This window comes from Aotus nancymaae, unplaced genomic scaffold (assembly GCF_030222135.1).
Source record: "Aotus nancymaae isolate 86718 unplaced genomic scaffold, 86718_ANA_hifiasm-v0.15.2.pri h1tg000039l, whole genome shotgun sequence".
Classification (NCBI taxonomy): Eukaryota; Metazoa; Chordata; class Mammalia; order Primates; family Aotidae; genus Aotus; species Aotus nancymaae.
In genome coordinates, this window is record NW_026988453.1 from 6,713,667 (window position 1) to 6,785,755 (window position 72,089).

Genomic DNA, 72,089 nt, shown 5'->3' on the forward strand with positions numbered 1-72,089 from the left:
TTTGTGCAACACGTTTCTTCGTGTTTTTAGGACTATTCCCTTGGGCTTGTCAGAATCGAGAATAACTGAGAATAAAATAACCTGAACATTTTTAGTCTTTTGATGCATATTATCAGTTAGCTCTCCTAGACGATTTTACTGGTTTGTATATTGCATCTAAAACATTATATTAGCTATGTAGCAACTTGTCTGTTTCTCTGTAAACTTACTACCACGGGATTTAAAAAAATGCGTTGCTAATTTTTTAGGCAAAAATCTACACATCATTGTTAGACTAAAAATTTGTTGTGGCAACTGGAGTTTAGTGGAAAGAGTGCAGAACTTGGAGTCAGATCTATTTTTAGAAGGTGAGTATAGAGCAAAATGTACCCGGAACTGAAGGGAAAACAAATAGCCACTCTTTTGATTAGCTAGGCCCTAAGTGGGCTGGAAGAATGAATAGAAAGGGAAGGAAGAGAGGCTGATCTTTGCATACTGGGCACTGCCTTAGGAGATGCGAAGCTAAAGTCAGTGAAGCAGTCCCTTGATCTGCTCACAAATGAATAGACTGTAACAAACAAAACAACCATTTTACAGATGAGAAAACTGAGGATGGGAGCGATACAGTAACTTTTGCAAGATCATACAACTCATCAGTAATGATATGAACTGCTAACTAATATATAGACTGCTAACCCCAAGCTAGACACTGTGCTAAGTACTTCATATAGATCATCTCATTTGCTCATTACCTCCCCAAATCCCCATGAAGCTGGTCCTATTTGTTCCCATTGTATAGACTTCCCAGCATCCCAGAATCCAATGGGCACTTGGGCAGCTTGCCTCTGCGATTTGATGCCAAGGCCCATGTGCACGCCCCATCGTCTCTCACAGCACCAGGCACCCCACTGCAGACAGCCCCTAAAAGCCTCCCTCTGTTTGCTCCGGGCTGTTTCCTCTTCTGGGGACACCGTTCCCTATCCCCCACCCTTTTTTGGGCTTGGCTAACCCATTCATTAGGATCAGCTCAGAATCAGCCCTGCCCTCTGCACCCCGACCCCACACGCGCATGCTGTCGGTGTCCCTCTTACGTGCTTGAGTGGATGGACCTATGGCAGTACTTGTCCTGCTATAGTGTGATTATGTATGGGTCTGTCTCCCGAGGGAGATGCCTTTCAGATCACAGGCTGTGTTTTTATTCCAGTATTTCTTTACCTTAGCACTCCTGGCACACAACAGGCCTCAATGGGTGTTTGTGAATGAATGCTGTCTGCCATTCAAACCCAGATTTGACCCATTCCAGAGACTGAGACTGAGGAATTTCCAGCAAACTGGAATAAGGCAGAGTGGGAGAATGCACCGAGGCTGGAGCCCTGGGGTCTTCTCCTGGAGATAACTCTGCGATCTCTTGAGTCAGCCGAGATTTTCCATTTTCCACACCTTCACCTTGAGGCCCACATCCCTTTTCATAAAGAACCTGGGATGCTTGGGAAGGAGACTCTACGGAGCCACAGAACCTTCAGCCTGGCAGGAGGGCAGTAATTACATTTCTCTGCTAACAAGCTCATCCCGGAACAGTCTACCCTCCAGACTGGTCCTCTGGGAATAGAGACCTGGCAGTTTTCTTTTTCTGCTGTCATAGCCAGTTGCTGGCTGAAAGTGCAGGAGACCCAGGAAGCTGCTGGCGCACAGGAGGAAAAAGAATGGGGCTTGGGGATGGGGGTGAAGCATTTGAACCTGCTGCCTGGAACCTGCCACTGGCAAGTTCTCCAGGGAGGCTGGGGAAGCCCCCTGGATCACAGACCACCAGGCCCAAGGTGTGAGATTCTAGCTTCCTTCAGACATGCCCCCACCCAGGCCAGGTGCAGTGGTTCACACCTGTAATTCCAGCACTTTGGGAGGGTGAGGTGGGAGGATCACTTGAAATGAGGAGGTGGAGCCATTGTCGTACCACTTGTATGCCAGCTTGGGTGACAAAGTGAGACCCTTTCACCAAAACAAACAAACCAAAATCTGTCAGTGACTTACTGCTTGATAACCTAGCCATCACTCAAAATCTATCAGTGACTTACACACGATATCCTAGCCACCACTGTGGGAAGGAACAGTACTCTTGGTGTTTCTTATTCTGATTTATCTCATGTTTACTTTTATGTTATATGGGGATGTGGGGGCAGTGAGGAAAGCACCATCATCTTTTTTCTTTTACTTTTTTTGAAACAGAGTCTTGCTCTGTCGCCCAGGCTGGAGTGCAGTGGCGCGATCTCGGCTCACTTCAACCTCCACCTCCTGGGTTCAAGCAATTCTGTCTTTCAGACTCCAAATAGCTGGGATTACAAGCGCCCGCCACCATGCCCTGCTAATTTTTGTATTTTTAGAAGAGACAATGTTTCACCATTTTGGTCAGGCTGGTCGTGAACTCCCAGCCTCAGGAGATCCACCCGCCTTGGCCTCCCAAAATGCTGGGATTACAGGCATGAGCCACTGTTTCCAGCCGTAGCACCATCATCTTTTTATGGCCCAGGACATCCTAAATAAAATACCTTACCCCAGTCTTGGCAGCTTGCAGAAGATGCTAAAGATGGGAGCCTGTAGTTGGCGTCGCTTACTTGGCCTGGGATGGAGTGTTGACCTCCCACCTGGGACTAAATGTCCCAGCCGAGGGGCATCTGGGGGTGGAACCGCCCTTTGCCCAGCCACGGCCTCGTGGGCTGATGGCAGACAAGTCATGTTCGTATGACCCACTTCTCCCACTGGCCGACATTTCATCTTTGGAAAGGAAAGTTACCAGAGTGAGTGGGGGAGGCGGGTAAGAGGCGACTAGGCTATGCCTTGCACGATTAGTCTTTCAGCAGTAGTGTTTAAGGATCAGGATGAAAAATTAAAAAAGCAAAACACAAAACCAGCAAGCCAACTCCTCTCAAGAAACTTCCCTGAAGAAAAGGGAGGAAATCAATATTTAATTCAGACCTCATCGATTTGCCATCTGGGTACCACACTCGGCACTCGATTCCGTCCAGGTTTCCCCGTGAGAGTTTATGGAGTCCCTGGCAAGGGATGCTAAGGGCCTGAGGGAGAGGCATCCCTGGGGAAGAGAAGCCGGGAACTTTGCCTTGAGTCAACTTTCCCCAGCTCCTCCCTTCCCCAGTGCGGGGCACCTCCCCTCCCTGAGGGCTTGGCTGAGCCCAGAGGGATGAACCAGGCCCTCCTTGACCAGCTCCCAGAAGAGCAGGAGCCAAATCCTCCCCAAAGAGCTGTCTGCACTTGACACAAACGCACTGTCTCACACACACACTCACACCCCACTCCTGCACTCACATACCACACCTACACACACTCACATGAGCTCACACACCACACACACTCGCATAAGCTGACACACCACACACACTCACATAAGCTCACACACCACACACACATGAGCTCACACATCACACACACTCACATAAGCTCACACACCTACACACACTCACAGCACCATACACACTCGCATAAGCTGACACATCATACACACTCACATGAGCTCACACACCACACACACTCTCATAAGCTGACACACCACACACACTCACGTGAGCTCACACACCACACACACTCGCATAAGCTCACACACCACACACACTCGCATAAGCTCACACACCACACACACATGAGCTCACACACCACACACACATAAGCTCACACACACACTCACACCCCACTCCTGCACTCACATACCACACCTACACGCTCTCACATGAGCTCACACACCACACACACTCGCATAAGCTGACACACTACACACACTCACATGAGCTCACACACCACACACACTCACATAAGCTGACACACCACACACACTCACATAAGCTCACACACCACACTCACATGAGCTCACACACCACACTCACATGAGCTCACACACCACACACACTCACATAAGCTGACACACCACACACACTCACATAAGCTCACACACCACACACACATAGGCTCACACACCACACACACTCCCACACACACACCCTCTCACGTACATTCACATATACTCCATACCACATACACTACACACACACACACACGTACATCAACAATGCCCTAACTTAACTAACCTAAAAAAGAAAACCCTAATTTTTCAAAGATACACACTGAAGTATCTAGGGATGAAAAATCGTATCTGCAACTTGTTCTAAAATACTTCGGAAAACAAAAGACCAAAAAACTTAGCCAAGAAACTTCAACTAGTTCCTTTCCTTTTCATTCCTCAGGCCTGCTAGCCAAGCTAAGCTATCTAAAGTCTAGTCTAAGCTGGGCGCGGTGGCCAGGCCTGTAACCCAGCACTTTGGGAGGCCGAGGCAGGCCGATCACTTGAGCCCAGGGGTTGGACAATGTGGCAAAAGCCCTACAAAAAATACAAAAATTAGCCAGGCATGGTGGCGCATATCTGTAGTCCCAGCTACTTGAGGGGCTGAGGCAGGAGGATTGCTTGAATCCTGGAGGTCGTGTCTGCCATGAGCTGAGATCATGGCCACGGGACTCCAGCCTGAGTGACAAGTGAGACCCTATTTAAAATAATAACAATAATAAGTCTAGCCCAAATCCATTTTGGCAAATGAACCACGTACCATTCTGTTCCAATACTGAACAGCAGAGAAACTGGCTGCTCACCTCCACACCCCACCCCCACCCCAATACCCAAACAGACCGGAAGGCAGTGACTATATGATGGAAGAAAAATTGGATCTCCCCATGTGTTAAAATGTGTGCTTTGAATGAAGAGACTCCCCAAACAGGCTTTGTGTGAGCAACATGGCTGTTTATTCACCTGGGTGCAGGGGGGCTAAGGCAGAAAAGGGCGTTAGCAAAGGGCGGTGGGACAGGATTTGGTTTTATAGGTTGGGGCAAATCTTTTGGGGAGGGAGCAGGGGTGTTATGGGGTAAGATCAGTTACAGTGGTGGGAGTAGGAGCAAGGAGTATACATTACCATAGGTTCAGGGACGATGGCGGGTGGGGTAAGGGGTAGAGTAGTTAAGATGGCAGGGTGGGGTGAGGAGTATTCATATCATCCCTGCTGCCCCCATGCAGTGGAATGCTGCCTCGCAGTTCCTGTTTCCCTGCTGTCCCCACGGAGTCCAATGCTGTCCCCCAGTTCCTGTTTCCCTGCTGTCCCCATGCAGTAGGATGCTGCCCCCCAGTTCCTGTTTCCCTGCTGTCCCCATGGAGTAGGATGTTGTCCCCCCAGTTCCTGTTTCCCTGCTGCCTCCATGCAGTAAGATGCTGTCCCCCCAGTTCCTGTTTCGCTGCTGTCCCCATGCAGTAGGATGCTGCCCTCCCAGTTCCTGTTTCCCTGCTGCCTCCATGCAGTAGGATGCTGTCCCCCCAGTTCCTGTTTCGCTGCTGTCCCCATGCAGTAGGATGCTGCCCCCCAGTTCCTGTTTCCCTGCTGCCTCCATGCAGTAGGATGCTGCCCCCACAGTTCCTGTTTCCCTGCTGTCCCCATGCAGTAGGATGCTGTTCCCCAGTTCCTGTTTCGCTGCTGTCCCCATGCAGTAGGATGCTGTCCCCCCAGTTCCTGTTTCCCTGTTGTCCCCATGCAGTAGGATGCTGCCCCCACAGTTCCTGTTTCGCTGCTGTCCCCATGCAGTAGGATGCTGTCCCCCCAGTTCCTGTTTCCCTGCTGTCCCCATGCAGTAGGATGCTGTTCCCCAGTTCCTGTTTCCCTGCTGCCTCCATGCAATAGGATGCTGTCCCCCAGTTCCTGTTTCCCTGCTGCCTCCATGCAGTAGGATGCTGCCCCCCAGTTCCTGTTTCCCTGCTGCCTCCATGCAGTAGGATGCTGTCCCCCCAGTTCCTGTTTCCCTGCTGTCCCCATGCAGTAGGATGCTGTCCCCCCAGTTCCTGTTTCCCTGCTGTCCCCATGCAGTAGGATGCTGTCCCCCCAGTTCCTGTTTCCCTGCTGTCCCCATGCAGTAGGATGCTGCCCCCCAGTTCCTGTTTCCCTGCTGTCCCCATGCAGTAGGATGCTGCCCCCCAGTTCCTGTTTCCCTGCTGCCTCCATGCAGTAGGATGCTGTCCCCCCAGTTCCTGTTTCCCTGCTGTCCCCATGCAGTAGGATGCTGTCCCCCCAGTTCCTGTTTCCCTGCTGCCTCCATGCAATAGGATGCTGTCCCCCAGTTCCTGTTTCCCTGCTGCCTCCATGCAGTAGGATGCTGTCCCCCCAGTTCCTGTTTCCCTGCTGCCTCCATGCAGTAGGATGCTGCCCCCCAGTTCCTGGTTTCCTTGCTGCCCTCAGGCAATAGGACGCTCTCTTTCCTTTTCTTGCTTTCTTGCTGACCCCAAAACATGCAGATAGGTGGTTTTCCTCGTCACGAGTTCACTGCTCACCACTCACGGGAATGGACGGGAGATCAAATTATCAAGCAAGGGGAACTGCCAAAGGTTCTAAAGTATGTTACATGTACCTAGTCTTGGCCTCTCTTATGTAAAGTTCTTTTCCAAGAAAAGATAGGGGTCCCCATTTGCTCTCATCATCTGATTTAATTCACTCAAGTGGGCTCCATGACCTCCGTCATCTTCTGGCCATCCCTGTGTTAGCAAAGGCCACACTGCTTCCTTCCCTCCTGCTTGTTCCGCTTCTCAGCACTTGTGCAGGTAAGGCAGAACACTTCCTGCCTTTCTAGCTGATACAGATTCACTAACTCTCTTTCCCACCCAAAAATGATTCGTTCTCAGCATTTCTGCACTAGTTTGTGGCCTTGGCCAAGGCTCCTCACTACCCTAGGCCCAGGATTCCTCATCTGTGAAAAGAGGTCAATAATGGACTTGAAAGTGCCTTGGACATTACAAAGGGCAATTCTATCATGAGCTATTTATTGTACATAAATAAAAAGAAACGATCTAAAGAGATTCTACTCAAAAAAAAAAAAAAAAAGAAAAGAAACAATCAATGCCTCTCATTAATAGCTATAATTTATTGAGTGCCAACTAGGTGCTGGTTACTATATTTAGTACTCTAAATACATTATTGCAAATACTCTCAAGAACAGCAAGGAAGGAATGACCCCATTTCATAAATAAGTTATCTAAAGCGTTCAACTAAGTGGCAGAGCTGAAATTTGACCCTTGGTGTGTCTGCTTGCCGTTTGTATTTTTCCCTACCCCAATCTGTCTCTTAAACAAACCCCTATGCCACACACAGGCTTCTGCTGCTGTATTTATCACATTATATTTGTGATATCACGTTGTGTGTGATTCATCATTGCATCATGTAAACGTGAACCCATTGTATCATCACACGTGTGTGATACACGTGTGTGTCATATTGTAATTTGCTTGTTTATAGGTTCCTCATCTAGGAGACCATGCCCTGGTGATGGCCCAAAACTATACATCTTGGTCATTTTTGTAGCATCAGCTCCTGTCTCTGTGGCTGTCACATAGTGGGCGTTCACCCTCTGAAGAGTTTAGAGGTGAGGGGTGGGGGGCTGAGAAATAGAGCATGCAAGCCCTGTGCCATTCTCCACCTGGGGGGGTGCTCTAAATCCAGAAGCTGTCTTCCCAAAGTTCTAAGAGCTCATACATATTCATAATAGGTAAATACGCTGAGAAGAGATATTTATTTTGTTTACTAAACTGGCATCTCTGCAAATGTATGGCAGATATGAATAAGTCTGTTTCCTCGTGTGCTTTCATAGCCTGAAATTTGAATTGATGTTGCCTCCTAGACTGGCAGAGGGAGGAGGCATCAAAATCTGGGCCACCACCTGCCCAGAGCCAGCCCAGGGAGACGGGGACACATGACTGCTCACAGGCAGCCCTGCCAGGGAAGGTGATGCCCACTGTGGCTTGGGAGGCTCGGTAGATAACACTCCTTTCAGAAAGAAACAAAAGGCGAGTTAGACCAGGGAATTACAAAGACAGAGATAGAAAAATTTAAAACCCCGAACTATTTTATTTATTTATTTTTATTGTTTTTAAACACAAGGTCTCACTCTGTCACCCAGCCTAGAGTGCAGTGGCAAAATCATAGCTCACTGCAGCCTCCAACTCCGTCGCACAAGCGATCCACCCGTCTCAGCCTCCCAGGTAGCTAGGCCTTACAGGTGTGCACCACAACTCTCAATTAATTTTTCATTTTTGCAGCGACAGGGTCTCTCTATGTTGCCCGGCTGGTCTCCAACTCTTGCGCTCAAGCACTCCTTCTGCCTTGGGCTCCCAAAGTGCTGAAATTACAGGCATGAGCCACCATCCCTGCCCTTCCCATCCCCAATCCCAAAAAAACTATTCAACAAAATGTTTATGTGTGTTTACTGATATTTCCTCCCCAGTACTGAATTTATCCTTTGCTGAGCGTTACTCAAAATTGTCAAAAGCGGGAAGTAATACAAAAAGATGACTGCTTGTCCTCTCAATGTTATACTGTGATGCGTTTAACAGGCCCACCAAGATTTATTTAATTCACTACAAGAAACGAGTCTTTGCTTGACTTCATATTAGAACCTGGATTCATTAGCACTCATTAACATTACATGTTAATTTGTATATTTTTGTCTAGTAAAGGTGCAAACGATTGCTGTTTGGTAGAAGAATAACTACAAAGGCTACAGTTTTGTTGCATTGTAGGATTTTTTTCTTTCTTTCTTTTTGAGACAGAGTTTCGCTCTTGTTACCCAGGCTGGAGTGCAATGGCGCGATCTCGGCTCACTGCAACCTCCGCCTACTGGGTTCAAGCAATTCTCCTTTCTCAGCCTCCCGAGTAGCTGGGACTACAGGCGCGCACAACCATGCCTAGTTAATTTTTGTATTTTTAGTAGAGACGGGGTTTCACCATGTTAGCCAGGATGGTATCGAACTCCTGACCTCAGGTGATCTGCCCCCCTTGGTCTCCTAAAGTGCTGAAATTACAGGCGTGAGCTACTGTGCCTGGCCCAGCTCCTTCTTTAAGATTACTAATCAGGCTGGACCTGGTGGCTCATGTCTGTAATTCCAACACTTTGGGAGGCTGAGGTGGGCAGATCACCTGAGGTCGGGAGTTTGAGACCAGTCTGGCCAACATGGTGAAACCCCGTCTCTACTAAAAATATAAAAATTAGTCTGGTGTTGTGGCGTATGCCTGTAATCCCAGCTACTCAGGAGGCTGAGGCAGGAGAATCACTTGAACCTGGGAGGCAGAGGTTGCAGTGAGCTGAGATTGTCCCGGGGACTCCAGTCTGGGTGACAGAATGAGATTCTGTCTCAAAAGAAAAAAGATTACTAATCAGGTAAGTCACTCCCTTACTCCTCCAGTGGAGTGAGAGAGGGCTGGGATGAGAGACCAGGAATGTTGCTCTAGATGAGTCATTTCTCATGGAAACAAGAAGAGCAGAGAATGCATCCATCCCCACTTAATAGGGCCCAGTATAAGAAACAGTGATAAGCCCAATGGAAAACTGACCACTGGGCTGGTAGTGGATGGAGGAAGATGAGCAATGTATCTTTCCTGGTACAGTCACCAGGACTAAAATTCCAAGGACACAGCCAGTGGCTACCCTACCAGGGCTCCGTTTATTTAGAGGGTTAGCCTTCTGGTATCCAGAGCTGAGTGGGCCCAGCGCACTAGGAGCAGCTGGAGGTTCCAGAAGAGAAAAGGAAATTCTTTGAGCAGCATCTCTGCCTGAACAAGCCTAACTGTACCCTTCCCCATAGTGTTACTTGGGTTCCCCTCAGGTCCTGGAAATCTAAAGATGATCTGGACTGCTGGGGAATTAACCCCTCCACACCTCAGATGACTGTGGTCTTTAATTCAGACCAAGAAATAGACTGTATTTCAGCACTAACAGGGGAAGGCTGTAAAATTAAGATCTTTCAGGCACCAGGTACTGGGTAAATGTTTTTGTATATTTTATGTGTTGCAATCCTTATGACAACCTCATGAGTAAAAAACTTATTATTTGCTAGATAAAATAAAACTAAGGTCCAGAGAGGCTAGGTGGCTTATTCAAAGACAGAGAGCAAATTAATAGAGAGATGGGATCAGAATTAAAGTCTGTGGCACCAAAGCCTGTTCTTAACCCCACAACGCCTCATTCAAGTGGGTAATTCAGCATCTCTCTGATCAGGCCAATGTTCTGCAGCTCCAAGCCCCAGTGCCTAACCACTGTGAGACGTCAGACAAGGGCTGACCGAGCTTGCTTCTTTCTTGAGGATTACCACTTCTGATGTTTCCTACAGCTTCCATGGAGAATGTAAAGTTAAATGTGGACCCAGAATCGCAATCAATTTTCATTGCAGTTTCTGTTGGAGTTGGCTAACTGCTTTCCTTGAAAGGTCCTTGTAAGAACTAGCTGCAGTCACAAGATGATTCATGATTAGGAGCAGGCTGAAGTTAAGATGGCCATTTGAGAAACCACGGACCAGGCTGTGTCACCTCCTTGGCAGCCAGGAGGTCTTGAGTGATGACTCCCTTGTCTCTTGGCTCTTGGCCAATCACTGACAAGTCTGTTTAAAGCCATTCTATCCCCCACAGCCCAGGGAGTGTTAACACTCCTGAGCCCAGAGCCGGAGAATTCTGTCCTAGCCACGGAGATAAAGTGGGTACAAGAACGGTCTGTCTTTTTTTCCCCCTCCTTCAACCCCAATCCCGTAGGGGCCAGGAACAGAGGCAGATAGAGACAGAGAGAATGAGTAGAGGAAGGAGGTTAGTGTAGAGAGAGAAGAAGCCCATTACCTGCCCCTGCCCCAGACAGTCTGCTTTGGCAGCCCCACCCAGGCAAAAGGCTATAGCTTAAGTTGGAAGCTTTGATTATTACATGGGGCTTGACATTTTAATTTCTAAATTAGGACAGAATTTGACAACTTAACATGACCCAAAGACTTACCTAAGAGTGATTAGAAGTCAGAAGGTTGGCTGGGCTCGGTGGCTCATGTCTGTAATCCCAGCACTTTGGGAGGCCAAGGCAGGTGTATCAGCTGAGGTCAGAAGTTCAAGACGAGCTTGGCCAACATGGCAAAACCCTGTCTTTACTAAATATACAAAACTTACCTGGGCGTGGTGGCACATGCCTTTAATCCCAGCTACTCAGGAGACTGAGGCAGGAGAATGTCTTGAACCCAAGAGGTGGAGGTTGCAGTGAGCCAAGATCATGCCATTGCACTCCAGCCTGGGTGACAGAGCTACACTCTGTCTCAAAAAAAAAAAAAAAAAAAAAAAAGAAAAGAAAAGGAAAAAGAAAAAGAAAGAAAGAAGACTGTGTGTTTTTTTATATAGGAGCAGAGGAGGAAATTTTCCAAGATAAATCAATTTTAAAGGAAAGTGAGAGACAAATAAAGGCACTTCCTGATTATAGCCCCTGAATACTGTGTGTACACCATCCAAGTCCCACTCCACACCCACCAAGTGGGATCTGCGTCCTGCTTCCCACCTTTGCCCTAATTGTCCCCTGCAAACACTGCTGCAGACCACTGCTTTTCCCTGTCACGGTTCCATCCTTCCATCAAAGACAGCCTTTTCCTTGTCTGCAGATGTTGGCAAGCAGTGGTTGGGTCCTTTTCGTCTTAGTTCCGCAAGCCCACAGCACAGTCCCAAACAGAAAATCTCGTTAGAGGCTGAGCTATGTTCCTTCAAATTCATATGTTGAAGTCCCAACCCACAATACCTCAGAATGTGAGTCTATTTGGAGACAGAGCCTTTAAAGAGGAGATGCAGTTAAAAATGAAGTCATTAGGGTGGGTCCAACCCAATATGACTGGTAGCCTTCAGAGAAAAGCAGACCAGGAAACAGACACAGAAGGAAGATCACATGAAGACACAGGAAAGAGACAGCCATCTACGAGCCAAGGACGGCAGTCTCAGAAGAAACTAACCCCGTCGACGTCTCCATCAGTATTTGCTGAATTGGTTTTCAATAACACAAATCTTAAGTATCATTAAAAAAATTTTTTTGAGACAGAGTCTTATTTTGTTGCCCAGGCTGGAGTGCAGTGGCACAATCTCAGCTCACTACAGCCTCCACCTCCTGGGTTGAAGCAATTCTCCTGCCTCAGCCTCCCAAGTAGCTGGTATTACAGGCGCGTATCACCATGCCTGGCTAATTTTACATTTTTAGTAGAGACAGGGTTTCACCATGTTGACCAGGCTGGTCTCGAACTCCTAGCCTCAAGTGATCCCGCCCACCTCGGCCTCCCAAAGTGCTGAGATTACAGGCGTGAGCCACTGCTCCTGTCTTTAAGTATCATTTTTAATTTCTTCCTAACACTTCATTATATGGCCACTTCATATTACATTTAATCTACTTCTACGGTTGAATTTTAGATTGTTGCCAAATTTTCCCCAGTTTAAGGAATGCCGCTATGAATATTGTTGTTCAGAGTTTTGGTGTTCAATTGAATTATTTCTTTAGCATACATTTTCACGAACAAGATTACTTGTCAAAGGCAAGACTATGTTTATGACTGTCTAGGACTACGCCAATCTGAAACATCATCAGCATTGAACGAGTTCACCCATTTCTTGAGTGTCTTACCAGGCTGGAATTTATCAACTTGAAGTCACTGAATTCTGAGCCAGGGATGCTGCTTCTTTTCCCCTCTTGGGTATTGCTCCTATACTTCAGGGGTCTGCCCATCCTCATTGCCAACACAAACTACCTGCCCAAATTCTCACATGTCTAAATCCTGATGAAAATCTCTTTCTCCGGGAACCCTGCCCCACTTTATCCCACAGGGCTCTGTTCTTTCCTATACTTTCCCTTTCTTCACACTCGAATCTCTGGCTTATGTAAACTCCCAAGCTGTTAGGCAATTGTGTGCCAGAGAGTAGTGGGAGATGAGAGGCCTTACCAGGAAGATTTTGAAATTCCTGCTGATAAGGGCACCTCAGGCTCAAATGTTGAAATGAGAGAAGTAAATAGATGTCATCAGATTGTACCTAAGCTGATCAAGTGAGTCATTTTGGTTGCAGGAGTTGTCTGGGCTTACTGGGTAGAGGTGAGGGCTGAGATGGTGGGGGAGGTGGTGCCAAATGCCCAGAGTTCAGGTTGCCAGTGAAAAGCAATCATCACTGGAACTCTGCCAAGGCAGCAGAGGCCCGATAGCGAAGGGTTTGGTAGTCATGCTGATGAGTTCAGATTGTCGCTGGAAAGACAGACAGGGCCATGAAAAGCTTTGAGGCAGGTGAGAGATCTGGTCGGTTTTAGACTCTGTACAGCTGAGATCATGAACTGGCAAAAAGAGATATGAGAAGCAAGAAGGTCTGTTAGGAGGTTGTTTGTATTTCTCCAGTGGAGAAACACCCAGGGCTTGAGCTAGGATCATCAGCTTTTTTATGTGTGTTTGTGTTGCCTCCTCAGTAAGTCCGGCAGGCAGGACTCCTGTGGGGAAGAATGGTTTTCTGTTCCGTGTGTCTCTTCCAAGATGGTAGCACCATGCTTGGCACACAGTGCCATACACTTAAAGGCTTGTGACTATGCAGAGCCCTTTCTGAGGTGGAAATACCCAGGGGTGAGGCAGCCACTGTCCCTCTAGCTTCAGGGAGCTTCCAGTCTGATGTGAGAGATCTCGAAATCAGGAAACATCATCATTCAAAAGGGCCTTAGAGATTATCTAGTCAAACTCCCTCACTTTACACAGGGGAAATTGAGGCTCACAGGAAGAAAGTAACACAAGACTGGAATCCAAATCTCCTGGCTCCTGGTCAAGGACAGAAGCCATCTCACCGCATTTGTCATGACGGAGTGATGGTCCCTGCTCTTGGGAAGCTTCCAGCCAGGCAGAAAAGGCCCAGCATTTAGTCAGTTGTAGGGGTAGAATGTCAGGTGCAGGTGCAGGTGCAGGCACAGACATCAGCACTCAGGTGGAAACAGGTACAGCACATATTGTAGAGAGCAGATGGGTGGGGGGTGAGCGGTGATGGAACATTTACTCTGAGCACTGCAAATGTGACTTTTACCAAATATGTACACAGTCTTCACCATTCATGAATGAGTCGATATGTTTATTCTCTTCCACGTAAAAGATGAAGCTCAGGCTGATAAGAGTCAGAGCCCAGGCTCAAACGAGGACTGGCCACTGCCAAAGACTTTCTCTCACCAGGGCACCAAGCCGCCTCACAAGGTGGTAGGGTGACAGGATTTGATGTGGTGGCAGAGTTCACATGGTATGGCAGAAGGAACATAAAACTGGGAAATACAAGACCTGTGTTGATACTTCCTTTCTAATCCTGCCACATGGTAGCCATAGGACTTCAGAAAACCCCTCTCAGCTTCAATGTTCTGGAAACTGAGGTTAAATATGCCCTGCCTAAATTACAGGGTGGTTGAGAGACTTAAACAAGATAATGTGCTTAATGTGTTTGTGAACCACAAAGAAAGTTCTATGACAGTGAGAGGGAGCCTGAGATCCGGAGCATTTCCCAAGGACTGGTGGCTACAGCACAGCAGGGATGGAGACACCCATTGCATTGAAGTGGAGCCTGCATTGGGATCTCTGAGCAGGACTGACATAGAGCCAGGGTCTGTGCTTCTTGGCTGTATATTTCATGCAGTTAAGTACTCTTAAAAACTAAAGCATTTGCCAAATGAGCAACTCCCAGGACAGTGCTTGCTACCCATTGTTTGTCACAAGCCCCTGGAAGCCAGAACTGGCTTCTCCATCAGACACAGAGATCATAGCCTTTGGCTCAGCATCCCCAGAGCTCCCAAGAGGAAGAAAAGACACCATGAGTGACAGTGGAGAAGTGGGAGCCTAGAGGTAAATTCTGGCTGGGCCACCTGCTAGCCACGTGATTTGGGAAAGTTGTCATACCTGCTAGAGCCCCAGTTTCCTCATTTGTAAAGTGGCAGAGCTCTAGAAGTTCTCTCATTCAATGGGATCGGGACTAGTGAGTAAATAGGTTATTTGTAAAAATTAGCTAAAGCCAGACATGACAAAAAAAAGATATATATTTACTTTAAACATTTAGTTTCAACTTAAAATAGCTAAATGCACATGAATATAGGTCAATCTTTTGATGTAAGGCTGGGCCTTTTGGGTTTGCTGATTAGATTCCAAGATGATTTCCTTCTATGCCAGCAATGCACAGTCAATTATTTCCTCAAAATGAAGCCAGAGCTTAAAGACTCTTAAAAATAAATTGGACTATAAAATTTTTTTAGATATTTATGACTTTGTTCCCAATATTTTACCATTGCCTCTCCCACACCTAATTTTTTTTTGTTTGTTTCTTTCTTTTTTTCTTTTTTTTTTTTTTTGAGATGGAGCCTCCCTCTGTTGCCCAGGCTGGAGTGCAGTGGCACGATCTCAGCTCACTCAACCTCCACCTCCTGGGTTCAAGAGATTCTTCTACCTCAGCCACCCGAGTAGCCGGGATTACAGGCAGCCACCACCATACCTGGTCAAATTTTTTTTGTATTTTTAGTAGAGACAGGGTTTCACCATGTTGGCCAGGCTGGTCTCAAACTCCTGATCTCAGGTGTTCTGCCCACCTCGGCCTCCCAAAGTACTGGGATTACAGGTGTGAAACACCATGCTCGGCCTCCACAGTTAATTTAACTGTGGTTTTTGAGGGACTCACTTTTACAAGTATTTCCAATTCTTTCAACCCAGTTGTATTCTTTAGGAAAATACTATATGCTCTAACAATCAAACCCAGAAATGCATAGCAATTCAAGAACAGTGTAAGTTTCTTATTCACGTAGAGACCAAAGCAGGTGCTCCTAATTGATAAGTGGCTCTCCTGCAAGCATGATTCAGAGATGTGCAGGCCCTTCATTTTTGACTCTGCAGTCTTCTATATGTGACTTTCAAGGTTACTGCTTTTGAATGTATCAAGTGAGAAGAAGGGGACAGAAAGAGGGGAAAAATAATGAAGACACACTCGCTCTTAACTACCTCAAGCCTGGAAGATAAGAAGTGGAAACATACCACTTCTGCCCACATTCCCTTGGTGAGAAAAGTAGAAACATAGTCCCATCCAATGCACAGGGTTCTGGGAAATGTAGTCTAACTCTGTGTCCAGTAATTTGAGGAGACAGGTTTGTGAGGACATAGCCAGTCTCTGCCACATGAGACTATGCTATCATAGAAACAACTCTCTTTATCTTTGCACTCATTTCATTCATTTATGACAGTGCCAAGATTGGGAAACTCCTGGGGCCAGGTGCGGTGGCTCATGCCTGTAATCCTAGCACTTTGGGAGGCTGAAGTGGGTGGATCACCTGAGATCAGGAGTTCCAGACCAGCCTGACCAATATAGGGAAACCCCATCTCTACTAAAATACAAAAATTAGCCAGGCATGATGGCGCATACCTGTAATCTCAGCTATGCAGGAGGCTGAGGCAGGAGAATTGCTTGCACCCGGGAGGCACAGGTTGCAGTGAGCCAAGATCGCGCCACTGCACTCCAGCCTGGGCAACAGAGCAACAGAGCGAGACTCTGTCTCAAAAAGAAAAAAAAAAAGATTGGTAAACTCTGATTTATGTAACATGTGCCTAAAATACATAATTACAACAATAAAAAATTACAAGGTCCATTACTGAAAGTGACTTGGTAAGTACAGCTCCAGTGACGAAGCGTAAGTGCACAGGCATCTTAGACAGTGAACATTTCCTTGAACATTTCGTGACCAAAAACATCACTTCATATGTGTTATGGAAGAAGCAGAGAACATCTGCTAATTTAATTAGTGAGTTGATTTCGTGGAAGTCTATTAGGGGATTTTCTATTGTTCCTACCTCATAAAGTCATTGCGACTATTAATAAAGTAATCCATGTAAGGTGCTTTGTATCACCTTCTATCAGTCATCAATCTTACTACTATTGTTATTCTGGGTTGGATAATTGGATAATTCTTTGTTGTGGGGGCTGTCCTGTGCATCGTAGGGTACTTAGCAGCACCCCTGGCCTCTACCAACTGGATTCCAATAATAGCTTCTTAGTTGTGACAACCTGAAATGTCCTCATGTAAGAAAGACCAAATGTCTCCTGGGGAGTACAATAGCCCACAGTGTGATCTACTGCTTTTGATGATGACGAGCACTTACTAGCAACTCCTGTTTTGGTTCCCTGTTCCTCTGCATCCCCCACCTCCATACCTTGCATTCAGGATCCCTCTGCCTCGACAATCTGGCCATGAGTCAGGAAGAGCAACAGCCCTTTAGACTCGAAAGTGGGAAGAGAAAATTGATAACACTGAACCCACATGGCGTTTCACCAGTTTTCTGATTGCTAGTACATGAGTGCTAGAAAATAAGATTGCCCTCTGATAATTAAAATAGTAAAACTCATACACAGTGAATGTGGGAATAAACTGAGACATTTTCTGGAAAGTATGACTGAAGAGTTTGGAAATGCCTTAGACTCCAATCAAAGTAAATTGGATGTAATTTCTGAAAGATAAAATTGTAATTTGTTGAGTGTAAACTTAATCAGTTGTACCTTGTTCAAAGAAAGAAACGGAAATAGGGAATTATCTAGTTTTACTTTAGTTTTTTTTGTCCTTGTTCTTATAAACTGCTAAAGGAGACACCCCTGTACCCATACATTACTCATGACTGCACATGTGTAAGTTCTTCTGTAGAATAAATTCCTGGAAACTGAATGAAAATGGAATAGATACTACACATTGCCTTCCAAAAACCTTGGTATAAATTTAGATTTCTACTCCTATCAGGATATATGTGCATCTGGAGACAGGAGAGTGTATAAAAAAGATATACGTGCATCCCCGTTTCCCAGAAGCCTTGACGATGTGTTATTTTGCGGTTTAACTTTAGCCCGTGTGATGGGTAGAAAGCAGTAAGTCAGTCATTTTATTATGCTGGTACGTTGTATTTCCAAATTGTTTGTGTTCTGTTATAAATTACCTTTTTAAATGATTAGATGGGCCAGGCGTGGTGGCTCACACCTGTAATCCCAACACTTTGGGAGGACAAAGTGAGCAGATCACGTGAGGTCAGGAGTTCGAGACCAGCCTGGCCAACATGGTGAAACCCCATCTCTACTAAAAATACAAAAATTAGCCAGGTGTGATGACAGGTGCCTGTAATCCCAGCTACTCAGGAGACTGAGGCAGGAGAATCACTTGAACCCGGGAGAAGGAGATTGCAGTGAGCCTAGATCGTGCTATTGCACTCCTACCTGGGTGGCAAGAGCAAAACTCCGTCTCAAAAATAAAATAAAATAGAATAAAATAATTAGACTTCTGTTTGTTTGTTTGTTTTGAGAGAGAGAGAGAGAGAGAGAGAGAGAGAGAGAGAGAGAGAGAGAGGATCTCACTTTGTCACCCAGGCTGGAGTGCAGTGGTGCGATCTCTGCTCACTGCAGCCTTAACCTGCTAGAATCAAGCAATCCTTCTGCCTCAGCCTCCTGAGTAGTTGGAACTACAGGTGCATGTCAGCCACCACGCCTGGCTAATTTTTTGTATTTTTTCATAGAGACTGGGTTTCACTGTGTTGCCCAGGCCAGTCTCAAACTCCTGAACTCAAGCAATCTGCCTGCTTTGGCCTCCCCAAGTGATGGAATTACAGGTGTGAGCCACCGCCCCCGGCTACACTGTTTTTCTTCTAGTTTGTAGAAATTAATAGTAATTGATTATATGTTCCAAGTATTTTATTTCAGTCTGCTACTTGCCTTTTGATTTTGTTTGTGATATATTTCTTCAGAAAGAAGTGTAACATTTCCATACTCTCAAATCTGATCATCTTTTCTTTCATGGCTCTGGCATTCATGGCTAAAAACCTCTGCCTGTTTTAATGCTATTTTTTATATTACCTTATTTTATTTTTTTTTTCTTTATGTTTAGATCTTTTACGCATCTGGAATTTTAGTTTTAGATATGATGTAAAGTATAAATCTAAGTTTATTTTATTTTCAAATTAATATCTAATAATTACAATACCTCATCCCCAATAATTTAAAACGCCACCATAGTAATTTTTTTTTTTTGAGACAGAGTCCCACTCTGTCACCAGGCTGGAGTGCAGTGGCATGATCTTGGCTCACTGCAACCTCTGCCTCCCGGGTTCAAGCGATTCTCCTGCCTCAGCTTCCCGAGTAGCTGGGACTACAGGCATGCCACGATTCCCAGCTAATTTTTGTATTTTTAGTAGAGATGAGATTTCACCACATTGGCCAGGATGGTCTTGATCTCTTCACCTCATGATCCACCCACCTCGGAATCCCAAAGTACTGGGATTACAGGCGTGAGCCACCACACCCAGCTCCACCATGATAATTTACTAAGTTTCCATTTACGTAGTTTCTGGACTCTTTTTGTTTCATTGATTTATTTATTCCTATGCAAATACCATACTATTTTAATTACTGAAACTTTATAGTGTGTTTTGTGATCATCTGTCATTACACTTCTGTCTCTTGGCTATTTTTTTTTTTTTTTTTTTTGAGACAGAATCTTGCTCTGTTGCCCAGGCTAGAGTGCAGTGGCATGATCTCAGCTCACTGTAATCTCCGCCTCCCAAGTTTAAGCAATTCTCCTGCCTCAGCCTCCCAAGTAGCTGGGATTACAGGCGTGCACCACCACGCTCAGCTAATTTTTGTATTTTCAGTAGAGACGAGGTTTCACCATGTTGGCCAGGCTGGCCTCGAACTCCTGACCTCAGATGATCTGTCTACCTCTTCCTCCCAGAGTGCTGGAATTACAGGTATGAGCCACTGTGCCCGGGCTTCTTAGCTATTCGTGCACATTGTCTTCCCCAAATTTTAAAGTCTAGCATAGAATTTCACATTGTACATGAATAAATTGATGCTCTGCTTCCAGAACATGGCTGTGCACTTTTGCTTGGTGCCTGGCAGCTGGTGCAGAGGTAAGACTCCCTGACATGTTCATTTGAATCAAACCCAGGGCATCTTCTTTCCATAGAGACCTGGTGGGCTGTTTGTCAATTTTATTCTAAGGACTTCTATTGGTTATAAGCAACAAGTAACCTGCCAGTTATTTAGAAACAGCATCATCCTTGGTCTGTGGTGACCACTTCTCCAGGGCCTCTTCTGCTTAGCAGCAACTTGGGCTACAATCAACTGTAACTTTTTTTTCTTACTTACTCTATGTTGGAAATAGATGCTCAGTGCTGCAAAGAAAAATTAGCACTGAGACAAAGGACCTTTCAGCAACACAATTTATACTTCCTGGACTGCAGGAAGGGTACCCTCGCTAGCCATTGTGCCACAAGAGTACAATGAACAAAGGAAAAACAGACACATTTATCCCTTACGCATTTGGGGTTGTCCTTACTGCTGTGTCTGATCTCCATTGGCTGGAGCCAGACCTCACAGTGTAAACTAAAACCCGATTGGCTAACAACTTAAAACTTTTCTAAACAGGTAAAAGCAGTGGAGAGCTGGGACATGTCTACCAGCATGTCCAGCACAGATATTCTTGGTTAAAGTACAAGGGCATAGAAGGTACTCCGTGCCTGTAAGCATGGCATGTCCAACAGCTACATAGAATAGAGCTTAACAAAGTTCTTAGCACACTTATTCTTTAGCAAGAAAGGAAACTTTAAAGAGGAACTTTTCTACTTCCCACACTACTTTGGGGGAAAAAAATGGGCTGGGTCCCCTTTGTCATGTTTATTCCCAAGTCTGATGCCCTGACCTCTCTACATTCCTGCCCAAATCAAAGAATGTGTTTTGTTTGTTTGTTTGTTTGAGATGGAGTCTCACTCTGTCACCCAGGCTGGAGTACAGTGGCACAATTTCGGCTCACTGAAGCCTCTGCCTCCCAAGTTCAAGCAATTTTCCACCTCAGCCTCCACAGTAGCTGGGGTTACAGGCACCGGCTACCACACCCAGCTAATTTTTGTATTTTTAGAAGAATCGAGGTTTCACCATCTTGGCCAGACTGGTCTTGAACTCCTGGCCTCATGATCCACCCCTCTTGGCCTGCCAAAGTGCTGGGATTACAAGCGTGAGCCACCTTGCCTGGCCCAAATAATGCATTTTATGGTGTAACACATCTGGCATTGTTTGTAGGGTATGTAGTGGGGAGCGCTCTGGAGGGACTAGGTTCCCTATTTCTCAGTTATGCACATGTTTAGTTATCAGGGTCTCTGTCTCCTCTGTCTCTCTCTCTCTCTCTCTCTCTCTTTTTTTTTTTTTTAAGACAAGGTCTTTCTCTGTCACCTAGGCTGGAATGCAGAGGCAGGAACATGGCTTACTGCAGCCTTGACCTCCTGGGCTCAAGCAATCCAATCCTCCCGCCTCAGCCGCCTGAGTAGCTGGAACCACAGGAGTGTGTGTGCCACTGTGCGTAGCTGGGTTTGTTTTTGTTTTTGTTTTTTGGTATAGATGGGGTCTTACCATGTTGCCCAGGCTGATCTTGAACTCCTGGGCTCACATGATACTCCCGCCTCTGCCTCCCAAAGTGCTGGGATTACAGATTTGAGCCACCGTGTCTAGCCAAGAATCTCTCTTTTCTAATTAAGGCATTAAAGTGAGCCAAAGAAAGGGCATGGCAGCGAAGTCAACTATTGCTATCTGGCAAGATGAATTCATAATTTCTCACTGTGGTCTCTCGCAGCTCTAAGAGCTGATACTGGCAGAGCAAAAAGGGCGTCCCACAAAGGGATTAACTACATAATTGCCTTAAATGCTTGCAACTGGGCAACCTAGTCTGGAGTTCTTCCCTTTTTTGATGTGCTCTAGGACACAAGGCTGCAAGAATGAACCACAGTCGGTCTAGAGTTTTGCAGTCAGAGTCCCCAAAGCTTTGACTTCAGTGAGCCAGATCATGTCTAGGTTCCCAGAGTCTGAGTTGTCTTGTACTGAGGGCCACCGGTTACCTGTCCTGGAAGGAGGGAATCTTCACACCCACATTCCACCTTAGCACAAATCCATATTCTATCTCAACTCCATAGCCTACTTCATATTTTCTCTGGCAGTCTACTCATTACAAACCTTCTTCCTTATCCTATTTTATGTCTTAGTAAAGTGAAACTCCTCAAATGTGGTACCATGAATGGTACAAGTGTGCTTAAACCATAGTAAAATTTGTTAGCATTTTCTATCAGCAGTGGAAAAGTGTGGGAAGTGCCGTAGTAAAGAATCATTTGGGCTGGGCGTGGTGGCTCACGCCTGTAATCCCAGCACTTTGGGTGGCTGAGGCGGGTGCATCATTTGAGGTCAGGAGTTTGAAACTAGCCTGGTCAACATGGTGAAACCCCATCTCTACTAAATACACAAAAAATTACCGAGCGCGGTGGCACGCACCTGTGATCCCAGCTAGTAGGAAGGCTGAGGTGGGAGAATCACTTGAACCTGGGAGGTGGAGATTGCAGTGAGCCAAGATCACACCACTGCACTCCAGCCTGGGTGACAGAGTGAGACTGTATCTAAAAAAATAGAAAACTTAAAAAAAAAGAAATAAAATTCATTTGAGACCGGGCATGGTTGCTTAGACCTATAATCCCAGCACTTTGGGAGGCCAAGGCAGGCGGATCACTTGACGTCAGGAGTTCAAGGCCAGCCTGGCCAGCATGGTGAAACCCCATTGCTTAATAGCAATTTATTTTTAATAAAATACAAAAATTAGCTGGGCATGGTAGCAGGCACTCCTAGCTACTCTGGAGGCTGAGGCAAGAGAATCACTTGTACCCGGGAGGTGGAGATTGCAGTGAGCCAAAATTGCACCACTGCACTCCAGACTGGGCGACAGGCTAAGACTGCCTCTCAAAAACAAAATAAAACAAAAGAAAAACAAAACAAAACCAAAACTGAGCACAGAAAATAAAACGGGAACGGGCAACTTCTCTGTGTCTCTCCCAGTACTACTCCCAAATAGACTTTTTCTATTCCGTTTGCTTATAAAACCAGACATATCTGCCTCAGACCTGAATTCACATAATTTTCCAGTTCCAGACAGTTTAGGGTCTCTGAGTCTCCTTATTTTAAAACCCAAGAGACAATTTAATTGACCTAGCATGAGTCAGGTGGCCACGCTAATCATGTCTGATCTAAAACACAATGACAAGCATCACGGGGTTTCCTATCCCACCAGCTTCCTGTTGACAAAGGGGGTTAGGATAACCTGAGCATGGCAGAAAAAATGACCCACATACCTGCCATGAAGGTTTAGGAAGCTGCAAGGCTGAGGTCCCTTCCCAGTCCCCAGTGGACTGCCCAGGGTGAAGCCACTTTATGAAGCCTCTAAGTAGAGAGCCACTCGCCTTCCCAAGGGACTCCTCCATGAAAGCCCAAGAGAGGCATCCAGTTTTTAAAACTCCAGCTATCTTAACTGTGTCAATGAAGAGTAGGAAGGGGACAAGGACAATCAGCTTAGAAACCTTCTGCCAGGCCAGGCATAGCAGCACTTACCTGTAGTCCCAGCTACTTGGGAGGCTGAGACTCAAGGATCCCTTGAGCCCAGGAATTCAAGACCAGACCAGCAACACAGTGAGACCTTGTCTCTAAAAACAAATAAACAAAAATCCTCTGCTGGGGGCAGAGTGAGAATTAATACTGAGTAGGTAGTATGCTTTGATGGCATCAGTCCTGGAGTATCAAGCAATTTGACTATTTCCATTAGGGAGAATTTGCTGCAATTCCTTTTGATTTGTCCTGATATTTTGAATTTTCTCTTTCTTATTTATTATTAATGTTGTTATCATTATCATTTTGTAGAGTTGAGGTGTCTCCCTTTGTTACCCAGGCTGATCTCGGACTCCTGGGCTCAATCAATCCTCCCGACTCGACCTCCCAAAGTGGTTGGATTACATGCATGAGACACTGCGCCTGGCTGATTTTCTCTTTCTGTGGAGCAAAACCCTGACAGTCACTACTAACAGGGTCAAGAATCTGTCATAGGAGAAGTGGAAAAATGCCTGGATCCATTTCAGGGCAATCAGTACAGTTAAGTGGTGGGGTAACTCAAGAATCTGGGTCACCAAGAGGCTGAATAAGGACCATTGAGTAAGTTATCATGGAGAATAATCCCCTCTCCTAAGGAGGCACGTGTCATAGATCTATGGTATCATATACAACTGAGGTGCTTATTAAAATGCAGATTCCTGGTCTGGCCCGGTATCTACCAAATAAGTCAATGGGGCGAGACAGAATATTTGCATTTTAACAAGCTTCCTGGGTAAGCCTAATGCATACTCACATTTGGGAACCCTTGTCCTAAAACTTGAAGCTTGAGATCCTCGGAATGAGCCACCTCACACCAACACTCAGAGTCCAATAACCATTTGAGAATGTGATGAAAGTGATGGTGCCTCGTTCAGAAACACATATACAGATAGCTACACATAGCAGGTGCATACAATTTCGGGGGGCTTACTGATTCCCTGCAGCTCTTCTGCAAACCCGAATGAAGATCCCCTGAACTGGAAAACATAGACTCTGAAATGCCTTGAAGGAAGAGAAAGAGGATGATATTAACAGTTTAGGGAAAGGAACCATTTATACTAACTCATTAAGATTCTGAGCTGGGCGTGATGGCCCATGCTGTGGTCCCAGCTACAGTTTGAGGCTGAGGAAGGAGGATCACTTGAGCCCAGGAGGTCAGGGCTGAAAGGAGCAGCCTCTGCTCTCCATCCTGGGCCACAGATCAAAACCCCATCTCTAAAAGAAAAAAAAAAGAAAGAAAAGAAAAGAAAGAAAGAAAGGAAAAGAAAAAAGAAAGATTCTGGAGTTAGGAAAGTTTTTATCCCAACACTGGCTTGGCCACTTACCAGCTGTGTGACAGCATCAAGTTTCTTAATCTCAATAGGACTCACTTGCTTCATCTGTCGCATGAGAATAATATCTCCCAGCAGGATTGTAAAGAGTCTTAAATGAGGCTGGGTATGGTGGCTCATATCTATAATCCCAGCATTTTGAGAGGCCAAGGCGGGCCAATCACTTAAGGTCAGGAGTTTGAGACTAGCCTGGCCAACATGGTGAAAGTCCATCTCTACCAAAAGTACAAAAAAATTAGCTGGGTGTGGTGGTAGGCGCCTGTAATCTCAGGAGGCAGAGGCACAAAGATCACTTGAACCTGAGAGACGGAGGTTGCAGTGAGCCAAGATGGCACCACTACACTCCAGCCTGGGCAACAGAGTAAGAATCCATTAAAATATATGTATATATATATATATATATGAATTTTAAATGAGATGACATATTTGGATCTCATAGCATAACAGTTGGCCCATCATTAATGAGAGAGAAGTGACATGGATTTTATTTTTAGATCAACAGGTCAGTAAACGGTCAGGTTATTATCCCAAGAAACAAAAGACAAGAAGACACGCTCCCTAGGAAGTCCCAGCAGGAATCCACTCCTGCAGGGAAGATAGCTGTGAGGAACCATTTCTGCAAATCACAACTGTCCTGTCCACCCATTGTGCTAAAATTTCCATTCAGAGAGAGACTTTCCTCATCATTGTTAGAAAAATCAGCATGCAAATGTGATGAGCATAGAAGAAACAAAGCTGGCCGGGTGCAGTGGCTCACGCCTATAATCCCAGCTTTTTGGGAGGCTGAGGCAGGGAGATCACGAGGTCAGGAGTTCAAGACCAGCCTGGCCAACATGGTGAAACTCTGTCTCTACTAAAATACAAAAAAAAATTAGCTGACCCTGGTGGTGTGCACCTGTGATCCCAGCTACTCTGGAGGCTGAGGCAGGAGAATCGCTTGAACCTGCAAGGCAGAGGTTGCAGTGAGCCGAGATCGTGCCATGGCACTCCAGCCTGGGCAATAGAGTGAGACTCCGTCTAAGAAAAAAAAAAGAAGAAACAAAGCTAGTGAAATAAACAAATGTGATAAAAGGACAGAGAGAACAACAAATGTAGGAAAGAATCTAATTCTCCAGAACTTCAGAGCCAAAAGGGGCCTCGGGGATCAGCTGACAGACCCCTTCTTAACAGAACCTTCCCAGCAGATTTAGCTCCCCCACATCTCTCTACATTTTGCCGAAGATAATATTCGCTTTGATGCTGCAGAAGTTTTAGTTTGCTTGCTGTGTTTCCTCTCTCCATAATTGCATGTTAGGCCATCCTTTTGTATTGGCAAATTGGTCTGACAAAAGGAGCGTTATAAATTGCGAAAATACAAACAAATTTTCCCAGCTCTGAAATTCTCCTTGGACTCCAATGGTTGACACAAATAATTTACAGGTGATGGAGTTCCTCAAGGGCAGAGGGCGATAGAAGTTTATTCTTCCACTGGCAGAGAGAGAGAGAGAGCTGCCAGTCTCGCTGTAGTTTGGGAGACTGGGCAGCCACTCTTGAGGGACGTTGCCGTGCTTGCTGTCCTCTCCTTTCAGACAGGTTGGCAGCCCCACTGAGAGCTGACTCCTCCTTCCTGAAAGTCTTGGGGGGTGAGGGGGAGGGGTAGTGCTGTGTATTCAGGTGACCCCCTCTGGTATATCCTGAGACTAGAAGGTAACTGTATTCCGGGCTTTTGAGAATACTGAGCCAGGGCAATGGGGATGAAGGGACAAAGGCCAGCCAGGACATGCAGGAACTCAAGGCCACTGTTCTTTTTCTTTTTTTTTTTTAGATGGAATTTTGTTCTTGTTGCCCAGGCTGGATAGCAATGGCATGATCTCGGCTCACTGCAACCTCCTCCTCCTGGGTTCAAGTGATTCTCCTGCTTCAGCTTCCCAAGTAGCTGGAATTACAGGAGCCCACCACCACGCCCAACTAATTTTTGTATTTTTAATAGAGAGGGGGTTTCACCATGTCAGCCAGGCTGGTCTCGAACACCATACCTCAGGAGATCCACTCACTTCAGCCTCCCAAAGTGCTGGAATTACAGGCATGAGCCACTGCGCCCAGCCAAGTTCCACTGTTCCTGACAACACCACCTTGGGCAAGCCTGGCAGGGACCCTTTCCTATGCTTCACCGCTGCTCTCTAGGAGCTCACCTGGGCATAGACGAGGAGAGCCAGTGCCATCTTCCCCAGAACCTCTTTAGATGGACCCGACTAGATTTGCTCATATTCCATTCTCATCTGTTTAGAAAGGAAGTCAAAACAACTGTAGAGGCGGGTGCAGTGGTTCACACCTGTAATTCCAGCGCTTTGGGAAGCTGAGGCAGAGGAACCCCTTGAGCCTGGGAGTTCAAGACTAGCCTAGATAACATAGCAGAACACTGTCTCTAGAAAAAACTTGAAAATGAGCTGGATGTAGTGGTATGTGCCTGTGGTCCCAGGTACTTGGGAGGCTGAGGCAGGAGGATCACTTGAGCCCAGGAGTTCAAGGATGCAGTGAGATATAGTCATGTCACTGCACTCTAGCCTGAGCAACAGAGTGAGACCCTGTCTCTAAGAAATAATTAAAAATAAACTTTTTAGGCTGGGCACAGTGACTCATGCCTGTAATTCCAGCACTTTGGGAGGCTGAGGCGGGCAGATCACGAGGTCAGGAGATCGAGACCAGATTGACCAACATGGTGAAACCCAGTCTGCACTAAAAATACAATTAGCTGGGCATGGTGGCACACGCTTGTAATCCCAGCTACTCAGGAGGCTGAGGCAGGAGAATTGCTTAAACCTGGGAGGCGGAGGTTGCAATGAGCCTAGATGGCGCCACTGCACTCCAGCCTGGGCAACAGAGCAAGACTCCATCTCAAAAATGAAATAAAAGGCCAGGCGCGGTGGCTCATGCCTGTAATCCCAGCACTTTGGGAGGCCGAGGCGGGTGAATCACGAGGTCAAGAGATCGAGACCATCCTGGTCAACGTGGTGAAACCCCGTCTCTACTAAAAATACAAAAATTAGCTGGGCATGGTGGCACGCCTGTAGTCCCAGCTACTCAGGAGGCTGAGGCAGGAGAATTGCTTGAACCCAGGAGGCGGAGGTTGCGGTGAGCCGAGATTGAGCCATTGCACTCCAGCCTGGGTAACAAGAGCAAAACTCTGTCTCAAAAAAAAAAAAATGAAATAAAATAAAATAAACTTTAAAAAAACCCTACAGAATGCAAGGAGGCTACTTTTGAAGCAACCATGGTTGTTTCAGCAACCATGATCCTTATCATAAAGGCTTCATTACTTTCCTACCTGGGCAAAAGCATGTGACCCAACCACAACCTTGCCTTCCATTCAGGCCAGCTATGGGGTGAGAGATTCTCTAAGTGTCGGGATTTTCCAGTGAACTGGTAGAAAAGGTTCCTGATGTTTGGTGAGTTTCTGTCAAACATGGCTGGGCACGGTGGCTCACGCCTGTAATCCCAGCACTTTGGGAGGCCAAGGTGGGAAGATCACTTGAGGCCAGGAGTTCAAGACCAGCCTGGGCAACACAACAAGACCTTGTCTCTACAAAAATAATTAAAAAGATATAAAATCATTATTTAAAAAAGAAGAAATCAAATCAGTCAAATGTGTACTACATTGCACATCTCCATGCCCAGGGAGATATTTATTAATTTATTGAAGCCGTGACTGAGCTCCTACTCTATGCCAGTTTCTGGGTGAGATGCTGAGGAGACCCAGATGAGTAAGACACTGCTCCTACTCATATCTTGGGACCAGAAACTTAACAGCTGACTCAAATACACTAAAATAAGTGTTGCAACTTGTATTTGGTTTCAGCCTTTGGGCACAAAGAACTGAACAGTTCATGTAAACTAAAAAAGCATAAATAATCAAAATGTTAGTCCAAAACCAAACTCTGAATATTTTACTCTGAGCCAGTATGAATGAACATGGTCCGGGAACACAGTCTCAAGAGGTCCTGAGACAGTGCGCCGGAAGCAGTTGGATTACAGGGGTTTTTTTTGTTCTGTTTTGCTATTGTTATTTTTGAGATGGAGTCTCGCTCTGTCACCAGGCTGGAGTGCAGTGGTGCAATCTTGGCTCACTGCAACCTCCACCTCCTAGGTTCAAGCGATTCTCCTGCCTCAGCCTCCGAGTAGCTGGGACTACAGGCACGTGCCACCACATCTAGCTAATTTTTGTATTTTTAGTAAAGATGGGGTTTCACCATGTTGGCCAGGATGGTCTCGATCTCTTGACCTGGTGATCCGCCCGCCTCAGCATCTCAAAGTGCTGGGATTAGAGGCGTGAGCCACCGATTCCGGCCATCAAGTTTGGTTTGATACATTTTAGGGAGGCAGGACTTGAAGGCATAAATCAATACATGGAAGGTATATATTGGTTCAGCCTGCAAAGGCAGGATATCTTGAAGTGGAGGAGCTTACAGGTTATAAATTCTAGATTATAGATGATGTAATTCTAGATTAAGGAATCTATAATCTATAGGTTATAATCCTTTAATTTTTCATTGGCTAAAGGAGTAAAACTCTGTTTAAAACTCTGGAGTCAGCAGAAAGGAATTTTTTTTTTTTAGATGAAGTCTTGCTTTGTTGCCAGGCTGGAGTGCAGTGGTGCAATCTCAGCTCACTGCAACCTCTGCCTCCCGGGTTCACATGATTCTCCTGCCTCAGCCTCCTGAGTAGCTGGGATTACAGGCATGTGCCACCACGCCCAGATAATTTTTGTATTTTTAGTACAGACTGGGTTTCACCATGTTGGTCAGGCTGGTCTCAAACTCCTGACCTCGTGATCCACCCGCCTCAGCCTCCCAAAGTGCTGAAATTACAGGCATGAGCCACCATCATGCCCAGCCGAAAGGAATGTTTTAAGATAAGGAATTCTATTAACCAGCACACTGGGTCGCAGTGACCTGTAGGGGAATGTGAATTATGCCTTGTCTGGCATGGCCTTAGGTCCTGTTCATAATTCGGTATCTTATTGTCAAGAAGAGTCCATTTTGTTAATTTTTTTTTTTTTTTTTGACATAGAGTCTTGGACTTTTGCCCAGGCTGGAGTGCAATGGTGCAATCTCGACTCACTGCAACTTCCGCCTCCCGGGTTCATGGGATTCTCCTGCCTCAGCCTCTCGAGTAGCTAGGATTACAGGCGCACGCCACCACACCCAGCTAATTTTTTGTATTTTTAGTAGAGACAGGGTTTCACCATGTTGGCCAGACTGGTCTCTCAAACTCCTGACCTTGTGATCCGCCTGCCTCGGCCTCCCGAAGTGCTGGGATTACAGGCATGAGCCGTGGCGCCCAGCACCATTTTGTCAGTCTTATGATCTCTGTTTTAACATTAACGCTGGCCAGTCGTGCCTAAACTCCCAAAGGGAGAGGGTATTGAGGTGTGCCTGACCTCCCTCCCCTCATGGCCAAGAACTCAGTTTTTCAGGTTTTCTGGGGTCACCTTGGCAAAGAGGGAGTCCATTTAGTTGATTGTGGGGCTTGGGATTTTATTTTTAGTTTATGAAAACATGGCAGGCTGGGTGTGGTGGCTCACACCTGTAATCCCAGCACTTTAGGAAGCTGAGGAGGACGGATCACTTGAGGTCAGGCGTTTTGAGACCAGCCTGACCAACATGGTGAAATCCCATCTCTACTAAAAATACAAAAATTAGCTGGGCATCGTGGTGTGCACCTGCAATCCCAGCTACTTGGGAGGCTGAGGCAGGAGAATTGCTTGAACCCGGGAGACGGAGGTTGCAGTGAGCCAAGATCACACCACTGCACTCCAGCCTGGTGACATAGTGAGACTCGGTCTCAAAAAAAAAAAAAAAAGGCAAAGCCAAGGAACCCCTCAAGAACAACTGGAATTTAGTATTTGAACACTGTCAGCACTCTCTGCTTCTGCCTGCCCATCTACCTCATTCTCTCTCAGAGACGCCAGTCCTGTCCGTGTGTTGGAAATCAAGGCTGCCACCAGGCCCTGAGCTTAATATCTCCACCTCCAGCACCTGAAAGCACTTAATTCTTTCTTACTGATTGTGTGAAAAACTCCTAGGAAGTGGCACTGATTGGTCCATCTTGTGTCTGGTGTCTGCCCTTGCTCCAAGCATCTGGTGACTAATATGTCCACTCTTACAGAAGCCATTTGCTTGTGGGGGAGAAGGACAGCAGAATAGGGTAAAGGAGGGTGAGTGTTTTTAAGTCAACCCCAAGAGATAAGACATCACTTTTTTCCCTGAGTTGGACTGCCAGACACAATACAGGATGCCCAAATATTGCATGGGACATAATGATACTAAAAGAAGTATTCATTCGTGTTTATCTAAAATTCACATGGAATTGGGTATCCTGTATTTCTGTTTACTAAATCTAGTGACCCTACTCCTGGGGCACTTTAAGGGAAAAGGGAATATCGGTTTCTGGATGGTTTGAAAGCAGTGCTACGTGATGGCCACATTTTCCAGTTTCAGGTCCTTGCTTTTAACCCTAAGAAACTGAGTTGGGCTACAAGCCACACCAAGGAATTGATAGGAAGGCTATCTCTTTGTAGAACTCTAGGGACAACACGGGGATGGTACCCCAGTGTTGTATAAGGTGGCTGCTCCAGTTACTGGGGAGCTCCTGAGAGGACAGGGAGATTTGGACAGCCAGGCGCGGGAAGGACAGAGCCCCAGGCCACAGCTCTCATGCAGACGACATACAGTTTCCTACCCATTAGGGATAGCGCGAGCCTTCTCTCACCTCTTCAAGGATGTATATTAAAATCAAGAGAAAATGACAGTATTTTAGGACTAACTTTGAGCTTATTCTAATGTATTTGTTGTGTAAACCCTGCTCAAAATTCAGACTAGTAAGAATTCACAGGTCAAGAGTGCTCAGACCTAACTGCTATCTTTCTTGTTGCCAGTCCCACAACCCTGGGTTCTCAGGAGAGACACTCTCTAGTGGGATTGTGTCACATGCCTAATCTTTGGAGAGGGCAGACATTAGTCAAATGCAAGGGGCAACAGGCACTCCCAGAAGGGAAAGCAAAATGCTGCGAGCAGAAAAAGGCAGAAGGGATGCTTGGGGAGGCAAAACCAGCAGACGTCCCTTCTGATGACATCGGAGAGTTCTGTCCGCATTGAAGAATTGGTGCTCCCTTGTCCCTGCCCTGTGGTGCTGCAGACCATAGAATGGAAAGCTGGCCAGCTGGAGGCTTGACTGATCACTAGGCGGTCCCCAGGTGGTGGCTCTCCACAGCGATGCCATGACAACCAGGCCTACCCCAGTCAGGTGTGAGGGTGAAGAAAGAGATTTGCCGTTGCTAAGAACACTCCAAAAGCTTCTGGAGCAATCAACCTTTTAAAAATAAATTAGAGCCGGGCACGGCAACTCATGCCTGTAATCCCAACACTTTGGGAGGCTGAGGCGGGTGAATAGCTTACGCTCAGGAGTTCGAGACCAGCCTGGCCAACATGGTGAGACCCTGTCTCTACAAAATAAAAATTAGCTGCGTGTGGTGGTGCACAGCTGCAGTCCCGGCTACTTGGGGGGCTGAGGCAGGAGGATTGCTTAAGCCCAGGAGGCAGAGGTTGCAGTGAGCTGAGATCACACCATTGTACTCCAGCCTGGGAAGTGGAGTGAGACCCTGTCTCAAAATAAATAAATAAATAAGAAACGACTCAAGGCTATATCCTTAATAATGTCACTCTGACTTCCTTGCACTGCGATAGGCATTCCTGGGTGGGAAGGAAGGAGACAGTGCACAGACCGTTATAAACAACTGGCTACCATAGCCAGCAGGAAGTGGCCTGCCACTCCTACTCCACATGAATTACTGTATTGCTTTACTTCCCTCCAGAACTGCGGCAGGTGGAGTTATGTCTTAACCTGAGTAGGCTCATAGGTGTGGGTCCTTTGTATGTGCATCATCCATCACCTGGTGACAGAGACAATGAGAGGCTCGAGGGCAGGTGCCTGGACTTGGTCTCAACCACCTGACCTTGCCTGAATTGAGGACAGCAAGGAAAAAGGAGATGGGCCTGGGTCTAGGATATTTAGAGTCGGGACAGCCGTCCTGCTGACTGACTTACTGGGTAGCCATCCCTGCTACTAGGGAGGCTGAGGCTGAAGAGTCGCTTGAGCCCAGGAGTTTGAGGCTGCAGTGAGCCGTGATCACATCACTGCACTCCAGCCTGGGGGACAGGGAGGGCCCCTGTCTCAAACAGAGAAATAATATTAAAAATAAATAAATAAGGCCGGGTGTGGTGGCTCACGCCTGTAATCCCAGCAGTTTGTGGACGAAGGCGGGTGGATCACCTGAGGTCAGGAGTTGGAGACCAGCCTGGTCAATGTGGTGAAACCCCATCGCTACTGAAAATACAAAAATTAGCCAGGCGTGATGGCGGGTGCCTGTAGTCTCAGCTAGTCGGGAGGCTGAGGCAGGAAAATCGCTTGAACCCAGGAGGCAGAGGTTGCAGTGAGCTGAGATCACTCCACTGCATTCCAGCATGGGTGACAGAGCAAGACTCCATCTTACAAGAAAATACAATAAAATAAGATGACTGCTCCAGCTCCTGCCATCACATCCATAGTCCAGTCAGTAAGAAGGGTGTAACTCAGACCCCATTGGCTAAAACTCCATCACAAGGCCGCAGCTCAACTCACAGAAAGCTGGGAAGTGTAGTCCTGAGCCAAGGACTGCATGCCTTGCTGAGATTTGCATTTCACTGTAAAGGAAGAAGGAGTGGGTGTGTCTTTAGGGGCTGTAAACATGCCTGCTATGTCATTGTTTCTGTGTGTCCCCAGTGCACAAAGCCAGAACTTACTTCCCAGAGTTCATTCCTGAAAACGCTCAGATCTCCAAAGGTAGCGCAGGAACGTGGAAAGGCTTGCAGCATTTGGACGGAGATGGGACCCTGTGCTGGAGTGGGCGAGGAGGCTGGAAACACCCTCCCGTCATGCTCTTCTTGCTCAGCTTTTGGAGACTGAGCTTTGACACACCCTTCCCTCCCTCCCACCCCAGCCTCTGAGGCCTCCAATTCAGCTGACTCCCATCCAGTCTCCTTTCCTCTCCCACCCCAGGGGTACCTTCCTGGGCCACACCCCCAGCCCCCTCAAGTGAGAAAATCCGAGTATCCAAAATGGCAAGCCGGATTTTCCTGTGGTGGCATGGCAGCTGCCCCTTGGAAAAGAGACAGCTCGCTTCGGCCGCTGAGAGAGAGCTGGACTCCCCAGCAGTGGGCCCCAGCAGGCCCCTCACAGATACAGGTCCTCGTCCTTACAGTGGCACGGCGCCTTCGGCTCCCTCAGCCGAGGGAGCAGGAGAAGAGGAGGGAGCAGTGGGCTGGACCCCAGCATCTCTCCCAGGACAACAAGCCTGACTAGAACATTCACTTCTCTCTGGCCTTCTCTCTTGGCCTGGCGCAACCTAGAGACCATGTCACCTCCACACATTTTCCTTTCATAGCTACCCCTCTCCCACCTCCCCAGCCTCTCACCGCCCTCTCATAAAGCTCTCCCTGGCCCTGGCAGGCCTTGGGCTGCTTGAGCAACCCCCCCACAACTTTCTGGCTGGGGCCAGCCAGGGCCAGTAACCCTCTCCCTGAGCCACGCCTTCTTAACATAACCCTCTGAAAGAGGAAAGCCAGCTAACAACCCTGTTCTGCTTTGATGAGCTGACCCCGCTTTTTCCAGTCACAAGGGCAGGCTGAGGCCAAATTTTCCATCCGTGGAGAAAGGCCAGGGTCGGGGGATGGGGGTGGCCCCATGGGCCAGTCTGCCTCCCACTTGCTTGGTTTGAATTAGTGGGTGCCTTAAAAAGGAGCAAATGCAGCCTGGTTCTCAGAGCTAGGCCAGGCACCGCTCAGGGAGCCAAGCAGAAAGTGGATAGGAGAACACATTTCTTTTTAATGGGAAACAGATTTGAAAAGGGAAAAAATGAGAATGAGAGAGGAACGAAACCCCAGCACTCCCAGCAGTGCAGCTGGAGGCCTGCGGGTGTGAACTCCCAGTACGATGCTTGGCACCCTCCTGGCCCCACCTCCTGCATGCCACAGGGTTGCCTGTCCCTGTGCACGGCCCTCTCACTGCCCTGTCGTCTCTCCTCGGACCCCCACAGCAGCCCTGAGCGGTAGGCCGGCCGGAGTCACTAGCCCAGCAGATCAACCACAGTCCTGTAGTTCAAGGGCACCAGCACGAGAAAGGAGGGGCACAGAGGCCTGAGAATTATTAACTCGGTGATGCGCTCAGGTCCCCAGTCTGCAAGAGATTTGCATGTATTTGCCTAAGTTATGCAGCAGCACAGACTCTTGGCCTATATTTAGATGTGATGAAATAATCGTATCCTTTTAAAAACTGAGATGGGGCTATTTTAAGGCAGCCAAAGGTTACCTGTTCATGTATGATGCATGTAAAGCTGTACAGAGAATTACATGAACAAACTATAACCCCCCCCCAGGACCCCAGAGAAAATTCTCTTTTCCTTTTCCTTCACTAGTGGAATTTCTCACCTCATAAAGAGAGGAAGTGGGATCCCTCATCACTTTAAGGGTTGGAGAGAAACTGCCCCCTCTCTCCCCAACAATTAAACCCTAAGGCCATTGTGTTTGCCATTAAAAGAAGCATCGGCCCCAGTCTAGGGATGAAGGAAATCAGCCAGCGTGCGGGAATACACGAGGATCATGAGTTTGGTCTGCAAGAAATGCAGTCTCTTCGTTCCCCTGTCTAGTCCCACGTGGAGTTTTCGTGATGCCTGCAGGTGAGGGCCTGTGGGTGCCAGGCACTGTATGGGGTGCAAGGGTTACAGACATGAGCAGGACCTCATCCTTGGCCTCAGAGTCCTCAAAACAAGTGCATAGTGATCCTATCAGTATGAAATAGTAAGACAGAATTATGTACAGAGGAGGAGCGCTTGGCCCGCAGAGTGGGGGTGGGAATTCCGTGAGTGTTTCCAGGAGAAAAAAAAAGCAAATGGAGCACAGTCTTAGCAGATGAGTAAGAGTTGGCAGGGGGCGGCGGGTGGCGACAGCACCAAGGCGTGGAAAAGCAAAGCGGGAGACTGTCCTGGAAATTCGAGCGGGGGCCGGTGGGGCCGAGGGGGGCCTTGTGTGTCTGCCAGGGGTTGGCTCACTGTCCTGCAGGCCGAGGCCGCTTTCCGGTGGAGAGTGATGTGGTCACCTTTAACATGGGTGTTTGGGGCTGCACGTGGGCTGGCAGGCTGAAGGGAGGTCAGCGAGGAAGCCGTTGCAAATACCTAGAAGGTGATGAAGGTCTGAACAATGGCATCATAGGGAGGGGCGAGGGGAAGAGAGCAGGACTGAGAAAAATTAGAAAGTGAATCAATAGGACCAAGTTAGTGGGTGACTCTAGAGGGCAACTGTAAGGAGGAGGAAAGGGGGCCTGAAGGAATCCAGCAGGCAGACATTGTTTTCTCCGTTGGAAAGATCTGGAAGTCAGAGAGGATGAAGCTGTCCAGGAGACAGGAGAAGGGTAAAATCTTTTTTTTTTCTCCTTCCAATGGCCAAATAGAGCTGTTAGGTGCCCCCTCAGCTGAGCTGCTCCCAGGATCGGAGAGTCTGTAGCTCCAGCTGCTTGCAAGCTCAGGCAACATCCGGTAGCCTCTGGAGGATTTCGTTCAATTCAGCAAATGCTTATTGAACAGCTCCTCCACACAGGGAAAGGGGAATCTAACCATGATTGAGTGCTTCAATTGTGTTGGCAGAGTGTTAAGTGCGCTTACATGTAATCTCATCTCCAGTCACCGTCCCCTCAGCCCTGAGAGGCCAAGTCATTTCCCTCCAGGGGCCTGAGAGGCCAAGTCATTTGTCCAAGTTTGGGTGGTAAGTAAGGGGTAGTGCCAGGAGGCAAACCCAGAAGTAGTGCCTTATCACTTAGTCACATTGTTCCACAATGAACTCGGGAGGTTGCAAGTGACGGATACACTATTTTAAGCAAATCAGGGAATGCATTGGCTTATTTAACTAAGAAGCACAATGAGTCAGCTGACTCCAGGCACAGCTAGATCCAGGAGCTCAAAAGATGCCGTCAGCTCTCTCTTGCACTTGCTCATAAATGAGTAAATCCATCTCGCTCCCGTTTATGTTCATCTTGGCTCATACATAAGGCAGCGTAGCATGCATAGCGTAGCTTGACTGTTTTGGGAGTCCCGCAGCCTGGGTTCCAATCCGAACTCCACCACCTAACTAGCTGGGTGATTTTAGATGAGCTGCTTAACTTCCCAGTGCCCCTGTTTCCTCGTCTGTAAAATGGATATAATAATAGAATTATCTCTTAGGATTCTTGTGAGGAATAAATTAGATCGTCTACACAGTGTGCCTAGAGCAGGGTCTGATACAAAAGCAGCACCCCAAGATATTAGCCATTGTTCCTTCCATCTCTGCCTCTCTTGAGGTGGGTCTCATTCTCTCCTGTTAGATGCCTCCTTCCACATGGCCCAGAGAGATGGCCCCAAGCAACCCCACCTGACGTCATCCTTTCAACCTCTGGTCTCAGGAAGAGAGCTCTTTCTCTGTGTATCAAGGTCGCGTGCCCATCCCTGCAGCCATCTCTGAGGCCAGGGCTGCATCTTCTGTGAAGCTCTGTGAAGGTGAGATGGGGCACCATGACCCACGGTCCCCCTGGCTCATATAGAAATAGAAGTTTCGTGGCTCACGCCTGTAATCCCAGCACTTTGGGAGGCCGAGGCGGGTGGATCACGAGGTCAAGAGATCAAGACCATCCTGGTCAACATGGTGAAACCCCGTCTCTACTAAAAATACAAAAAATTAGCTGGGCATGGTGGCGCATGCCTGTAATCCCAGCTACTCAGGAGGCTGAGGTAGGAGAATTGCCTGAACCCAGGAGGCGGAGGTTGCGGTGAGCCGAGATCGCGCCATTGCACTCCAGCCTGGGTAACAAGAGCGAAACTCCGTCTCAAAAAAAAAAAAAAAAAGAAATAGAAGTTTCTTTAAAAGATGTGATGCTGTGAAGACAAAATAACGTCATGTCCACTGTTCTGTGCTAGGTGCCATTATGACAGAGTGTGACAAAAGGTGAGTATGACAGAGTCTCCTCTCCATGAAAACTTACATCAAAGTAGGAAAGATGAAACAAGGACACATTTGTCCAGAAGGCAGACTGTGACAAACTCCACGAGAGAAGGACTACTAAGATCTTCTGCAACTTTCAGGAAAGAAGAGATCACACATAGTTGGGTGAATCAGTACGAGTTTGATGAAGGAGTCTGGCTCCTAGGGATGGTGTCCATGCAGCAGATACAATAGCACAGGGGAAGAGGAGCTTCTAGCTTGATGGCATAGGGTAGAAAAAGGAATCCTGAGTAGTGAGGCTGGAAGGCAGAGCTGGCGCAGCGTATGCACAGAAAGCAGGCGGAGGTCAAGGACTGTTAGTTCAGGGACTAGAAAAGAGATAGTCATACATAGATATTGAATTATCAAGACTGAAGGCAGGGGATGTATCATGAGGAAGAGGCTGTGAGTCAGATCCTGAGGTAATTTAGAAAATTCTGGGCTAGGCACGGTAGCTTATGCCTGTAATCCCAGGACTTTGGGAGGCTGAGGTGGATGGATTGCCTAAGGTCAGGAGTTCGAGACCAGCCTGGCCAACATGGTGAAACTCCATTTCTGCTAAAAATACAAAAATTAGCCAGGCGTGGTGGTGTGTTACTTGCTAGATTGAGGCCCGAGAACCGCTTGAACCCAGGAGGCGGAGATTGCAGTGAGCCGAGACTGCACCATCGCACTCCAGACTGGGTAACAAGAGCGAAACTCCATCTAAAAAAAAAAAAAAGTTCTGGATTTATGAGCATCATCATTTCATCATTCAGGATGGGGAGAAGCCAGGAAAAGCAGATGGCCAAATGGCAAAGATTTTTAAAGAAGAATCTTAATCCTTAATCCCAATGCCCTCCAGAGACTTCTTTGGTTTTTTTCTTTTTTCTTTTTCTTTTCTTTTCTTTTTTTTTTCTTTTTTTGAAGCTGGGTCTTGCTCTGCTTCCCAGGCTAGAATGCAGCAGTGTGATCTCAGTTCACTGCAGCCTTGACCCCGCTCCGGGCTCAAGCAATCTTCCCGCCTCAGCCTCCTGAATAGCTGGGACTACAGGTGCGTGCCACCATGCCCAGCTATTTTTTTTATTTTTTATTTTTTGTAGAGGCGATGTCTTTCTATGTGGCCCGGGCTAGTCTCAAACTCCTAGGCTCAAACAGTTCTCCCACCTTGGCCTCCAAAAGTACTAGGATTACAGGCATGAGTCACCACGCCCAGCCTCCTCCAGGGACTTTTATATGACTCATGTGAATTCCAATTAATCTAATTCAAGAGAAGTTGGCTTTCTAGAAGCAATTTTATGTTTGTGGTAGGTGTGCAATCATTCATTCATTTATACGCTCATTTAACATTTGTTCAGCATTGTGCTGGGCTCTAAGAGCAAGAATAAACAAGGCTTGGACCCTGCCCTCAGGGAGCTCTCTGTCTGGTGCCACCTCGTACTCCGTTCATACCTGCTGGCCACACACGCTATACTGGTGATCTGTTATGTGGTCTCCCCACCGCACTGAACATTCCAGTTTATAAATGTTCATTGTCTGATTAATTGTTTCTCTAGCCTCAGCCTCCGCTTGGATTGAGAGACTAAATGCAACAATTTCATTCCCACTGTGTCCTGTTCTGTGCATAGTCCAGAAGTCATGGTGGGGAGCAGGGAGGGAGCTGAGCCTTCTTCCTGGGAAGAGCTGCCTTGGAAAGTGCAGGGGGAGGGAAAGCGTTAGCCAAGAAAAAGCCAATGACAGAGCAGAGTCCAGTGGGCCTGTGGAGGGGCAGGGAAAAGGTGTGGGCTCTGGAATGAGGTAACTGTGCTGGGGACTGAGAGCTCAAAGACAGGGACCAGGTGAGGGGTTTGTGCTTAAAGCAGTGAGAGGAAGACGGAGGCTGCAGGTAAGAAGCTGGAAATAGGGAAGCAGGGGAGAGAAAGGACTGAGAGGGAGACTTTTATAGTAGCACACGTGGGAGGATGAAGATGACCAAGAACTCTGACATTCCCTCCATCAAGAAACGGAGGCCGGGAGCGGTGGCTCACGCCTGTAATCCCAGCACTTTGGGAGGCCGAGGCGGGTAGATCACGAGGTCAGGAGATTGAGACCATCCTGGTCAACATGGTGAAACCCTGTCTCTACTAAAAATACAAAAATTAGCTGGGCATGGTGGTGCGCGCCTGTAGTCCCAGCTACTTGGGAGACTGAGGCAGGAGAATTGCTTGAACCCAGGAGGCGGAGGTTGCGGTGAGCCGAGATCGCGCCATTGCACTCCAGCCTGGGTAACAAGAGCGAAACTCCGTCTCGAAAAAAAAAAGAAACGGAGTCTTTACCACTCCTCTTGATTCTGGGCTGGCCTGTGACTGCTTTGGCCAATAGAATATGACAGAAATTGCAGAGCGCAGTGACACACACCTGTAGGCCCAGCTACAGGATGGCTTGAATCCAGGAATTTGAGGCTGTACTGTGCTGTGACTGAGGCTGTGAATAGCCACTGCACCCCAGCCTGGGCGAGAGTGAGACCCTGGCTTTAAAAAAGAAAAAGAAGAAGAAGAAGGCAGCTGGGAGCAGTGGCTCAGCCTGTAATTCCAGCAATATGGGAGGCTGAAGCAGGTGGATCACCTGAGGTCAGGAGTTCAAGACCAGCTTGACCAACATGGAGAAAACACAAAATTAGCCGGGTGTGGTGGAGCATGCCTGTAATCCCAGCTATTTGGGAGGCTGAGGCAGGAGAATCTCTTGAACCCAAGAGGCAGAGGTTGCGGTGAGCCGAGATCACGCCATTGCACTCCAGCCTGGGCAACAAGAGTGAAACTCTACCTCAAAAAAAAAAAAAAAAAAAAAAGACGAAGGGGAAGGAGGAGGAGGAGAAGAAGTAACAGTGTGCCAGTTCCAGGCCTGGCCTTTGAGGAGGCTGGCAGCTTCCTCCTGGGTCTCCTGGAGCCTTGAGCAGGTCTATCTTCAACTCTAATCACCATAGTCTTGACTGGCCCCTTACCATTGGGCTCCCAGCATTACTCAGTGCTGAGCCCAAATAGGTTAGCACAGACTCCAGCATTGGTGCACTCTTTCGCTCACCTTCCGGCATTTCCCAAAGCAGCTGACCTTTTGTGCTGGGCTAGGCTGTACTTCCCAAACTCCTCCCAGTGGTGATTTTCTTGCATCCTGATTAGGAATCCATCTAGTCCTGCACTTGCCCTTGGAATCCCAAGGCAAGTTTAAACGTAGGTTAAACTTCTTTGCTCTTTTGATTTTCTTTTTTTTTCCTTTCTTTCTTGTGTTGGTTCTGTTGAATTTCTTTCTTGTATTGTATCTGTTCTCACACTGCTATAAAGAAATACTGGAGACTGGGTAATGTATAAAGGAAAAAGGTTTAATGGACTCACAGTTCCGCATGGCTGGGGAGGCCTCAGAAAACTTACAATCATCGTGGAAGGTAAAGGGGAAGCAAGGTTGGACATTCTCACATGGCAGCAGGAGACACCAGTGAGAGGTGCGAAGGAGGAAGAACCCCTCATAAAACCATCAGATCTCATGAGAATTCACTCACTATCATGAGAACTGCATGGGAGGAATCGTCCCTATGATCCAATCACCTCCCATCAGATCTCTCCCTAGACATGTGGGGATTGTAAGGATTACAATTCAAGATGAGATTTGGGTAGGGACACAGACAAACAATGTCATTTCTCTTCCTTCCTTCCTCCCTCTCTCCCTCCCTCCTTCCCTCCCTCCTTCCCTCTCTCTCTCTCTCTCTCCCTCTCTTTCTTTCTCTCTCTCTCTTTCTTTCTTTCTTTCTTACTTTCTTTCTTTCTTTCTTTCTCTCTCTCTTTCTCTCTCTCTCTTTTGACAGGGTCTCACTGTATTACCTGGGCTGGAGTGCAGTGGCAGGGCCTCAGCTCACTGCCGCCTCACTCTCCCAGGTTCAAGTTATCCTCCAGCCTTAGCCTCCTAAATAGCTGAGACCACAGGTGCATACCACCATACCTAGCTAATTTTATTTTTTCATAGAGATGGAGTCTCCCTATGTTACCTAGGATGGTCTTGAACTACCGGGCTCAGGTGATCCTCCAGCACTGGCCTCCCAAAGTGCTGGGATTACAAATACGAGTCACTATGCCTGACCCCATTTGAGTTTCTTAGGGTAATCTGAGTCCCTGTCATTCTCTTTCCCTACCACTTTAACCTCTCCTTGAACAGGTATCTTTAGTGGGCCCTGGCAGACTCCACTGGGTCGGTCCTGGTGCTCATGTTTCTAAGGGGACAGTGTGCTCTAGGCCCTATTTCTTCTCTCCCTGAGTCTGACTGCTCCTGAATCCCTTGAATTCCAGTTGCTGCCCCAGTTACTCCTGCAGGCCTTTAATCTTTTTTAAGCCGCTCTCCACTCTTTCTCTCTTGACTCATATTCTGGATCTTCCCAAGAAAGTCCTGATCCCTGGGTGGGACTCCATGTCATCAGTGATGAATATTCTGGAAATGGATCAAGCCAAACTGCATGGGATGATTCAAGGAACAAAGGAGAAAGCCAAAGGCAGAAGGATGGTGTCTCCCCCAGCAGTGTGCCAGGCCCCATCTTGCCCTCAGCCCCCTTCTCCTCCTGGAAGACCAGCCCAACCCAGCAGGCTTCTCAAATGGGGATGGACCCGTAACGCTCCCTCATCATCTTCCAGAATCCAGCTAGGAGCAAGAAGCCACTAAACCCTCCCATTGTACCTATGGAGGAACTGAGGCTCAGAGGAGACGTTTACTTTGTCGAAGTTCATAAAACTAGTTATATGACACGGATCTCCTAACTTCCAATCCATTTCGTTCTTAGTGGTAGTATTTTTCCATGTTTGAAAAGGTCATGAGTCATGTGTTAGGAAAGCCTCTGGTGATATTTTGAATAGTTTAGAGGCCAGATTCTGAACTCAGCTAAGATGAATGAAACACAGCTAATCTTGCTCTAAGGAAATTTGCATTCCTGCAGGAAAGGAGATGTTAGTCAGTCTATTAAAAAAAAATGTTTTATGTAACAGCAACTCTGGATAAGATGTAGATGAGGACCTGCAAAACGAAGGGAAAAAGGGTCTCATTTTACACTTAGGATATAGCAGAAGAGAGAAGATATGTACAACTGAAGCTTTCGCTGGCAATTAAAAGGCAGAACACAATGCCGAACGTGGGTTACGGGGATTAATTGCCCGGAGGGGTTGAGAGGACTAGGATGTATCGAAACTCTCTACGTTCTGGTGTCCTTGTCCCAGAGAACCATTCCCACAGGCCAATAGGAGACACGTGTGAGATGCCCATTGTAGCACTGTTTGCAGTGCCTGGGAGTTGGGAGCAACTTAGGAATGGATAGTACACGTGGTGTGTGCATATGATGAAATACTATGCTATAAAAAGTCCACATGGCAACACGCACAGGTCTTAACTACCACTGAGTGAAGAAGAAATAAAATAAAAGTTGTTGTTGTTTTTGAGATGGAGTCTCGCTCTGCTGCTCGGGCTGGCGTGCAATGAAGCAATCTCAGCTCACTGCAACCTTTGCCTCCTGGGTTCAAGTGGTTCTTCCACCTCAGTCTCCCGAGTAGCTGGGATTACAGGTATTCACCACTACGCCCTGCTAATTTTTGTATTTTTAGTAGTGTGTTTGTATTTTCACTATTTTTGTATTTTTAAGTCTCACCATGCTGGCCAGGCTGGTCTTGAACTCCTGGCCTCAGGTGATCCACCTGCCTCAGCCTCTCAAAGTGCTGAGATTACAGGTGAGAGCCATTGCACCTGGCCAGAAATAGAATAAGATTTATAGCACAAAATCAATTATGTAAATTAAGAACACACACACATCCATGAAATACTATTATGAATCTTTTCCAGGAATACGCATATATCTCTGTAGGCATATGGAAGGCAAACTGGAAGTATATACACTAATGCACTGAAGTGAGTGTCTATGGTGAATGGTTAACTGGAGTGAGGGTGGAGAATGAGGGGAAAAATAAGAGAATAAAACACAGGCCTCACACAGACCAGTGACTTAATGAATATGATTAGCTCTGCACATCCAAGGGGCAGAAATAAAGTTATTTAAGAGAAGTGTCAGGTGCAGTGGCTCACACCTGTAATTCCAACACTTTGGGAAGCCAAAGGGGGCAGATGACCTGAGGGTCAGGAGTTCGAAACCAGCCTGGCCAACATGGTGAAACCCCGTCTCTACTAAAAATACAAAAAATTAGCCAGGCATAGTGGCGGGCACCTGTAATCCCAGTTACCTGGGAAGCTGAGGCAGGAGAATCACTTGAACCTGGGAGGTGGATGATGTGGTGAGCCGAGATCGCCAAGATCGCATCATTGCACTTCAGCCTGGGCAACAAGATTGAAACTTTGTCTCAAAAAAAAAAAAAAAAAGAGAAGTAAAGGGACCTTCCCTTTGGGAAGAGGTTTGGGGCAGGAACCTCCATGAAGAAGATAGACCCTGACCCAGTCACCACCACCTGATCTTTCCCTGTCAAACCCATGTCTCCATGTCTGTCCGTTTCCAACTCCAGTGACTCAGCCAGACTCTTTTTTCCCACCACACAGGTGCGCAGTACCAGTCACGGGGAGCCCCCGCTTCCTTATCAGCCAGCTTACCCAGTGCCCCAATGCAGTGGTTCCTGCTCCCTACCTGTAGAGCTCCCCCTTTAGCTCACAAGTTCCTCAGCTCCGCCCTGAAACGAAGAGAAAAGAAAGTTGCATGGCAAGGTGTTTGCAAATATTTACTAACTTTGAAGTGGGGTAAATCTGAATTCAAAACCAGGCTCCAGCAACTTGCTGTGTGATCTTGAGCAAATTACATAACCTCTCTGAGCTTCATTTCCTCAAAATATAAATCATGGCCCAGTGAGGTGGCTCACGCCTGTAAGCCCAACACTTTGAGAAGCCAAGATGGGAGTATTGCTTGAACCCAGGAGTTTGAGACCAGCCTGGGCAACATAATGAAACCACCATCTCTACAAAAAATTTAAAAATTAGCTGGGCTTGGCGGCACCTGTGATCTCAGCTACTCTGGAAGCTGAGGTGGGAGGATCACTTGAGCCCAGGAGGTGAAGGCTGCAATGAGCTGTGATAGCACCACTGCACTCCAGCCTGGGTGACAGAGCAAGTCCCTGTCTCAAAAAAAAAAAAAAAAGAAATAAAAAATGAAAAAAAAGTAAAGAGATAAAGTAGTAATAATTGCATAAGAAAATGTAAAATATATAAACATATATTCATATATGTATAATTTTCTTTACCAGTGATGTGGTAAGGATTAAATTAGGTAATATATAAAAAATCATAGTGCACCTGGGCGTAATCTGCCCACTTCGCCTCCCAAAGTGCTGGGATTACACCTGAGGTCAGGAGTTCGAGATCAGCCTGGCCAACATGCTGAAACCTTATTTCCACTAAAAATTCAAAAATTAGCTGGGTGTGGTAGCGAGCACCTGTATTCCCAGCTACTCAGGAGTCTGAGGCAGGAGAATGGCTTGAACCTGGGAAGGAGTTGCAGTGAGTTGAGAACACACCACTGAATTCCAGCCTGTACAGAGCAAGTCTGTCTTGGAAGGAAGGAAGGAAGGGAGGGAGGGAAGGAGAGAGGGAGGGAGGGAAGGAAGGAAGGAGGGAAGGAAGGAAGCAGAGAGAGAGAGAGAGATTATAGTGCACAGCTTGGCATAAAATAATAGCTGTTTTTATGTATTTGAACTCCAGACTGGCTGACAGAGTGAGAGTCCAGAAAGGAAGTGGGAAGGGAAGGAGGGAAGGGAAGGGGAGAGGAAAGGAGGGGAGGGGAGGGGAGGGGAGGGGAGGGAAGGGAGAAGGGAGAAGGAAAGGGAAGGAAAGGGAAGGGAAGGGAAGGGAAGGGAAGGGAAGGGAGAAAGGAAGGAAAAGAAAGAAAGAGAAAGAAGAAAGAAAGAAAGAAGGAAGGAGGGAAGGGAGGGAGGGAGGGAGGGAAGGGAGGGAGGGAATTATAATGCAGAGCCTGGCACAAAATAATAGCCATTTTTATTTATATGTATTTTTCTCTTGAGGCGAAATTCTTGGCTCTGGAGGGGACATCAGCAGTCTGGGTCCTCACTGCCACTTAGACATTGGTCTATGGCGTACCTGGGCCCTGCACCCTTCACTTCCTGTTCCTTGGGCCTCGCTTCAATCTCCATTTCCACTCACCCTAGGCTCTGCCTGGGCAGTCCCTACTGTTGGCACCAGACTCCCGAGCTCTATAACCTTGGAGGTCCTATAGACTGAGAGTGGGGTGAGAGCTGCTTGACCCCCAAATTACAGCATCCCCTTCCCCTTCAACTGCTTGCCATCCTCGTGTTCTAAAGAAGAAAACCTCGCACTGCAAAGCTGGACTCTTTTCTCCTTAAAATGCCAAAGCAGATGAGTGCCGTGGGGGCTCCTGTCTAAATCTCTGCCTCCCCTCTGCAGCACTGTCTGTGACGGGAATTCTAGAGCCATTCATCATCGTAATGATTGCTGATTCCAGCATGTTATGGTGACTGATGGCCGTGCTACCTGGAGCTTGTCTTCCCGATTTTCTCTTTACTAAAGAGTAATTGTGCAGAGTTGGTGGTAGATGAGGGTGGCTCAGAGATGTGAGGTGAGAGAAGAGAGTCACAGCTCAGCTTGTCACCAACCCTGGGGCGGGAGGGGCAGAGGGAGGTGTGCCAACTGATAGTTAGCTGAGAAGGCTGGTAGAGAAAATTCAAACTCTGTGCATTTAGGTGGCTTGTTTCACCCCTGACTCTCCCAATGCCGCTGACATACCCTCTCCAGGCAAAGACATCCCCTACCAAAATGGGAAGAGATGTGACAAATGTTAGCCGAGCATTAGAAGAATGGTAGATCAGAGGCTGTTCTACATCAGCCTCATGGACAGACCAAGAGAAATTACGGCTGAGCCACTGCAAGATGGATTAAAGTAGGCTTAAGAAAGACACTCATCCAGCTAAGAAGCAGCAGTCCAAGGTGCAACTTATTTTCCAAGGAAACACTCCAGACACCTGCCCCCGCATTGAGTGAAGGAGGACCATCCCTGCCAATCCCTGGGGAATGGGGTTCAATTGTTTTTGCGTTGCAACTTTCTAGGAAGCTCAGGGTAACACAGAGGCCGGGGAGCTGGGTTAGAACTTCAGGCCCTGCAGTGTCCTCTGAGCATCCTGCCTTTGGGACTGCTGATCAAACTTTGGGGGTCTCCTTACCCTTCCACAGCTTTGGAGCAAGTATGGAATTAAGGGCTGTTGAGGGCGGGACGCAGTGGCTCACGTCTGTAATCCCAGCACTTTGGGAGGCCAAGGGGGCGGATCACGGGGTCAGGAGTTTGAGACCAGCCTGGCCAATATGGTGAAACTCGTCTCTACTAAAAATACAAAAATCAGCGTGGTGGCACGTGCCTGTAGTCCCAGCTACTCAGGAGGCTGAGGCAGAAGAATCGCTTGAACCCGGGAGGCGGAGGTTGCAGTGAGCCAAGATCAAACCACTGCACTCCAGCCTGGGTGACAAAGTGAGACTCAGTGTCAAAAAAAAAGAAAAAGGCTGTTGTGGGTTGAATAGTGCCTCCCTGAAATTTATATCCAACTGGCATCTCAGGCTGTGACTTTAGTTGGAAATAAGGTCACTGCAGGCGTAAGTAAGAATAAATTATCCTGGATTTACGGTGGGCCCAAAATCCAACAACTGGTGTTCCTGGTGTTCTTTTGTTTTTTGTTTTTGGGATTTTTTTGGGTTTTTTTGTTTTTGTTTTATTGAGACGGAGTCTTGCTGCGTTTCCCAGGCTGGAGTGCAGTGGAGCGATCTCGACTCACTGCAATCTCCGTCTCCCAGTTAAAGTGATTATCCTGCCTCAGCCTACCAAGTAGCTGGTATCACAGATGTGCACCATCATGCCCAGCTAATTTTTGTATTTTTAGTGGAAAGAGGGTTTTGCCATATTGGCCAAGCTGGTCTTGAATTCCTGACCTCAAGTGGTCACCTTAGCCTTCCAAAGTGCTGGAATTACAAGTGTGAGATGCCCGGAAAGCCAGGTGAAGACAGAGGCTGGAATTGCAGTGCACATTGGTAATCCAAAAAATGCCACAGATTGCAGGCAGCTGCCAGAAGCTCAGAGGGTAGCATGGAACCGACTCTGCCTCAGAGCCTCCAGAAGGAGCCACCTTGCCAGCACTTTAATTTCTGACTTCTGCTCTCCAGAACTGTGAGAGAATATATTTCTGTTATTTTAAGCCCCATGTTTCTGGTAAGTTATTACACCAACCTTAAGGAAATAATACAAGGGAGTTGGGCAAAGGGGCTGCAGAGAGACCCAGTCTTCTTGGGTGCAAAGAACCCTGACCATATCCCCTAGTTCAGCGACCCAAGCATTCCTGTCTCCAGCACCACCCAGAAGAGCATCTTCACAAGTCAGAGAGTCTATTACATGCCCCTCAATTTCTCCTCCCCCATGCCCACCCCAGGAACACACAAACCCCACTTGAGGGCAGGTGAGGTGGCTCATGCCTATAATCCCAGCACCTTGGGAGGCTGAGGTGGCGGATCACCTGAGGTCAGGAGTTCAAGACTAGCCTGGCCAACATGCTGTCTCTACTAAAGATATAAAAATTAGTCGGGCATAGTGATGGATGCCTGTAATCCCAGCTACTCAGAAGGCTGAGGCAGGAGAATCATTTGAACTGGGGAGGTGGAGGTTGCAGTGAGCTGAGATCACGCCATTGCACTCTGGCCTGGGCAACAGAACGAAACTCCATCTCAAAACAAAAACAAAAAATCCCACTTGAACTGCCCTCTGCACCCGCTCAGCGGGGACTTCAGTCAGGCTAAGCCCGGGGACTGCCCCCTCCCGTCTGTGACACTGCACCTGCTCGGCCCACATCCTCTGGTCTCAGTTTCCTTGGTGCCTTCCCCAGATGGCCTCCTCAGAGGCTCAAACAGATGAAGCCCAGACAGGGACCATCTTCTGTGGACTCCTCCCCGCCTCACTTCTCAACCAGGGCTACCAGTCACAAAAAACACCCAGTGGCCTTTCTAGCTGGGGGAAGCAGGAAATGGCTAGGTACAAGGCTCAGAGAGGTCAAACCAGATGCAAACCAAGATCCCAGCCCTCAAGACAGGACTCAGGAATGCCCCAGTCATGGCATCCATAGAGAGAAGTCACGCTTTACCCATGTGTTTCTTCTTTTCCTTTTGGCCGAGCGGACATTCCAATAGAGAAGACACTTGTTTACCCATTGTCCTCATTTCCCACCATGAAGGCATCTGGGAAAGACCCCCTCTTTGGGAAGAACATTCCAGAGTAGACAAAGGGCCAAATGGCAGGGCCTCTCTAAAGGCCACCCACATGATGCAATCCCACTTAGGAACAAGCCGGGGTCTCCTGAGTCATCCTCCCTCCCCACACTCTCCTCCCTCTCATTGGACACTTTGCCCCCTCACAATCAGTTCTCAGCCATTTATTGGGGCATCTTACATTTATCTCATTCTCAAAGCTGCCTGACACCTCCCCAGAGCTGGGGCCTACAGGGCAGTGGGGAACAGCCCTCCTACCTCCTCCTGGATGGACTCCCAACTCTGTCACCTGCCGGGAGAGCTCAGAGCCAGAGGAGCAGGTGGGCACTGTCCTCTCTTCCTGGGCATGGGCTGGGTGTTGGGGATGTGGAGTCTGACGGAGGGCCTGTCCTCCATGTATTATTCCTGCTGAGGCAGCTGAGGATGGAGAGAACTCCAGGGGAGTCAGAGGTGCAGTGATGACCATGTTGGAGAAGAGCTTTGAGACTGAGCAGAAGCCAAGATAAATGGACTCTCTCTCCCCTGAGTCACCATGCATCGGGACAGCTGATGGGGAGGAGGCAGAGTGACCATGCCCTGGAATCTTTGATTTCCTGTCATTGGAAAGCCAAGTCGAGCTTGACAAACACATCCTGGGAGGTGTGGACCATGCAGGCATGGAGGGGGAAGGGCCACACTCAGGAAGCTACGGGGCCATGTCATGGCAACCATCTGCTTCACTGCAAATCTTCTGCTTCACGGTCCCTCCCCCCACCCCCAAGTATTCGTCAGACTGTGTGTCCCAAGTTTGCTGCAGGAATGTGGCCACTGAAGCGTGGCTGTCTTCCTCCCACCCACAGCTGGTCAGAGCCTGAGCTAGACTGGAACTCTGGCCTCCTCACTCCAAGCCCAGCACCCCTTCCTCCACTGACTCTTCCGGGAGGCTATGAACACGGTGGCCCCACAGCTCTCAGCTCTCTTCTCCTGCCTGCTCCTGCTCCCTAAACACATTCAACACCCTGACAGGTGACGGCTGCTCCAAGAGCCCCCAAGGTCCCCTTCCCTGGTGTCTGAGTTGTGCCAATGGCAGGCTGCACAGCCACCACTAATGTTCAGTTGCAGGACTGGGGTAGCATCAGGATTTTTTGGTTTTAAAAATTTATGCAAAAATGTCTTCAGAACCTCCATATTCTCAAGTAAAAGAATTCTAGTGCCCAAGATAAGAGGGACCAGGGACAGCGGATAGAGCTAATTAGATCCAGAAGCCTGTGCTTTAGAAAAGGGCCAGGGGCTGTCAAGAATTGCTGGGCATAGAGCCAGGCACGGTGGCTCATACCTATAGTCCCAGCACTTTGGGAGGCCAAGGTGGGTGGATCGCTTGAGTCCAGGAGTTCAAGACCAGACTGGGCAACATGGCAAAACCTGTCTCTACAAAAAAAAAAAAGGCACAAATTAGCTGGGAATGGTGGTGCGTGCCTGTGGTCCCAGCTACCAGAGAGGCTGACGTGGGGGGATTACTTGAGCCTCGGAAGTCTAGGTTGCAGTGAGTCAAGATCTCACCACTGCACTCCAGCCTGGGTGACAGAGCATGACCCTGTCCCAAGAAACAAACAAACAAACAAAAAGGAATTGATGGGCTTAAGGCCAGGCATGTGGTGCCCATGCCTGTAACCCCAGCACTTCGGAAGGTTGAGGTGAGTGAATCACTTGAGCTCAGAAGTTCAAGACCAGCTTGGGCAGCATGGTGAAACCTCTCTCTACAAAAAATAATAATTATATATATATATATTTATATATATATATATATATATATATATATAAAAATTAGCCAAGCTAATGTGGTGGCACATACCTGTGGTCCTAGCCATTTGGGGGGCTGAGGCAGGAGGATCGCTTGAACTGGGGAGGTTGAGGCTGCAATGAGCTGAGATCGTGCCACTGCATATGCCCTGTTTTGAAAAGAAAAAAAAGAATTTCTGGGCATGGGTGGGTCTTCCTGGAGCTCTGGGGTGCTGCCTCTAGGGCAGGTGGTCTCAGCACATTCACTTGGGAGGTGAACTTGCAGTAGGGGAGACAATCTCACTAGTAATAAAGGTCTTTATTTTATTTATTTATTTATTTATTTATTTATTTATTTATTTGAGACAGAGTCTCACACTGTTGCCCAGGCTGGAATGCAATGGTGCGATATCAGCTCAGTACAGCCTCTGCCTCCCAGGTTCATGCGATTCTCCTGCCTCAGCCTCCCGAGTAGCTGGGATTACAGGGACACATCACCACACCCGGCTAATTTTTGTATTTTTAGTAGAGACGGGGTTTCACTCTGTTGGCCAGGCTGGTCTTAAACTCCTGACCTCATGATCCACCTGCCTCGGCCTCCCGAAGTGCTGGGATTCCAGGTGTGAGCCACCTTGCCCAGCCTAAACATCTTTATTTCTTAATGAACAGTCTTCATCATCCACCTCTGACTTAGTTCAGTCTCCTGCTTTCTAGGAATGGAGCTGTCCCGGGGTTTCGTGCGTTGGGGGAAGGAGAGACACCCACTCCTCTTGCTTCCCTGCCAGTCACATCCCTCTAAAGTAGAGAACTTGGGAGTGTGGGTTCTGGTTTTCCTTGGGTTAGTTTGGGGAAGAGAAGTCCTTAAAGCTGCCGGAATAACAAAATAAGGCAGTGGAAGGTAGAAGAGATAAGTCAGCTTGGTAAGAAAGAGAACAAGAGGCATCAGACTCCTGTAGAAGGCAGGTCTCTTGCTTCCCTTATCCGAGCGGCACCTCTGCTCCTTCCTTGCTGCTGATTTCCCTCCCCATTCCTGTGGTCCAGGGACAGGAATGCTGAGAATGGTTCAGCATTTTATCCTGAGCTATTTTGAGGGGAATTGGCGGGGGACAGAGCTGAGTGGTGGAGCCCAATCACTCCCTTCTCTCTGGTTCCCACCATCCCCTCCCCCACCCATGTTTTGGAGTTGCCAAGGAAACCACACAGCCTATCTGCATCTTCTGTTTTGTTCCTGTCAAAACCAGGAAACTTTCTAAGGCCAAATCAGTGGGAGCTCTGTCAGAGTTGGTCGGCAGGGAGAGGCCGCTCCAGCGTGAAGCCTCCTGCACGGATGCCCTCCCACACAGCTGTGCATGCACATGCACACACACACACAGCGTGCACCACCCCCACACACCCGCACCTCCAATCAGCCAGCCCAACCTCCGGGAGGGGAGAAAATGAAAAACAAATAGTGAAAAAAATCCACCCTGCCCACCCGACCATGCCGCCCACCCTACCATGCCACACACCCTACCATGCCACACACCCACACCACTTCCATCCTCCTCTCCTCTGATCCTTGCAGGGCTGGCGAAGTTTGGTGCCCCAGGCAGCTCACCCACCCCAACAGCACTCTGGCACCGCAGGTGTGGCAGCTCCAGAGACAGTGTGCCAGTCAGGCTACCGTAGGAGGTGAGTCCTGGGAGCAGAAGGAGGCAGCAAGTAGAGAAAGGGATATGGAGGAATAACCCCATGGTTCCAGGCAGGAGTCACAGAGTGGTGTGTGACCTTGTGAAGGTCACCTAAATACACTGCTCAATGTCACCGAGATACAAGCTGCTACATGGAGTAGTGAGTCCTCCATCACTGGAGGTATTCAAGCAGGTGCTGAATGCCCATCTTTATAAGAGGCTCATATAAAGGATACTCCTACTTTGAGTGGGAGCTTAGGCCAAATAATCCCTGATGTTCTGTTGGCAGGAAGATTCTAGAATCATAGTTTACAGTCTTTGTGTGCCACAGGCTCACTTTGCACATGGTGGCCTAGGGGCTGAGAGCAGAGGGGTCACCCCTTCCTCCATACACAGGCATTCACCTATGCAGCTGACCTTTCCACCTATCAGCCAAGAGCCTGGTCATTGCTTTCCCTGGAAGGCTTGAATGGGTTCAAGAGTAGATGCCTAAGGAAAACCCAGTGGGGCCAGGTGTGGTGGTGCACACCTGTAATCTCAGCACTTTGGGAGGCTGAGGTGGGAGGATTGCTTGAGTCCAGGAGTTCGAGACCAGCCTGGGCAACATAGTGAAACCCTGCCTCTAAAAAAAATTGTTTAAACATAGCTAAGTGTTGTGATGCGTCCCTATTGTCTTAGCTACTTGGGAGGCTGAGGTAGGAGGATCACTTGAACCCGGGAGGTTGAGGCTGCAATGAGCTGTAATTGTGCCACTGCCCTCCAGCCTGGGTGACACAGCAAGACCCTGCCTCAAACAAACAAACAAACAAACAAACAAACAAAAACCCAGGGGAGGATTTCTAGGTATGAGAATTAGAGAGGCTAGCACAACCAGCTTGGGGTGATGCCCTGTCCGGTAGGCCAATTTCTGCTTGAATAAAGAAAGGATCGTGTTTTGAGAACCAGCTGAGAAAGTGGCCTTATTTTCCCAAAGATGAGAGACTGAGAGGGGCGTTCTCTCTGGCCGGGGGAGAAGGGGGTTGTCATCAGGAGAAGGCAAAGCAGAGGCAATAACATAAGGTCCTTAGGATCAGGGGGAGTGCTGGGTCCTAGAATCCAGACCCCTGGGAACTACTGTGTCACCTGTGCTCTGCACAACAGTGTCCACAGAAGGGGTGAACTGGGGCTTACCTCCAGCCAACCAGTGCCTCCTGCAGGACAGAGGCTGCGTGGAGGAGTGTCCCCATCAGTTATTTTTCCTGATCGTCTTTCTCCTGCCACCCTCCACCCTCCAGTAGGTCCCGGTGTGTGTAGTTCCCCTCGAAGTGTCCATGCGTTCTATCACGTAGCTCCCACTTACATAAGTGAGAACGTGCAGTATTTGTTTTTCTGCTCCTGCGTTAGTTGGAGGCACCTTTTTCTAAATCTCACCAGGGTCAGTAGCAGCCCTGCTCACACCACTTCCCCCGTCAACAGCCTATGATCTTCCTAAGGTACTAGTCTCACCCAGACCCTCCCTACTTACACTCTCCAGTGGCTGCTGCTTTCTCCTAATGGGAAAAAGGCAAGTTCCTTAGCCTGGTTGACAGGGTCCCTCATCGTGTACCTCTCCCTGCCCACCTTCCCAGTCTAACATCCTCCAGCGCTCCAGCCACATCACCTTACCTTCCCCCAAACTGCCCAACTTCCTCAAGGTTCTTTCCAGCCTAGATCAGACAGGGAACTCAGTTGTGAACAACAGAAACCAGCTCTCACTAACCAGCAGAGAAGGAATAGTCTGGGCTGATTACAGGCGTGGTGGCTCACGCCTGTAATCCCAGCACTTTGGGAGGCTGAGGCTGGTGGATCACTTGAGGTGGGGAGTTCAAGACCAGCCTGGGCAATGAGGTGAAACCCTGTATCTAAAATAAAAAAAAATAAATAAATATATATACAAAAATTAGCTGGGTGTGGTGGCACATGCCTGTAATCCCAGCTGCTTGAGAGGCTGAGGCAGGAGAATCGCTTGAACCAGGGAGGCGGAGGTTGCAGTGAGCCGAGATGGTGCCATTGCACTCCAGCCTGGGTGACAGAGTGAGATTCCATCTCAAAAGGAAAAAAAAAATTCTATTAGCTCAAGAGTTGATGGGCATCACCTGCCCTTGCCCACACAGGCGGGAAGCAAGGGATGTTGATGGCAGAGAATACTCCAAGGTCAGGTGACAGGGAGCACCTTGTTGGGGCACTGCTGCTGGTTCTGCCCCGTGTTCACCACCCATACCACCCCACACTAGACACTGTTCTTGAAGCAGTCCGGAGCAGCCACCACTGGTACAAATGACTGCTCCTGCCCAGGTCCCAGAGATCCCGGTGGGAGCATCAGATTGACTGAACCAGCTTCCAGGCCATCCTCATCCGCCCTCACTCTGCCCATGCCACATTTGTAGGGGGTAAGGGAGCAGGGAGACAGAAATTCTGCCCTTTTTAGTATGTGGTCAAAGGTAGAATTCTTCCCCAACTAAGACTCATATAATGAAGAATTCCCTCCAAAATAGGAAGGTTGCTTAGTACTGGACAATTGAAACCATGACAAATATCCATTCCACTGTCCCTGTCTGCCTCATCAATTCCTGTTCACTCCTTGAATGAAATCCCTGTAAAACCTTCCTCCAGGTGGGGTGTGGCAGCTCACACCTATAATACCGGTACTTTGGGAGGCCAAGGCAGGCAGATCACCTGAGGTCAGGAGTTCGAGACCAGCCTGACCAACATGATGCCCACCCCCCTCATCTCTACTAAAAATACAAAATTAGCTGGGCATAGTGGTGCATTTGTGTAATCCCAGCTACTCAGGAGGCTGAGGCAGGAGAATTGCCTGATCCCAGGAGACGGAGGTTGCGGTGAGCCGAGATTGTGCCATTGCACTCCAGCCTGGGTAACAAGAGCGAAACTCCGTCTCATAAAAAAAAAAAAGAAAAGAAAAGAAAATGCTTTCCAGTCATTAGGCCCCATTGTGAAGGTAATTATATAAAGTCCTGATGCACACACCTGGGCCAGGGGTGGGCTGGAACTGCCCTGAGTGACCCCCACAGGGGAGAAGAGTGGGAGAGAAGCATCTGGAAAGATACAGGAGGGCAGCAAGAGCTGATCAAAATAAAAGGGAAGAAGCAGAAGAGAAGACCAGGGAGAGAAGCACGGGGAGAAAGAGCACATAGGAGCCAAACCCAGGAAAGGGACAGAGTGGGAAGGTGGAGCGGGGCTGCAGCCAAGGAGTCGAGGCCTGGAATTAACTACTGATGGGGAACAGAGGCCATGGGATTGAGCTTATTGCTGTCAGGGTAAGGAGGCAGAGAGGGGTGAATAAATAGTGAATGCCTACCTCAGTTAATCAAACATTTATTACATGTCTACTACATGCTAGACACTGCACTAAGGAACTAAGGATACAAAGGTATAAGATGGCATACACGGCCAGGCGCGGTGGCTCACACCTGTAATCCCAGCACTCTGGGAGGCCGAGGCAGGTGGATCACGAGGTCAGGAGTTCAAGACCAACCTGGCCAAGATAGTGAAACCCTGTTTCTACTAAAAATACAAAAATTAGCTGGGTGTAATGGCGGGCGCCTATAATCCCAGCTACTCGGGAGGCTGAGGCAGAGAACTGCTTGAACCTGAGGGACAGAGGTTGCAGTGAGCCAAGATCGCACCACTGCATTCCAGCCTGGGTGACAGAGCGAGACTCGGCCTAAAAAAGAAAAAAGAAAAAAAAGATGGTAAATGCATGCAAACCCCTTTTCTTCTGGGATTTACAGAGCAATGAAAGAGACACATGCAAAGACTGAAACTATAAAAATGTGTTAGGCAGAGAGCAGTGGCTCACGCCTGTAATCCCAACACTTTGGGAGGCTGAGACGGGAGGACAGCTTGAGGCCAGGAGTTCAAGACCAGCCTAAGCAACAGTGAGACCTCCATCTCTACAAAAATAAAAATATTAGCCAGGCATGGTGGTGCATGGCTATGGTCTCAGCGACTCAGAAGACTCACTTGAGCCGAGAAAGGTTGAGGATGCAGTGAGCCATGATTGTGCCATGGCACTCCAGCCTTGACAACAAAGCAAAACTTTGTCTCAATAAATAAATGAAAATAAAAGCATGCGCTGGCCACCTTTCATAGCAGAAAAGCGTTATAAAAAATTTCTTAGGTCCGAGCTCAGTAGCTCACGCCTGTAATCCCAGCATTTTGGGAGGTGGAGGCAGTCGGATCACCTGACGTCAGGAGTTCAAGACCAGCCTGGCCAACGTGGTAAAACCCCGTCTCTGCTAAAAATGCAAAAATTAGCCGAGCATGGTGGTAGGTGCTTGTAATCCCAGCTCTTCAGGAGGCTGAGGCGGGAGAATCGCTTGCAGTGAGCCAAGATTGCGCCACTGCACTCCAGCCTGGAAGACAAGAGCGAGACTTCATCTCAAACAAACAAACAAAATTGTTAGGTAGAAGTAAGAGAAGAAGAATGCAATGGGAACATAATAAAGGGGCACTTTCAGCCGAAGGAGGTGCCCATTGAACTCGGTATCGATGGATGGATCAGCCAAGGGGAGAGAGGTGCTGCTAAGGAGGGTGCATGAGCAAACACATGGACGCGGGAGCCAACATGGAACGGGGTGCAGAGGTGACAGGGCCATGGCAAGAGAGGCCAGGTGGAACCAGGTGCAGGGAGCCACGTGCGCCAGGCTGAGGGGCTTGACTTCAACCTGCAGGTGATGGAGACTCATTGACAGGTTTTCTCGGTGCCTGATGTGGTAAGATTTGCATTTTAGGGGTGTCACGTTGACTACAGTGTGAGAGTGAATTCATGTGGAGGAAGACTGTAGTCAGGGAGACCAATTAGGAGCTGATTGCCATTGTTAAAGCGAAAGATGTGGTGCCATTAACTGAGATGGAGGACACGGCAAGAGAAGAGTTAGCAGCGGGGAGGGGTGATGATGACATGCTTAGACAAGGTGAGTATAGAATGTCTGTGGACTGCTTAAGGGCATATATCTAACAGGCATTTGAATATGAGCATGGGAAACTGAAGGGAGAGAGAGCAGCTGAAGACACAGATTCGGGCTTCATCAGCAAACAGATCATAGCTTCAATAGATGGAAGTGGACGAGCTCTCCCAGAGAGAAAACACTCAAAGCCAAGCAGTGGGCTCAGGCTAGAACTCTGAAAAACTCCCTGGTTTAAGTGGTGAAACTCCTGTGAAAAGGAGGCCTCTAAGAAAGACAATGCTGGTCCGTGCACGGTGGCTCACAACTGTAATCCCAGCACTTTGGGAGGCCGAGGTGGGTGGATCACCTGAGGTCAGGAGTTGGAGACCAGCCTATCTAACATGGTGAAACCTCATCTCTACTAAAATACAAAAATTAGCCAGGTGTGGTAGTGGGCACCTGCAATCCCATGTTTATTGTAAGTCTACTCCATGCTAGGCATTGCACTAAGGCACTAAGGATACAAAGGTATAAGATGGTATACATGGCCAGGCGCAGTGGACAAACAGATCATAACTACCTGGGAGGCTGAGACAGGACAATCACTCGAACCTGGGAGGCAGAGGTTGCAGTGAGCTGAGATCTTTCCATTTTCCATTGCCTGCCAGCCTGGGGAACAAGAGTAAAACTCCGTCTAAGGAAAAAAAAAAAAAAAAGACAATGCTAGAGGAAAGTTAGAGAAGTAGGAGGAAAACCAGAGAAGACTCAGAGCCACAGACGCCAAGAAACAGGAGGTTTCGGGAAGGAAGGAGATGACGGCAGGGTCAGAAGCAGCAGAGAGGCCCAGAAAGATAATCCCAAGTAGCCATTGGGGTTTGCAAAATGGAAGTAATGGATGATCTTTTTAAAAATGTATGTTGTGTGGGCAAGACATTAGCAAGTGGTGAGTCTTAATAGTGTATGGGAGTTCCTTTATTATTCTTGCAACTCTTTTTTGGAGACAGGGTCTCACTCTGCTGTCCAGGAGGGAGTGCAGTGGTACAATCACAGCTCATGGCAGCCTCCAACTCCTGGGCTCAAGTGATCTTCCTACCTCAGCCTCCCAAGTAGCTAAGACAGGCGCGTGCCACCACAACTGGCTAATTAAATATACCTGGCCTCTTGCAACTTGTCTCTGGGTTTGAAATTGCATCAAAATAAATAGTTACCCCCAGGGCCAGGCATGGTGGCTCACATCTGTCATCCCAGCACTTTGGGAGGCTGAGGCAGGCGATTAGGAGGTCAGGAGTTTGAGCCCACCCTGGCCAACATGGTGAAACCCCATTTCTCCTAAAAACACAAAAATTAGCCAGGTGTGGTGGCACACACCTGTAGTCCCAGCTACTTGGGAGGCTGAGGCAGGAGAATCACTTGAACCCTGGAGGTGGTGAGGGTTGCAGTGAGCTGAGATTGTGTCACTGCACTCCAGCCTTGGTGACAGAGCAAGGCTCTGTCTCAAAAAAAAAAAAAAAAAAAAGGAAAAGGAAAAGCAAAGGCTGGGCTCAGTGGCGCACGCCTGTAATCCCAGCAATTTGGGAGGCCAAGGCAGGCAGATCACCTGAGGTCAGGAGTTTGAGACCAGCCTGGCTAACATAGTGAAACCCTGTTTCTACTAAAAATACAAAAAACTAGCTGAGTATAGTGGCACACGCCTGTAATCCCAACTACTCAGGAGACTGAGGCAGGAGAATCACTTGAACCCGGCAGGGAGAGGCTGCAGTGAGCCGAGATCACGCCATTGCACTCCAGCTTGGACAAAAAGAGCAAAACTCGGTCTCAAAAATACAAAAGTTACCCCCACAAGAGTGGATTTTTGTTTTAAAATCACGCAAGCTCATTTTTTAAGACTTATACAATTCTAAAAGGCATAGAATAGAAAATGAAAATCCCCCTTCCCTCATCAGTATCCAAATCCCACCCTGCAACAGTAACTTTGCCACTGTTAATAGTTTGGTACATTTCCTGCCGGATTCACTTGATTTATGTGCTGTTCTTACAAAAATACAATCATACTATATATTCTATTTTGCAATTTAAAACATATCACAGGCATTTTGTCATGACAGAATACATGTTTTCACCTTCATTCGTCAACACTTCACAGTATTCTATCATATGGACACTCATTCATTATTAACTCCTAAATTTAAAACCTTTTTAAAAGTACAGAAAATAAAATAACAGACACCCACGTAGCTACTACTCTTTTAAAACCAATGCTAACAGTCTGTGATACCCATTTCAGGTTCTTTTTTGGACTATAGTGGGCTTGCCTGGATGAGATACGATTGAAAAGCCCAAGGATGGCTGGAAGTTGCCTAAAAATGCAGCCTGACCTCATTACATTCCTGCTTTAACCTTTTCAGTGGCTCCCATAGCCTCCAGGTTCAGTCCAAGCTCTTTAGCAAGGCGTTCCTATGACCCCTAAGCCCCGGCCTGTGTCCACTTGCCTTCCTCTACTAAAGCCAGGGTAGGCTATTCAAATTCCAGCACGAGTCCTTTCATATGTCCTTTCCTCAGGCTCATCTCACCAGCTGGATTAATCCCCCACTCCACTCGGCTGCCCCACTACCAACCCACTTGAAGAATATTTAGTTGGCTTTAAGACCCGGCTCAAGAGCCACTCGGGTGCCTGTCTTTCCTGGCTACCCCACCCCTGCCAGGTAGGACTCACCTCTCCCTATCCCCACTATTATGGCCTCCATCTGTCTCTATCATAGAATTTTGCTTGGTTTTGGGTGTTTTTGTTTGTTTGTTTTTGAGATGGAGTCTCACTTTGTTGCCCAGGCTGAAGTGCAGTGAGGTGATCTCGGCTCACTGCAACCTCCACCTCCCAGGTTCAAGTGATTCTCATGCCTCAGCCTCCCGAGAGGCTGGGACTATAGGCACATGCCACCACACCCAGCTAGTTTTTTTTTTTTTTTGAGACAGGGTCTCGCCCTGTCACCCAGACTGGAGTGCAGTGGCATGATCATGGTTCACTGCAGCCTCAACCTCCCAGACTCAAGCAATCCTCCCACCTCAGCCTCCCAAGTAGCTCAGACTACACCACCACATCCAGCTAAATTTCTTATTATTTTTTGCAGAGATATTCTCACTATTTTGCTCAGGCTCGCCTTGAGCTCCCAAGCTCAAGTGATCCTCCTGCCTTGGCCTTCAAATGTGCTGGGAGTATAGGTGGGAGCCACTGCATCCAGCCTGTCACAGAACTCTTATCCCTGGCTCCCTTGGTTGACCTGCCCACCACCTGCCCTGGACTATAAGTCTCTTGAGGACAAGATCCACGCCTTACTCTTCTCTGACTCCCCAGTGCCTGCACCGTGACTGGCATGCTCTGCAAACACTCTTTAAATAATCTTGCACACCCTGGAATCCCTGGTGGCAGAGCAAAGAGTTAGGTGGGAGCTTGACTCTTTTCTGTTGGTCTCCAATAACAAGGTGCCCAGGAGCACTCTGGATCTCCATAGTACCAGGGTCCCCACCTGCAAGGGCCCTGCTCCACTTTCTCTGTGTTCTAACTGAGACTGAGCAGCCCCAGGTCTCCCTGCCCATTCCCTGGCTCTCCCGCCCACAATGCCCACTGGATCCCCTTTGTGAGAGTCAGCAGGGAGCACTCAGAGGAGCTCATTACTTAATGGTCAATGGACCAGACTCCTGTCTCCCCAACGAGCCCACAAAGGCTGTTTGGAACGGCACCCTAATTCCCATAAATGGAAAGTTATTTGCACTTATTCCCAAGATGAATCATTTTGTTTTAATTGCCTGTCCTTTTGCTGGCACTGCCACTGCCACGGCTGCCTGCTCTGCCTTTTGGCCATCTGTTGGAGGGACGCTCTTCCAGGCTTTTTTAATTACTGAGAAGGGAGGTGCATGAAGGAGGAAACAGAGGGTGCCCCCAGAAGGAGCAGGGTAATCATCAGCAATGGGTCAACACTAATGAAAATGACATGACTGCCCTTCCGGAACCCAGGCAAATATCCCAAACAGGCAGACAGCAGCTCCCAACCTGTGGCCCCTTGGGGGGCTTCTCTGGAGACCAGACAGAGCTAAAGTGATGGGAGCATCCAGCCCTCTCGTGCCCCCAAGGAGAGCTTCCCCATCTGAGCTCCTTCTAGCTGGATTAACTGGGTGACTGACCCTAGGGGAGAAGGGGGAACAGGAAAATTGTGGGACACAGAATTCATTCCCTGAATTTTGGCCTACAATGGGTGGCATGAAGAGATAATAAAATTTACACGCATTATTTTTCAGAGACAACAATTCCAGGAGGCCACGTAGGATGGCAGCCATGTTTCTTCCCGTCTACAGGAAGGCCGATCCTACAGATCTGTCGGGGAGAGTCCGGCCTGCTGTCAGTAAAAGGGAGAGCTTCCGGCCCTGTGTCTGGCCCCTCCCCATGGTGCTGGCACTGGGGCCCAAGGGCTGTTCTGTGCCAAGGCCCACGGCCCAGACGCCAGGCTCTCCCTCTGCATAATGAAGAGCCCATGCCCACTGGAAGTCCGGGAGTGTGCTCACTCCTCCACAGTGGAATAAACTTTATTTTTATTTTATTTTACTTTATTTTCTGAGACGGAGTCTAGCTGTGTCACCCAGGCTGGAGTGCAGTGGCATGATCTCGGCTCTCTGCAACCTCCACTGCCAGGGTTCAAGCAATTCTCCTGCATCAGCCTCTGGAGTTGCTGGGATTACAGGTGCCCGCCACCACACCCAGCTAATTTTTGTATTCTTAGTAGACACAGGGTTTCACTGTGTTGGCCAGGCTGGTCTTGAACTCTTGACCTCATGATCTGTCCGTCTCGGCTTCCCAAAGTGCTGGGATTACAAGCACAAGCCACCACGCCTGGCCTGTGGAATGAACTTTTAAGCTTGCTCAAGTCCTGCCCTGGCTGAAAAGTAGCGGGGGTTGGCAGGAGGGTAGCAGGGCCTTTGCAGGGGAAGTAGGAAGCCTGACCCTGGGAGGCTGATCTCCCTTCCTGGCCAGCCTGCCTGTCAGGAGGCTCCCAGCGTGCCTGTGGTGGCGGCGGCTACATGGCCCCTGGAGAACTCTTCCTGCCCAAGATCCCAGAGGACCAATGAGCTCCAGAATTCATGACCTGGGACAGGAGGATGAGGGGGCTCCAGCCATTTCCCAGTGGAGGACTGAGCCTCTAGCAGTGGGGGTTTACGATACTCCAGCCCGGCCACCTCTGAAGATTTTGTGGGATTGAGGGGAAATATTTGCTTGTGATAACACAAACCCTCATTGAAGATGGTAGGCTTTACTCAGTCCCTTTCTCTCTCAGTGCCCTGCCCCTTTACCTCATGCAGTGTGATAACTACCTCCCCCCAGACCCCCTCCTTCCTGTGACCTCATGTTCCGAGATGCCCAGCCTCTGATGACCGTGTGTAAAGTCTGCTGGAAACAATCCTCTCCTCAACCTCCTGTGCTACACCAGAGAAAGGGATAGGCTGGCATTGCCACAGAGGGTTGCTGAGCCTGCTGGGAAGCCAGGACCCCAAGAACGATGTGCAAGAAAAGCCAAGGTGGGACGAGTGTCACGGTTCACACCTGTAATCCCACACTTTGGGAGGCCAAGGCAGGAGGATCTCTTGAGCCCAGGAGTTTGTGCAACATAGTGAGACCCTGTCTCCACAGAAAACAAAGAAGCAAAAAGAAAGCTGGGTGTGGTGGTGTATGCCTGTAGTCCCCAGCTACTCAAGTGGCTGAAGCCCAGGAGTTCAAAACTATGGACTAAGAGAGAGAGAAAGAGAGGAAGATGGAAAAGGAGGAAGAAAGGAAGGAAGGAAGAGAGGGAGGGAGGGAAGGAAGAGAGAGGAAGGAATGAAGGAGGGAAGGGAGGGACAGAGGGAGAGAGAAAAGGAGGGAGGTGGGGAGGAAGGAAGGAGGGAGAGAGGAAGGAAGGAGGGAGGGAGGAAGGAAGGAAGGAGGGAAGGGAGGGAGGGAGAGAAAGAAGGAGAGAGGGAGGGAGGAAAGAAGGAAGGAAGGAAAGGAGGGAGGGAGGGAAGGGAGGGAAGAGGGAGGAAGGGAGAAAGGGAGGGAGGGAGGGAAGGAGGGAGGAAAAAGCCAAAACTCTCACTTCTCCATCTGGCTCCCCACGCTACTCCCAGAAAAAAGTCCAAGGGCAGAGAAAAGTGGGCTTCCTAGGAAAGGATGTGTCATGAAGGAAGAGAGGAAAAGGACACTCATTCAATAAATCTTTTTCAAATGCCTGCTGTGTGCCAGGCAGACAGTGTTCTAGGCACGGCTGTGTCCACAACAGGCAAAGTCTCTGCTCTGATGGAGCTCTCCAATGAGCTGTATAGCTCATCGTGGAAGGTTGGAATTGGCTGAGGCCTGAGAAACAGCTCCTGAACTCTTGAAGAAAAGTGAGCGAACGGTGGCTAAGCCAGGACCAGCACTCAGGGCGCAGCCTGCCAAGCAGTGTCCAGGGGAGAGGAGAGGAGAGTGACGCAGGCTGTGACTGCAGCTCGGCACCTTCTCAAGAGACTCTGTCAAGAGCCAGGGTCACTGCTGATTGGAAAAGATGATGCAAGTGTCCGGTTCCCCCACTCCCTTCTCCAAGCCTGTCCCACGTGTCTCCAGCTGACTCTGTCTGCTCCATTCTCACTTGGTGGCTTGGGACAGAAAATTCTGAAAACCTGTTCTCTTGATCCTGCGGCTCCAAGACAGCCCCTGGGGACTACCGACCTGAGTTCCAAAGGCCCAGAGAGAGGAAAGGCAAGCAAGAGGAAGTTGTGGGAGGCAAGGAGTTAAATTCAGGCTGCAACTCATTTAGGTTCAACTACACCAGATACTGTGTGTGGAAGTAAAGCCTGATGTATGTCAGTACTCAGTAAATATTAATCTTCCTCCTTTCTTGTCTCCACTGGACAATACCTCCAATTCAAATACCTTATTCATCATTTATAACATCACTGATAGTAATAAGATTCATAAGAATTCAAATTGCGGGAGCTTTGCTCTAACCTTCTGGCTTCAGATCAGAAAGCCACATAGCTGTATATCTTACCCTCTGTTGGGAAAGGGGGGCAATGTCCCTTGAAATTCTCTGACCCCCAATTTAGCTTTTTTTTTTTTTTGACAGAGTCTTGCTCCATCTGTTGCCCAGGCTGGAGGGCAGTGGCGTAATCTCCGCTCACTGCAACCTCCGCTACTTGGTTCAAGCAATTCTCCCACCTCAGCTTCCCGAGTATCTGGGGCTACAGGTGTGCGCCACCACACCCAGCTAATTTTTGTACTTTTATTAGAGATGGGTCTCACCATGTTGGTCAGGCTGGTCTTGAACTCCTGACCTCAAGTGATCCGCCTCCCTTGGCCACCCAAAGTGCTGGGATTACAGGCCTGAGCCACCGTGCCCAACCCCAATTTGGCTTTTAATTCAGATCATCCCACTTCATTGACTGTCCTTCAGAAACAGGAGTGTCTCTTCTGCCAGGAACATGGCTGAGCTAGGGAGGAATAAGGTGGCCACGCCTCGCCTCCCTAATTCTCACTTTCCTCTGGTTGTAGTTCCAAGGATCCCACCTGGCACGTGTCAGACAAGACACGGAAGACCCCTCCCTGTGCCTGCCCTAAGTCCTGGCATCTGAGCTCAGGCCCTGGCTCTGGCTGTCTTCCTCCCTACCCTTTATCTGCCCTTCCTTTACTGCTAATGGAGTTCTCCCCCATGGGTTCTTAGCACCTGCAGATACAGGCATTGATTTGAGTGCAGCCTTTGTGTATTGCCATTGATTTTAAAGATACCAACAACAGCAAGCTTAACTTCTAATGTGATATAACAATAGCTCCAGCTCACAAAGCACCAGCCTCCCTGGGGAATTCTGAGCACTTGCCAAGTTCTTTTCTGTGCAGGCAACAATTGCCCCCAGTCCCAGGGAAAGTAAGACAAAGCCAAAGCAATGGTCGTGGGAGTCAGGGGAGCATGGAAAGAGGGTGTCGAGGGATGCAGAAGGAGGCTTGCTTCCTTGAAAGGGTGGGAGAGAGGAGAGCACGTTTTGAAGTCATCAGGAAATGCATCTTCCATTCTTAGGCACCACCCACCGTCCCGGCCCCCATTTGGGCCAGGAGTAAAGGTGAACACCCAGTAAGAAGTGAGGAGTGGAACCATCTGCAGGGACTGGCTCATTCAGGAGGTGACTCAGCGGCTGGAAGACCTGGGTGCAGAGGCTCCCCCACCCTCCCTGCTGCACATGCCAGGCTTTTAGGAGTCTCCTGCCTATCTGTGTCCTTCCCCTCCTCTCTTCCATCCTCTCCAGCACCCACTTACTTCTCCAGTTGCTGGGCTCCAACTCCTAGGAAACCTTAGGGCTGTGGCTGTGTGATAGAATAGCCCTCCCTGCCCTCCCCTACCCGCCCTTCTTGTCCTACTCAGTCAGGTCTTTCGTTTCTGCTTTGGTGAGTCTGCATCCCTCTTTCCGTGCCAGGCCTTCCCACCTGTGAGGCATCGGACGCTGTGAGTGGCTGCTCTCACTGGCTACCTTGCTTCATGATCTAACTCAGTATCAACAGGAGATGATCTGTTCATCCTTAGGCCCCACTGTTGCCCATCCTCACCCCCGCAGACCTTTCCCGCATCCCTGCCTGCCACGAGGCATCGTTCCCCACTTCTCCTTTCATGCAATTTCCTCATCTCCTTTGAGAGCATTTGGAAACCTGCTTTCGGTTAGAGCGGCGGCTGTCTTCTGCGCATGTAGAGCCCCTTATCCGATCTGTCTCATATACAACTAACCTGAATTATTCATTAGCGGGAGCAAGCAAACTGGCTTCAGAAAGATGCCGGTGAGGGTTTGCGGAGCTGTTCTGGTTCTCTTTTTGCTGTATTGAGCTATTTTTACAGCTTGCTAAGATCCCACCAAATAGGAGCGGGGGCCTAGCTGAGGACTGGAGAAAGAAGGCTATGTGTTTGAAGCCTCACTTTGCTACTCCCAGATTTGCGTGTCTAAGACGCTTGACTTCTCAGAGATTCCGTATTCCGATAGAGAAAGATGGGGATTTTGTCCTCTGCTTTCCCAGACACGTTAGGAAGACATATAGATTTTGCTCATCAAGTATTTTGGAGGTTTCTTTGGAGTTTTTTTGTTTTTTGTTTTTTTCCTTGCGACGGAGTTTTGCTCTTGTTGTCTAGGCTACAGTGCAGTAGTGCAATCTCAACTCACTGCAACCTCCATCTCCTGGGTTCAAGCAATTCTCCTGCCTAGGCCTCCCGAGTAGCTGGGATTCCAGTCACACACCACCATACCCAGATAATTTTTTGTATTTTTAGTAGAGACGGGGTTTTACCATGTTGGCCATGGCTGGTCTCCAACTCCTGGCCTCCCAAAGTGCTGGGATTACAAGCATGAGCCACTGCGTCTGGACAGTTTCTTCGGAGTTTCTGGAGGAAGAAGCCATCTGATGATTTTGCTCTATGCTCACTCCTAACCTTCCTGGTGGCCCAGGGACTCCTGGCAGGAAACAAGTTTCCTAATCAACCAAAGGCATGTGCAGCCCCTGAACAGAGGGCAGGCTCCATGCTGGGGAGACGCCATGCCTTCTCTCAGGAAAGTTTCAATCTGAAAGGATGAGCAGGTACAGAGAAGAATACATTCACAAAACAAAACCGTAATAGCACAAAGACCCAGAAATGGCAAATAAAAACATGGTAACACTTCCTCTTCCATGGAGAATGTACAGGATCATGACAGAGGACAAAATGCAGAGAACAGTCACAGAAATAAGTACCCAGCCCTACTCCCCACGCCAGCACTGCTCCTGGGCCAGTCAATTCCCCACCCTGCCTGGTTTGACAGCTAAGAACCCAAGGACAGTGATCCCCTGGGCCACAGTTCTTCTCCCCCAAAGGAGCAGATGAAAAACTCATGGTGACAACTTCAGGCCTCCAAATGCTGCTTTCTTTTTCTTTATTTCTTTTTTTTTTTCTGAGCTAGAGTCTTGCTCTGTCACCCAGGCTGGTGTGCAGTGACACCATCTCGGCTCACTGCAACCTCCACCTCCCAGGTTCAAGAGATTCTCCTGTCTCAGCCTCCCAAGTAGCTGGCATTACAGGTGCCTGCCACCATGCCTGGCTAATTTTTGTATTTCTAGCAGATATGAGGTTTCGCCTTGTTGCCAGGCTGGTCTTGAACTTCTGACCTCAGGTGATCCGCCCGCCTCGGCCTCCCAAAGTGCTGGACTGATAAGCGTGAGCCACCATGCTTAGCCTGATTGCTGCTTTCTGAGGCTGCTGTCTGCAGAGAACCAGGGACCACCAGGAAGGCAATGGGCCAAAACTTTGGCCCAGGCCATCTTCTCATCCAGAGCAGACAAGTCCTTTCTGAGAGATACAAAGGCGGAGACACAGCCAGTGACCTGGGATGCTAGGTGTTGGTTTGCCGGCTTGCTATAGGAAATGTATGACCCCTCCATTCTCATTCCAAAGTGCTTAAAGAGACCTGAGGGTACATCCTGTTCTGTCCACCCCAGCCCGGGTTGCTGCAGCAGGAGGGAGGGAAGGAGGAGAAGATGAGGATGGCAGGGAAGCGGGGAAGGGGCAAACCTGGTGATTCCAGCTTTAGCCACTGAGTTTTTCTAGAGAAGGAAAATTTCAGGTGAAAGCCAGGGAAACGTTGGATGTAAGGAATTCCATGCTATGTCATAACTCTATCCACAACACCCAGTGCAAAGGAAGCTTTTTAAAAATGCATGTTGCATGAGCATCAGTGAATTAATCCCTAAACAACTGCCCACCCTTCTTCCCATCCTCTCCGCAGGCCCAGCTGTCCCCAGCCTAGTCAGAAAGGAGAGGGGACTTTCTCCTGATTCAGTCTGGGCCTGGAGCTCTCTGTAGCCAATCTGTGGCATTACTGAGTAGAAAGATGCAATGGGCTCAGCCCACATCCCAGCCCGTGCTCGGCAGGAGGGCTGACGGGGCCTCAGGCTGTGAAAGAGAAAGTCTGAGAATGACAGAAAGAGACTGTTAATAAAAACAGGAGGGGTGTGGCCCAGGGGCTTGTGTACACAACACACTCATTCATGCAGATTCGAGGAAGCACATCTTTTTCAAATACGAAGATACACACACATAAAAGCAGAGATGCACTTTAAGATCCTGATGTACTCTTCCTCCCTACCTTACCCCCAACACATATAATAAAAAGTCATGGGCCAGGCATGGTAGCTCACGCCTGTAATCCCAGCACTTTGGGAGGCCGAGGCGTGTGGATCACGAGATCAGGAGATCAAGATCATCCTCACCAACAGGTGAAACCCCGTCTCTACTAAAATACAAAAAACTGTCTGGGCGTGGTTGGGCGCACCTGTAGTCCCAGCTACTCGGGAGGCTGAGGCAGTGAACTGCTTGAACCTGAGAGGTGGAGGTTGCAGTGAGCAGAGATCACGCCATTGCACTCTAGCCTGGGTGACAGAGTGACACTCTATCTCAAAAAAAAAAAAAAAAAAAAGAGAGAGAGACAAGTCTTGCTCTGTTGCCCAGGCTGCAGTGCAGTGGTGAGATCACAACTCACTGCAGCCTCAACCTCCTGGGCTCAAGAGATCCTCCCACCTCAGCCTCCCATGTAGCTGGGACTAGAAGTGCATGCCACCATGCCTGGCTAACCAGCACCTTTCTTTTCAGTTCCTGCCCCATATTCACTCCCTCTGAGAAGTCTTCTCTAATTAAATCTGTTTTGTTCTAAATGATCTGGCTTCTCGGCACTCAATAAGAAAATTGCTTTCTGTTTATTGCTTGTTGTCTGAGCTTGTGTCAGGACTGACTCATGAGCGTGCCATCTCCCCTACTAGATAAAAGCTTCTTGATCCTCCAAAGAGCATCCCCTCCCTTCAGGGTGTGGTAGAATTCTGTCCTCGGGGTGGACTCAACAAGAGGAGTCCACTCAGATGACATAATAGTTAAGGTTTCAAGGCTGTTGGTTTGCAGAGGACACTGATGGAGACCAGGGGCCTTGAGAAACAGGAGCAATGACATAGGGCTGGAGTCATTTGGGTTCCAGGGCTAAGAACCCTTCCCAGAAATGACTGTCTAATGATTAGCATGGCTTGAGTAGACAGCAGCCCCTCATCTGCTTTCAAAGGCAGAAGATGCTTCCTGCTCATTTCCTTGAACTGCCTAGGAGAGTCTCCTATGCCAGGGAGAGCTCGGGACAGAGCCAGCCAGGTGAGAGTGCAGGGGAGGCCAGGGAGGGCAGGAGCCAGAGCCAGAGGAACAGAGGGAACGAGGGAGAGGAGGATGACAAAGAAAATGGGCTTGGGAGAAAGAGTAATAGCAAAAGAAGAGAAACAGAAAGGGGAGAAAGATAAAGACCGACAAGAAAAGTAGAAGAGGCTGGGCACGGTGGCTCATACCTCTAATCCTAGTGCTCTGGGAGGCCGAAGCAGGAGGAGGAGGATCGCTTGAGGCTGGGAGTTCAAAACCAGAGAGAGGAATTGGGGGTGGGGGGCAGGGTGGAGGTGGTGGTTGGGGAAAGAGAGAAAGAAATTTTCTTGCGGAAATTCTTAGTCTGGTCTAAGTCCCATGTCCTTCATAAAGGCGTTTGTTTCAGGAAGATGGGAATGAGCAAGGAAAAGAGGCTGGTGGAAAGGTTCTCTGGAGCCTGCTTCTCTCCCAAAGGCCTGATTTCCCCAAAAGGCAACAGACATCTCTTCCCAGACTGATGGCTCAGACAGTAGGGTCGGCGAGGAGGGTGGAAGGAACAGGAACGATCCGACCAGTGCATAGAACACAGAGCAGGACATGAGGGCTGCTGCCCAGACCCCAGAGCCACGGTCTCCCTCCTGACAGAGTCAGGACTTGTTAGCTGAACAAGGGAAAGAACGCCTTCTCCCTGACCACGCTGCAGGAAGGGCTGGTAGCAGGATGGGGTCTGGGTTGCACTGGGGTCTCAGGAATCTCTGCTTTACAGTTTCCGAGTTAGACTAGAGCAGCACTGGTGTCCAGCGGATTCCTGAATCTTCCCTAGAGGCTGGGGGAAGGAAGACAGGACCTCTACAGCTCACTAGGTACAAATATGTTATAAACAATTCAGACATACAAAGAATAGCATTAATTCGTGTGAAGCCCTTCTCAGAGTAAATAAACCACTGCTGTCACCCCCGGAGGCCCCGCTAGGCTCCTCTTCCTCCCCAGGTGACCGCTACTTGGCATTTACCCCCCTTGGGGAATTCTCTACCCTAGGATTCCTGCCTCTCCCCAGTCAGCCTCTGGCATCCCCCCAGCTCTCTCACAGCAGGACTCCATTCATCCAGCGCGGCCTGATCCGGCTCCCCCTCCTGCCTGGCCTCTCTCTCCCTGCCGGATGGCAGAGTAGACAATCAATATTTATGTGAAGCCACCAGGCCTAGCTTCCATGGGGAGGCCCAGCAGACAGAGGCAGAGAGTTGCCATCCGCAGCGTGGGCGGGTTTCAACTCAGACACAAAGCCAGAGAGGAGCTGCATCCGGCTCAGGTGCCTGGAGTTTCCAGCTAGGCTGAGGCTTACAGGAGAAGGAGCTGGCCAGACCCTGAGACTCCAGCCTCATGCCTGGGCAGGTCTCATGGGCCCCTGGTCTCATTGCGGCAGCTCCTCCCACCCCTGCCTGAGGTTCACAGCTCTTGCCTGTTGGCTCCGGTGATTGGCCAGGTGAAATCCCTGGGTGAGGATGGGTGGAGGTGGGGGAGGTGGGGAGAAGTTGGGGGCTGGGAGGAGAATAAGAAGCAGTTTATTCACCCCCATGGGGCAAGGCAGCACCACAACTGTCCAGCTGGAGGGGATTTTGGAGAGTGGTCTATTTGCATTCCAGGGCTCCAGACCACCCACCAGCAGCCCCCTCCTCTCCAGATGGTTCTACGTCATGCTCCTGGAGACCCTGCTCTCTACCTGGGTCAGCCCTCCTCTTCTTAGAGTGGCCTCTTGCTTCTGGTCCTACTGACCAGGCTCCATCCTTCTCAGGAAGCCTCTCTCGGCTAAGCCTCCCTGGCTGTGACTACTCATCCCTCCACGTTCCCTCCATTCTCACATGATCAGCCAGCACAATGAACATTTCCTCTTGTGAAAATTCAGCCTGTGTGCTGTGAAGTAGCCTTCCTTCCTCTACAAGCTTCTGGAGAGCGGGACCACGGCTAATCCACCTTCTGAGGGCATCTCTCGCAGCCCTTTTCACAAGTGGCTCCCTAAGTGTTTGCTGAATGACCAAATGACCTCTGAAGGTTCCTCAAGAATGGGGCTACTCATGTCTTACCTTTGCTTGGAACCAATAAAGGGATACCCATTCCTGATTGCTGACTGAGTAGAAAAAACCCCCAGAAAAATCACTGCGGCTGACCACTCCACCTCCCTTTCCCAAGCACTGCTCACCGGCCCACCCCAGGTACCCCAGGCAGCAGGAGCACCTCTCATGCTGGCATCACGCCCCTACGAAGCCTCTGGCTGGTCTTGTTTGGGTTTGGAGAGACTGGTTTGAGGGCTTGTCTACTTATGTATCAGTCTCCACAATGTTTGTATCAAAACAACCCAGAATGGCCGGGGGCGGTGGCTCACGCCTGTAATCTCAGTACTTTGGGAGGCCGAGGTGGGTGGATCACAAGGTCAAGAGAACCAGACCATCCTGGCCAACATGGTGAAACCCCATCTCTACTAAAAATACAAAAATTAGCTGGGCGTGGTGGCGCGCCTGTAATCCCAGCTACTCGGGAGGCTGAGGCAGGTAAATCACTTGAACCCAGAGGTGGAGGTGAGCCAAGATCGCGCCATTGCACTCCAGCTTGGC